General features: G+C 36.5%; 5 protein-coding genes across 5 annotated transcripts; 2 read left to right on the plus strand and 3 right to left on the minus strand.

The window, feature by feature from the left end:
* The first annotated feature begins 24,540 nt into the window (after positions 1 to 24,540).
* LOC136230687 (3-oxoacyl-[acyl-carrier-protein] reductase 4) lies at positions 24,541 to 29,107 on the plus strand. Its single transcript, XM_066019845.1, has 11 exons — positions 24,541 to 24,918; positions 25,175 to 25,317; positions 25,410 to 25,463; positions 26,764 to 26,844; positions 26,931 to 26,976; positions 27,048 to 27,142; positions 27,222 to 27,254; positions 27,539 to 27,673; positions 27,743 to 27,836; positions 28,018 to 28,100; positions 28,715 to 29,107. The coding sequence occupies exons 1-11, from the start codon at positions 24,729 to 24,731 to the stop codon at positions 28,745 to 28,747; spliced, it is 987 nt and encodes a 328-aa protein (XP_065875917.1). The 5' UTR covers positions 24,541 to 24,728; the 3' UTR covers positions 28,748 to 29,107.
* Positions 29,108 to 31,616: 2,509 nt separating this feature from the next.
* On the plus strand, positions 31,617 to 32,881 carry LOC136230602 (TLC domain-containing protein At5g14285). The gene has a single exon (XM_066019727.1). The coding sequence runs from the start codon at positions 31,815 to 31,817 to the stop codon at positions 32,559 to 32,561; it is 747 nt and encodes a 248-aa protein (XP_065875799.1). The 5' UTR covers positions 31,617 to 31,814; the 3' UTR covers positions 32,562 to 32,881.
* Positions 32,882 to 32,974: 93 nt separating this feature from the next.
* Positions 32,975 to 38,099, minus strand: LOC136230601 (uncharacterized). The gene is made up of 16 exons (XM_066019726.1): positions 37,950 to 38,099; positions 37,765 to 37,840; positions 37,431 to 37,562; positions 36,674 to 37,037; positions 36,488 to 36,583; positions 36,118 to 36,197; positions 35,789 to 35,864; positions 35,526 to 35,702; positions 34,906 to 35,010; positions 34,724 to 34,819; positions 34,504 to 34,596; positions 34,309 to 34,347; positions 34,165 to 34,206; positions 33,796 to 33,926; positions 33,563 to 33,689; positions 32,975 to 33,445 (listed from the first exon to the last, which is right to left on the minus strand). Exons 1-16 carry the CDS (start codon positions 38,023 to 38,025, stop codon positions 33,287 to 33,289), a joined length of 1,869 nt encoding a protein of 622 aa, XP_065875798.1. The 5' UTR covers positions 38,026 to 38,099; the 3' UTR covers positions 32,975 to 33,286.
* A 1,273-nt stretch (positions 38,100 to 39,372) lies between these two features.
* LOC136230728 (lysine histidine transporter 2-like) lies at positions 39,373 to 44,576 on the minus strand. Its single transcript, XM_066019896.1, has 7 exons — positions 44,509 to 44,576; positions 42,955 to 43,338; positions 41,326 to 41,719; positions 40,334 to 40,439; positions 39,740 to 39,831; positions 39,567 to 39,635; positions 39,373 to 39,471 (listed from the first exon to the last, which is right to left on the minus strand). Exons 1-7 carry the CDS (start codon positions 44,559 to 44,561, stop codon positions 39,373 to 39,375), a joined length of 1,197 nt encoding a protein of 398 aa, XP_065875968.1. The 5' UTR covers positions 44,562 to 44,576.
* Positions 44,577 to 46,034: 1,458 nt separating this feature from the next.
* LOC136229582 (uncharacterized) lies at positions 46,035 to 49,691 on the minus strand. Its single transcript, XM_066018462.1, has 2 exons — positions 48,574 to 49,691; positions 46,035 to 47,505 (listed from the first exon to the last, which is right to left on the minus strand). Exons 1-2 carry the CDS (start codon positions 49,282 to 49,284, stop codon positions 46,243 to 46,245), a joined length of 1,974 nt encoding a protein of 657 aa, XP_065874534.1. The 5' UTR covers positions 49,285 to 49,691; the 3' UTR covers positions 46,035 to 46,242.
* Positions 49,692 to 63,689: the final 13,998 nt, after the last annotated feature.

The raw sequence follows: 63,689 nt of genomic DNA on the forward strand, positions 1-63,689 counted from the left end.
AATGTTAATTTATTTATTTTTCCATCCAAATCCAATACATACAGTAATTTTTTTTTAAAATTAATAATGTTGGGACTTTAAAACTTTATTAATTTATAGAGATATTAATTTATCGAGTATTACTTTATTGAACTGGCCTAAATCGGGACCATAAGAGATTATTATTTTAAAAAGGTTATTAATTTATCGAGTATTAATTTATGAAGGTTTTACTGTATGTCTATCAATTCTATATTTTACCATTTATCAAAAATCTTGCAACGTTTTTTTTTTCTTTTTTTACTTTAAACAACATAAAAAATAAAAAAATAGATATATATACTACTCAAGAACATGGATTAACTTTATTATCTATAGAAAAATGAGACACTAAAGACATTGAATTTAAAAATTTAATTAGTGATTTTACATCTCAAAAAGCTAGAGTAACTTTAGATAAATATTAAATTTTTTGTGTCACATGAATATATAAAGGGCCTATATTTTATATCTCGCTTAGGGCCTCAAATAGTCCTGAGCCGGCCCTGCATACAAGCCAATGTTAAACACATCTTAAGTAATCGCTTCCACAACATTAACTTCATTTGCCTTTGACCCTTTTTGGAAGCCTGTAATCAAATGACTTGTGGACTATCTTGTTTTAATGGTAGCATTCCCTATTAAACTTAGATTTCTTAGGAATGGCACCTTTCAGACCTAGCTTCGACACATGTTGAGGCAGCTCGTCTTTCTTGCCCCCAACCATATTAGTAGCCACATATTGATTGGAAAAATTGAAGGTTTTCCTCTCTCAGCCTCTAATATATTCTCAATGCGAGGAAGTCTGACAATAAGCCCTTTAATAATCATTTCCTTTTGTTTATGCTTAAGGTAATTTTTGAAATATTTCCATCCAATTAGAAAATTTCCAATTAGTTATAAAGGCCACTAAAAGATTACGTTAAAACCATCTTTAAATCTACCATGTCAAAATTCAGGAATTATAAGAGTTGAAGTTCTTGCACCTGACTTACAACTTTCTCAAAATTTACCATGTTAAAATTCAGGACTTGACCGACTAAGAATTTCTTAGCACCTGCATCCTCTAATTTATATCTATGGTCCAAAAGTCTCAAATTATCTTTTATCACTAGAATTAAGAAGAACAAAATAAAAATGTGAACGAGAGGGCCTAATTCGGTTTAGTATTTGCGTCACTCACAACATGTGAGTGCACCCTCAAACCGACTGGAATTCGATTTGCATCCCTACGCATGAAAGAGTCTTCTCGTTTGTTATAAGTTAATGTATTGTAAAATACATTAACTTATAAGCTCTTTCCGCATTTGACTTTTTAGCAATCCGGGATAGTTCTAATTTCTCATCACAACATTCCATATGTCTTACTTTTGAATATCAATTTCATTAATTACTTTGAATATAAGCACAATAACATATGGCATGTTATTCAAATTTCTCCCTATCTAAGTTATTTTTAAATATCAAGTTGACATATATTCACAAGTCAATTTTCTAACACTTTATGCTTTGAATTACATGATGAAAACTTTGGAATTTTCTCCTTGTTAAATGAAATATTATTTTCATAGAAAACACATAAAAGTTTATAATTACAAATAGTATCAACATAGAACAATGGATGAGATTAGATAATTAAAATAAGTGATACATAAAAAGCCAAAACACAAGTAGAGAGAGATGTATCATTAGGCATGTCTACTAATAGAAAAGAAATAGAATGATGTCGTTTTAATTGGTAGGTGATAAGAAAACTTAAAAGCCTTCTTCAACATAATGATAACAACTCTTTGCTAAGGTTTTCTATTAATTAAATTTACAACAAATATTTCATTAATTAATTAGTAATAATTAAATATATCTTAAAATAATTAACAAAAATCAGAAAAGGAAACCCTTTTATTTTATATTAAAATCTAATATAAATATTTATTTAAAAATATAATTTTATACCTTAAGTATCAAAATCTAAGTGTCAAAAAAATTATAAATAATAATAAAATTTGGAGTTGTTAAAATTGTTGATGAGATTGTGATTAATTAGAATTTTTAAGTGATGATTAGATAAAGATTAAGGTTTGGTTAAAAAGTCAGTATCAAGGTTGATTGTCCCATTCATAAACAATCTCTAATTATCTTTTTTAAATATCTTTATTTAGACCCAACATCTAATTTCTCCTTCATATTATTTAGTTATTTTAATATAATAACGTTCATTATAATAATAATAATAATAATAATAATAATAATGTTACTATAGCTACTTTGATACGATGAAATAGATACCTGATACAATGAAACAGATAATGTTCTGACACCGTATCTCCTGTTTGCCTTTTCATTTTAAAAGGCAGAGTTTTAAGTGTTTGGTTAGACTTCTCCTGTTTGCCTTTTACAATTGAAAAACAGCATTAAGTGTTTGGTTAGTGACCTTCTGTTTGCCTTTTACACCTAAAAAACAGCCTTTTACAAAAGCAGAGAATCTCTGCTTTTTGGAAAAGCAGTTTTTTCCAACAGCAACAGCAGACCGTAACAGCAAACAGCAAACACCTAGTTGCTGTTATGGTTTGTTGTTACGGTTTGCTGTTGGAAAAAATTGTTTTTTCAAAAAGCAGAGATTCTCTGCTTTTGTAAAAGGCAAACAAGAGATCACTAACCAAACATCTAATGCTGCTTTTCAGATGTAAAAGATAAATAAAATGTCACTAACCAAACACCTAAAACTCTCTCTTTTGAAGTGAAAAGGCAAAAAAAAAACATGAAAATGAGCAACCAAACACCCCCTAAGTAGATTTAGGGGGTGTTTGTTTGCTACTTTTCATGCTTCTGTTTGCATTTTAACTTCAAAATGGGAAGTTTTAGGTGTTTGGTTAGTGAGCACATGTTTACCTTTTACACCTGAAAAGTAGCATTTTACAAAAGCAGATAATCTCTGTTTTTTTAAAGCAGCATTTTCCAACAGCAAACAGTAGCTAAAACAAATGGACCCTTAAGCACACTCAAATAGAGATAATTAACATTAATCTTATCCTTTCCTATATAAAGAGATTCAAGTAGACATAATTAACACACAATGAGCATAATTTCCCCTCTTTCTATATATATATGCCTCTCTACTCATCGTCTCTCTCTAAGGCATTGCACTTATTTCATGAAACAATTGTTTCTCCTGTTGAATGATTTTTGGTGTAGGGGTTGTGTGACTGATAATACAAAATTGTGGTTCGTTTCTTCCGCTTCTACTCAATGATAATATGTGCTATAAGAAATAACACGTTAAAACATATTTGAACTCGTGTGATTATCTAATATAATTCCTTAATAAAAATATAAATTTTGGCAAATTTTTTAAATAATTACTCTGAATAAGGATTAAATTTTGATGGAGTGGAGAATCACTTATCAATAAAGACTAAATTTTGACAGAATGAAAATCGAACCTCAAATCTAATAAACAGATATTCAACTCTTTACGACTCCAACCAATCCTAGTTGGCTTATAAACACTAATGCTGAATAATACCATATGAATGAATATTTAAAATTAAAAATGTAAACCGATGGACTTTCAATGTTTGACCAAGATCACCTAGGATAAAAAGGCGTTGAAAAAACATTGGTCATCCATGTCCAACTGCTCATGTGTTATTATTTTATTGTTATTAATAAATTAAATTAATTATTTTTCTTTAAAATATTTAATTTATTCTTTTTCATGGGCTATAAAATAAAATGCAGATAATACGGCACAGTTTTGAAGTCTTGAGAGAATCTTTCTACAACCAACCTTTTTGGGCTTTAGCAAGTACACGTGAGATACGTGAGTTTCCGTTTTGGTTAATAATAAAAATAATAAAAAAGTGAATAAGATATGATGAAGAAAACTACAGTTGCACCTGCCTCCATATGTTAGATCCAACGGTCCAAAACTCGATTCATATTTTTAATTATTTCTTCTAGTTCTTGTTGTGTATTCCCCATCCATGTTGTTAAAAGTGTATTTCATGGCTGACAGTTTTTAACTTTTTATAGATCATATTTGTTAAATTAGATTAAAATGTAAAATTATTATCTTTATAAAAATATTATCACTACTCTATTTATTGAAATTAAAAACGAAATTCTTCCATAAATAAATAAATAAAGGCCTAATACACAAATAACCCATGAACTTATCCAAATGTTGCAACTGCCCCCCCTCCGAACTTTCAATTGTAACAACTTACCCTTCAAACTTGTCCAATTGGAAAACATAACCCTTCAAACTTGTCCAATTCTATCAAATTGCTAATATGGATTGCAATTGAAGAAACACGTGAAATACAAAAGCTGCAACGCTCGTGGAGTGTGATAATCAGATATTTGGCGTGATACGAATCCCGGGAAACGTTTTTACGGTTGCTTCAAGTATGGAGTAAAAAAAATTCTAATTTGGGATTATGTTTTACAATTGGACAAGTTTAAAGGGTAAGTTGTTACAATTGAAAATTGGAGGAGGCAGTTGCAACATTTAGACAAGTTCATGGGGTTATTTGTGTATTAGGCTATAAATAAATATAGAATTTGCTTAATTTTGATGCGGTTGTTTTCACCACTTCGGGAAGGACTGGATTTAGTCTGATTTACATGTTCCTAATTGATGTTTGATGCTAACGTTACTGATAGGTAATATACATTAGTTGATTTTCTCTTTTGTTAAAAGAAGATATTTCGAATTTTTACGACATTTTTTTTGTCACATGTTTAGAATTAAAAGGCAAAAAAAGTTTCAAAAAATAGAAACAAATGAGCATTAATTCAAGACTATAATGACGTATTTGTTACTACAAAAAATGGTTCTTCGCCGAGTCCTTTAGACTCTCTCCTTGCGAAACCCTGGATAAACGAAACAAGAATAACAACAATAGCAATGTAAAATCATTGTTAAACTAAAATTACATAATACAAACGAAAGAACGCTTACATTTTTTGCTATTATTCTTTCCTTTAAAATTTTTAATTACAAATAAAATCCTTATAACTTTCATTTGTTATTCTGTTGGATCCGTGGTCCTATTTCGGTGGTAACTTTTACACATGATTAGATTTCGCTTATGAGTCTATTGTATCTTGGAAGATGATAGCTAATAACAGCTAAATTTGTCTTAAAGAAATTCGATTTACAATAAATAATTTCAGTTTATTAATAATTTTATACTGTTCTTGTGTTATTGTAGCTTTTTTTTTAATTTGTGGTAATATATTGTATGTTCTCTATAAAATTAAAATTATTTATTATTGAACATATTTGAATCAATTAATTTAACCAATTGTTGAATTTAATTAAGTGTTGGATTAAATGTTGTTTTTATGTCAGGGTGTAAATTTAATTAATTTATTTGAATTTTGAATATAATTTAATTGAAATGTTGTTATCATGATAAATTTTAATTGTTTTTTTGTGGGGATACATTTTAATTGTTGACTTTTTTATTTTATTTTGTTTAGCAATAGGATTAAAAAAAATCAGAATTTATTTTAAAGGAATTATAGGTTGAGATATCCAAATATGTGGATGAATTAATAAGAACAAAATATCATAATTAGAGGATTAGAATGATAATCAATAACTAATGATGGCATTATTTGTTAATGGTAGGTAGTTAGTAGGAATTTGCATTAGATAATGATTATGATTGCCCCATAATTCAATGTGCAAAACACTTAATATGGTTGCTCAATGTTTTTCACTTGCCACGTGGATTCTCCCCAAATTTACAATTTCAAATATTCATACTTGTAATGAAAAATTAGTTATAGAATTTGAATATAATAAATTGAATATTCTATAATCAAATTCTATCAAATAACTGGAATTTGTAAATAAATTCCATGATTTTATGGATTTTTTTAAGGGTCAAATACATGAATATCATAATTAAGTACAAAATTACAATTAAATCGTATCACCAAATTTAATTTTTAATATGTCATTATTCTCTATATATTATGATTTTATACCATAATTTAAAAATTCTAGACTCCAATTCATAAATCATAAATCCTAGAAAATATATTCTAGACTTCTAATTTATAAATTATAGTCCTTAAAATATATTAAAAGACTGATTTTACTAGTTTGATATATTCTAAAATTATAACTTGACATGATTGTAAATAATTTTTAAAAGATGAATTTCTGTGTAATTTTCCTTTTTTTTAAAATAATGATATGGACCATACCAAGTAAGCCCAGAAGGCCCATATGCAATGTACAGGCCTCCAATCAGTTCAGATTCATTTAAAAGAAATAAAAACAAACTTATAGTTAAGCCCTTTTAGGTAGACCTGTCCACGGGCCCAACTAATCGTCCAGGCCCGTGTCTTTTGAACCGGATTTGGACAACGAGAATTGATCCTAGACCCAATCCGGTCCAGGTCTATTAAAGTCCGTCTATTTTTCGGACGGGTTTGGGATTGATAAAAATATCACGGGCCAGTCCAACTCGGCCCGCCTATTAATATTAATTAATAAATTTATATATTAAATATTTACTTTTAAGTACAAATGTTATTTTTTATAATTAAAAATTATATACATAGTTTTAGGTGGGTTTATATGGGTTGAGTTTGAGATTTGATTTTTAGGCCCGAACCCAATCCGGTCCGAGCCTCTAAATTAATCGTGGGCTGGGCTAAGCTTGGACAAAACATCTTTACATAAAAAATTCGGTAGGCCTGAGCCCGGTCCATGGACAGGTCTACTTGTAGGTAATTTTAGGTGCGGTTTGATTCACATAATGAAATAGAATGGAATGTATTCCTAAAGAATATAATAAGAAAGAATAGAACCACACAAATCATTACAGTTTTAAGCATTGAACCGATAATTTATTTTTTCAAATTAAGTCTCTGAGTTTTAATTGTACTTTTAAGGATTAAATACATGATATTTAATTTTTTACACTTTTTGTGCTCCTTGCTAACGATTTTGCTGTCTAAACCGTGCATGAATGACTTAATGCATGTGAAATTAAAAATTAGGTACTTAATGCTTAAAATCTTAAAATTTTGGGGACTTAATTCTTAATATATTAATAGTTCATGTGCTTAATCATGTGATTGATATTTTTTACTTAATCATCTTATTATTTTTAAATTATAACAAATAATTATTTTTCTAATAACTGAGGTCATATAAAACCATCTTAAATTAGCTAATCTTAAATAATTAAGTATATTTAATTCGTGCTCATTTTTATTATTCATACAACAATCATATTTAAGCCCTCAAACGTTTAAGACTTTGAGGATTAAGCTCTTAATCTATACTTTTCACTTACAATGCCCTTCACTAATGGCTTAGCTTAGTTAACAAAACCATTAGTGAGAGGTCCAATGTATGTAAAAATTAAAGATCATATGTTTATATATATATATATATATAAAAATTAGGGATTTAATCTAGAAAGATAAATAATAAAGAGCTTAATCCTATTAAAAGGTCAAAGTTCTAAGCTTTATTATTTATATATAAAAAAATGTTTACTCATCTAATGACCCATTAAAAAAATAGTTTTCTTTGCGTAGTTCAATTTTTATAGAGGAGTATCCAAAAATAATAATGTAAGTACAACTATTATGGGGAGTTAAATTAAAATGTTCATATCCTCTGAATTTTTGTTATCATTAAAATTGGGAAGATTGTTGAAACACGATTTCCATAATGACTTTTGATTATGACAAAAATATTCAATAGGAAATTAAAATCCCAAAATGGTCGTCAGGGGGCAGCTAGAGTTAGCAGCAGGCTTGACAGGGCGCTTGTTTCTGAGTCCCTAGGGGAGAGCTGGAACTGTCACAGTGTGGTTTTATCAAGGATGCACTCGGATCACCACCCCATACTATTTTCACTTGATTAGAATTCCCTAAAGGCTTCGCATTTCCGTTTTCAGAAAATGCAGACTCTTCACACGGGTTTCCTTCCGCTGATTCGGGATTACTAGTTGGGTCCACATCCCACTTTGGGTCTAATGCATTTGGTTTGTCATAAATTAAAAGGTTTACGGTCCATTCTTCGACACTAGAATAAATCGGTTTTTGGAAATTTGGATAAGAACATTGCGGACAGCGAACACATGCTTCACCAAATTCAAGCTGAAATTTCGTCTGTTTACTCTGTTGATCTTCATGAAAGGGAGATTTAGGATCAGGCTGACCTTGATCATCACATGATTCAAAAGGAGGTTTACTTAAAGGAGAAAAGCCAGATCCGCTGGCTGGAAGTTGGAGACAGGAATAGTGCATTCTTTCATCATACTGCAACAGTTAGAAAGAATATTCGCGGGATATCTACCATGGAGGTTGACGGGGAATTAACTTCTGACCCTGAGGTAATCTCTTCTCATGTGATTGCTTACTATGAAAACATCTTCTCTAGTCCTTTTGGGCCCGGTGGATCTCTCTGGAATTTCTGAACTTATACCCTCCATCATTACGGATGAGGAAAATGAGACTCTACTGCGCAGACCTGATAATGTGAAAATTTTCCACACTGTTATGGGGATGGATTCTTCAAGTGCGCCTGGCCCGGATGGCTTCACGGGTCACTTTTTTCAGTATTGTTGGGAGATTATTGGGGCTAATATCTGTAACATGGTACTTTGGTTCTTTGATAATGGAATGGTTACCACAGGTCTAAATTCCAGCATTATGACTTTGATTCCAAAGGTGGAGGGAGCACTCCGGATCGATCAATACAGACCAATTGTAATGAGTAACTTCTGCTATAAATTGATTGCCAAAATCCTTGCTGACCGTCTAGCTCCTCTAGCTAGCCGCATTGTCACTCCAAATCAGTTTGGTTTTGTGAAGGGTATGAATATTAATCAATGTATTAATTGGCTTCTGAGGGAGTAAACTGTATCAACAAAAAGTGTTTCGGGGGAAACATGGCTCTCAAAATTGACATTAAAAAAGCTTTTGATACTCTTGATTAGAACTTTCTTTTGCAGGTGCTTGACTCCTTTGGGTTTTCTCTAAAGTTCAGGGACTATCTCCTTAATATGTTCTCCTCGGCACGACTTTCTATTATGACACCTCATAGTATTAAAGGTTACTTCGCTTGTTCAAAGGGGGTTCGACAAGGGGATCCTCTTTCCCCAATCCTGTTTGGCATTGCGGAGGATTACCTCAGCAGACTTCTCTCTCAAGCTGTCTCAAATGGGTCGTTATCTCTAATGAATTATTCTCGCCTTGGTACTTTTCCTTTGCATTTGCTCTATGCTGACGATGTCATCGTCTTTTGTAAGGCGTCAATCTCCAATGCAGAAGCTATTAAATCAAACTTTATGCACTATGAATTGATCTCTGGTCAGCTCGTCAATTAGGTGAAATCGGAATCTTTCTTTGGGGATTCGGTCTCGGCTGCTAGAAGAGCTAATCTCACATGTATTACAGAAGTTCGTATTGGAAGCATTCCTTTTAACTACCTTGGAGTTCCATTATTCAAAGGCATGCCAAAAAGAATTTTCCTAGAAGCTGCCTGTGACAGGATCTCTGAGAAATTTGCTAGGTGGAAAGGTACATCCTTATCAATGGCGGGTCGACTTGCTTTGGTGAATTCGGTAATTACTGGTTCCCTCACTCACTCTTTCTCTGTTTATAAATGGCCACAAAGTCTGTTAAAGCGATTGAGGTCTCATATTCAGAATTTTATCTGGAATGGCAATGTGTTTGAGAAGAAATTGGTGACAGTGTCATGGAATATATGTGTGAAGGCGGTATCTGGCGGGGGGGCTTGGGATCAAGGATCTGAGCAGATTTAATTTGGCCCTGTGCGGTAAATTAGCCTGGGGTCTCCTCACGGGGGATTCGCTATGGCTCTCTGATGCGCCTACGGATGTTGGTTCGATAGACTCACTAAGGGATAAGTGTACCCCGTCGTTATCAAGTAATAATCCGGACAAGTCTAGGTATCGAATCCACATGATTTACTCCTGCAAGTATCGAGCTACTCGGTTTCTAATGTTATATAGGCTTTGGGGGGGTTTAAGCTTGGTTTTGATTAAGTTAAACTACTCTTAACTAAGTTATTCTACTCCTAAGTGATCTTTTACTAGTGTAATTAACCGAAGGGATATGGGGAGATACGATAATGATAAATTCAACCTATTTTAAACAATCAATTGTTAACCTAATCCAAGTCACTTGTGCCTAAGGCGATTAACCCTACTTATCCTTCTATAGTTCCTAGCGCGTGATTCCCTTGTAAGGCCAAAACTAGCTCTAATGCTCAGAAATTTGGGCTTAATCTTTTATAAGGTCGTCAATTTTATAAGCTCTGACTAGGTCAGATTCAGCTCGCAATATATGTCAAGTAATTGTTTGGACTTATGAATGAGTTAAACCAAAAAGACAAAGCGTAAGACAAAGATTAAATAGATAAATCAATTGAATAAAATAAGAAATCAAATTAACATTAAAGATGAAGAATGTGTTTGTCACGATGTTACAATTAGCCTAAGATTCATAGCGTAGATCAGAGGTAAACAGAATATAAAGAGAAGAAATCCCTTTCAGGGAACCTATCGACCAGTGCAGACGTCTTCTTAGGACTTGAATGATGGATCCTTGAATAATCCTTGGTGGAAGCGGAGCTTGAAGGTTCTTCAATGGTGGATGGAAGGAGGGAGAGAGGATTCTTCAAGGGTGGAGGCTAGGTTTTTACAAAGATAAAAGATATCTAATTTACATATGAAAAGTCCTATTTATAGTTGCGGTTTGAGTCCTAAATCTGACCGAATTCGTTTCCTATTGCAGGTGGGAGAAGTGGGCCACAATCGTGGCGTCGTGGGGTCGGGAATCAGTCCGCAGGCCAGCTCGTCGAGTTGGACTAAAAAGGCCAGTTTGACGAGCATTAAGTGCCCAAATGCCCCACGTGACTGTCGGGTGTCCCCGAGACGCGATTTTTACTCGAACTTGTTCATGTTTTGACCTGCACACGCATGTAAACCCCAAACGACATTAGTTCTGAGGCTAAATTGAGCCACCAATCGCTTGATTTGAGTAAAAACTCCGTTTGGTGCGACTTTTGGTGGATCATTTAGCCATAATAGATAATTGAAAGCTAACATATGTGCTAGTTTGGCAATATTTGCCCAAAAACGATCAGAAAACGAACTTAAACCACAAAAGTAAATAAAACATATATAAAATCTAATTAACACACACACATACATATAAATGCGAAAATTGCTCGTTTATTGACGAAACTAAACTAAAACCATCCTAAAACCGTACCTAAAGATAGGGGTTTTTGACCCCTATCACTCTCCCTGCTTCAATCTCGGTTTTTAGATCCAGCTGGCCTTCCAAGGCTGAAATTATCCAACTCATCGGTTTGGGCCTCCATATGGGAGGCTTACCTGATGCTGCGCATCAACTGTTCTTGGTTCATTGGAGGTGCCTCCCAATTGAATTTCTGGTCTTCTGCGTGGATTCGCCCCACGACCGCGGATCGTCTGGGTCTGACTGTGGCGGAGCAGCATCGTTTGCTTGATACAGTGGATAATTTCATGACGAGGGGAGTTTGGACTAATCTTCTGTCACTTCTGGGTGATATACTACAGTAAATCTATGATATTAAGTGTAACTAGGAGGATCAGGACCAGTGTGTTTGGAGGCCGACGGATAATGGTACTTTTTCATCTAAATTATTCTATCGCTGGATGGGTTCTGAAGTTCTGCCCTCGCGCATTTTTAAATTTATTTGGGGGAAATATCTCCCTCCGGCTCACTCTTTTATTTGTTGGAGGTCTTATTGGGGCTCTCTTCCCACTCACTGTGATCTGAGAAAACTGGGCTTTACATTGTCTCGAGGTGTTGTTTGTGCCATAATGATTCAGAATCACTGGATCACTTAATGATGCATTGTACTTTTGCAAAAGCTATTTGGTCGAGTATCTCCTCGTTGTTCAGAAGGCGTTTTGCTGAAAATGGTACTTTGAAAGATCAGCTTAACTGGGCAGCCTCCCAACGTTTCAGTTCTCAAATATTCACTCTTTGGAATAACGCGATTTTTGCATGTAATTTGGGTTATTTGGCTCATTCGTAATGACTGTATTTTCAACGATAAACCTCCTGATATCCACCGTGCACTTCATCTTATTTGGACTCAAATTAGAAGAATGGATTATTTCAAAATTGGACATGTTTGGAACTCGACCACGGAACTGGGCATTCTCCAGAATTTGGGTTTAGTTGCTCGCCCCTCCAGGGCTCCCAGAATTCTACCGGTACGATGTTTATCTCCACCTCATGGATGGGTTAAAGTGAATTCCGACTCCTCTGTGATGAATGGGACAACAGGTTGTGGTGGCTTTTTCCGGAACCATACTGGTAATAGCCTAGGCGCATTTGCTTTTCCTGCTCCTGACAGACTTGTGCACTTAGCGGAGCTGCGAGCTGCAATCTTTGCTATTAATCAGGCCTACAAACACGGATGGAACTCGGTTTGGCTTGAATCAGATTCGACATATGTGGTTGCAATTTTCCGTAACCGTAGTATTACTGTTCCTTGGGTTTTGAGAACTGTTTGGGCGGACTGTCATCGCAAAATGGTTAGAATGAGGGTGGTCATCTCGCACTCTTATCGGGAGGGAAACCAAGTTGGGGATGCCCTGGCTAATTACTCCCGCTCTTGCACAGAGGAAACATGGTGGGATTCCCATCCTCAATTCTGTAATAGCTTATTAGCTTTTAACTTATCCGGCAGAGTGACATTTCGCTTTGCTTGATTTTTTGGTTTTAGTCTCTTGCTTTGTATTCTTTTATTATTCTTTTATTCAATTTCGGGTTCTGGGTGCGGTTCTTTAGGGGTGCCAACATAGTTGGGTTGTCTGAAACCCGTTCCTGGTCTTCCGCTTTCAATTAAAAAAAATAAATCCCAAAAATAGTCTAAGTATAAAAATTAAATGATGATTTATTTGAACTAATGGTTTATTAAGTATTGTTGATTAAAAAAAGAAAGAAAAGAAATTAAAGAAATGCCTTAAAGAATTGTTAACGGCCCAAATCCTCATTCCGGCCCAGAAGATAGAAGGATCCAGAAGCTGGTCCTTGATGCGTCTTCGGTGAAGACTCACTAAGGGATAAGTGTACCCCATCGTTATCAAGTAATAAATTTCTGGTTTAAGTCCAGGTTATCATTCACAAGATTTATTTCTGCAAGTATCAAGCTACTCGGTCTCGGATGTTATCTAGGCTTAGGGGGTTTTGAGTCTGTTTTGTTTAATTAATCTACTCCTAGGTTGAATTATGCTAATCCTAACTAAGTTATCTAATTCTAACTAAGTTATTCTACGCCTAACTAAGTTACTCTACCCCTAATTGATCTTTTACCAATGCAATTAACCGAATGAACATGAAGGGATACGATGATAATAATAATAGAATGTTTAAACAATTGAATTGAAACTAAGTCACTTGTGTCCAAGGCGATTAACCCGACCTATCCTCCTAAAGTCCCTAGTTCGTGATTCCCTTGTAAGGCCGAAACTAGCTCTAAGGCTCAGTAATTTGGGCTTAATCTTCTATAGGGTCGTCAATCCTATAGGCACTGACTAGGTCAGATTCAGCTCGCAATATGTGCCAACCTAATTTTGGGATTATCGAATGAGTTAAACCAATCAGACAAAGCGTAGGACAAAGATTAAAACATCGAAACAATTGAATAAACAAAAACTATAATATATATCAAAGATGGAAACATTGTCACGAAGTTACAATAAACCTAGAATTCATAGTATGTATCAGAGGCTAGACAGAATATAAAAGAAGAAAAATCCCTTTCAGGGAACCTGTCTACCAATGCAGGCGTCTTTCTAGGATTTAAGGATGAAGCTTGAGCAATCCTCGGTGAATGGAGCTTCGGAGGTGTCTTCAATGGAGGTTTGAAGGATATGGAGAGGATTTCTCAAGGTGAAAAGCTAAGAAAATTACAAAGGAAAAAGATATCTAATTTACAATGGAAAAATCTTATTTATAAACGTGTCTCGGGCCTCATTTTGACCTATTTTCGTGTCTTTATTGGTGTAGGAAGACGTGGGGCCGAACGTGGCTTCGTGGGGGCGGAATTGGTCTTTTTGACCAATTCCCGCAGGGCTGCTCGCCGAGCAGGGAAGGCTGCTCGCGCCGAGCAGCCCCCTGCTCGCCGAGCAGGCGCCTGGTGGCCTGCTCGGCGAGCAGGCCTCCAAGGGCCTGCTCGGCGAGCAGAAATGGCCCGTGGGGCCCTGCTCGCCGAGCGTTTTCGCCCGAAGCGTGCTCGATTCATGCCGAGTGACTTCTATGCCCTTTTTCGTCCGAACTTACACCTGCACACGCATAAAAACTCCAGAAAACATTAGTGCAAAAGCCAAATTGATCCGTCAATCGCCTATTTTGAGCAAACGCTTCGTTTGGTGCGACTTTGACGGACCAATTAGCTTCAAAAGATAACGGAATTCTACTATGCATGCTATTTCGGCCGTATTTGCCTAAATTGATCACAAAACGAGCCTAAACGACGAAAAGTAAATAGAACGTTTCCAATTCCTAACTAACTCACACAAAAACATTTAAATGCAAGAATTGCTCGCTTATTAACCAAATAACTCTAAAACTCGTCCTAAAATCGTACCCAAAGATAGGGGTTTTTGACCCCTATCAAACCTCCTCGCACTTAAAACTTTACTTGTCCCAAAGTAAACTAAAAACTAAACCCGCCATCACAAGCAAGCTAGAAAACCTCCCAGTTTGACTAGGTGCTTGACACAATTTCGAGCATCTGTAATTACATGCATTCGGAAATACAAAGTAGAGACACGATATCCAAAAGCCGCATTTCAATTATCATGGGTCATAGTTTTAAGCAAATGGACACATGTTCAATTAAACGAGTTTAAGGGGATCCCTAAGTAAAACACCTCACCATAGGTAGTTCACTCATTTCACACAATTTTGGTGGCTAAAGTGTTTACTCTCGGCTTATGTTCTTGCTTAGGATTACGTTGATTTTGCACGTTCATCCGCGTTCCTCTACTATGCTATATGACTCCGATGATATCAAAAACAGCCTCTAATTGGGGTTGTAATGTGGTTAAAGGGTTAAAGGTACAACAAGGGTTAAAAGTTATAGCGCTACAAAAACAAAGTTAAAATGGCTTTAGCAAATACGAAGTGACTGAGCTTTTTATTCATCCCTTATTTTTTTCTTTTGGGATGTTTTCTTGAGACGTTTTTTATTTTTAGGAACTGGGGAATGAAGTTTTTCCCTTTTGTTCGTCTCTTTTCTTTTTCTTTTTTTTTCTGTTTTTCTCTCTTTTCTCTTTTTTTTCTGAGATAGTGATGCTCATTCACTTCTTAGCCTTTTGGCTTGCTACTGTAATGCCATAAACAAAGATAGAGCGCTAGAAAAAAAACAAAGGCTCAATTCGAGCTTTGCAAAAACAAAGGTTAAATAGCGAACCAAGTTGTGGTTTGCAAAAACAGGTTAGAACGAAAGAAAAATCTACAACTACAAAAATGTCGGCTCAAAGGGGCTTCCTAGAGTGGATGAAAAAGAAAAAAATAAGGTAAAGAAAAAGGGTTAATTCTAATGAGGCTGATTCATCGTTTATCATCTCAAATCATTGCATGTAGGTTCAACACAGTATTAGGTGCAAAATCTGTAATCTTCCACAAGTCAAAGCATTCACACAAAAATGTCAAGAAAAAGAGCTTTCTGATGTTCGCTCTTAGGCTCAAATTCAACTCACAATTCTTTGGGTTTCAATTTTGTGTTTACTAGTTTTCCCCAAACTCAAGTTTAATATCACATGCCTTCAATTCTTAAGTTATCTACCTAAGTAATGATTTTAGCATTTCTTCAAAAGTAGGGTCTAAATGCAAACTGTAGCTCATGCTTTTACAGATACAAGAGTTGTGTCCTACGCCTAAACTAGTTGTCATGCAATTTTAGATTCAGTTCTCAGCCCTCAAAGACAAATAACGAAGTTTAGATTCGAAGGAGGTTCACGGTTTTAGGTCCTAAACATGCAAAAACATAAACAAAACCTAAAAACGCTAAACTAAACTCGACACGACGCAACAAAAATTTAAAATTTATACAATTTTTGTAAGTTTGTCTACCCCTCCTCCTCACACTAAAACATGCAATAAGTTCCAACATTGCATCACAAATCATGAAGTACGAGTGTAAAGAGTTAGGGTGGAGAAGACAACTTACTGATCGGCCGGGGGGTAGGGCCAAGGCATGTTGTAGCGCTCGCAGTAGTCTGCTACTACGTATTCAAGACCCGAAAGCCTTCGGTCCATGTTCTGCTCAAAGTTGGTGAACCGTTGGTCCATCTGCTGAACAGTGTTAAAGGTCCGTAGGTTAAGATCTCGCATTTTTGCCATCATAGTGTTGATGGCTTGGAACTGGGCCTCCGTCCCCGACGCTTGGTGTTCCCTTTGGTCTCCTGCTGTCGCAGGTTCTTCTTCCTTAGGTTCTTCGTCCCTTTGCTGTTGTGGAACTCGTGCTCTTTTTCTTCCCCCTGCGCTAGAGCTTGCTCCTCCGGTTGGGTTCCTGTTTAAGACTTCTTGAAAAGTAGATTTCCCTAAAAACTTGGAGTTAAGCAAAGTGGGGTAAATAGCAATTTCGGGATTGTCCAAATTTTTGAATTGGCTCTCAAGTAGGTTGGTAACTAAGTGCCCAAGGCCTAGGGAACCGCGTTTTCTACTTGTTTGGCTTGAGAAGCCTTCAAATATGGTCTTGACATTGTTCACGTGTTTGTGGTTGGCCACGCACCATAGTATGAGCAATTCCGTCTTTGAGACTTTATTGCTCTCGTTTTTGCCAATAAGTTGTGGGCCACAAATTTGTGAACAAGATTGAGAAGTGGGTCGATTGGGCTAGCAGTCTGGGAGTTAAAGTCTGATATGCTTGTGAGTTTTTCCCAAGCTATATCTTTTGTTATAGGCTTCTCAAAGTCTGAGATTGCCTTTGGGTCGTTATAAACTCTCATTAGGGCTGCTAGTGTGGTGCCATCGAGATGGTAGGGTTTACCGTTTAGTCTAAAGGAGTGTTTCCCACCGCCCAAGGGTAGCTCTTTTTTCCAAGTGGTCAAGAATTCCATGGTAAAGTTGTGATAAACTGGAGTCTGTTTGGTGGCTAGTCTATACCAGCAGTGGAATTTGAGGATTTCATTGAAATCCTTCTTTAAACCTATACTCGATAAATAAGTTTGATCAACAACTATGTGTGTGGCAAGGTCTTGCTTGGAAAACCTATCGTACAATATTCCCTCACGTTCATCAATAAGACCAAAGGGTGGATCATACTTAGCTTGGAGGCTTTCGTCAAACTCGACCTCAGATTCGGCTTCATTCTTGACGACGACCTTAGCTTTGCCTTTCCGACCCATAGTTCCTGAGGAATAGACCAAAAATGGAAGAGTTAGAACATATTTACAAGTTTCAACATAAACCCCCAAACAACCATTCATAGGCAAAAATCATAGCTTCAGGAACTTAGGGACTAAACCATAAGTATTTGGTCCCTAAGTGTTTCACCCGAAATTCATAAATTCATGCAAAATTGGAGATACCCAATGACTAAAACATAAAAAGAATACAATTCACAACTCCATTGATACGTTTCTAACTATAATTTGAATAGTTGAACTTTGAGCTAAATGGGGATTTTACCCAAATTGAGCAATTTCTCCAAATATCCACAAATTGAGAATGGAAATCACACCCAAACTATAAATTAATCATCATGTCAACAAAAATTGCAAGGAAATCAAGAATTTAAAAGCAAACAAGAGATTAATTTGAGAAAAGAGAGAGAAACCTAAAACTTAGGTTTTTCTTAAAACTAAAAAATTATCACCCTAAGCTAAAATCTAAGCCTAGAAACATGTTAGAAATCAAAAATAGGTAAAGATTCATACCTTAAATCTTGAATTCGGGTTAGAATGGTGGATTTGGGGGGTTAGGTTTTGGAGAAGCAAAAGGAGAAGAAGAAGGGAAGAAGAAAAGAATAGAATAAAAGAAAGAAGAGAGAAGGGAAGAAGAAGGTGGGGAAGGGGATGATGAGTCACCCCCCTTTTTCTTATTCTTTCTTCCTTTTTTATTTTATTTTATATTTCTTCTTCCTTTCTTTTTCTCTTTTTTTTGGTTCGGGATTTTAGAATCCCGGCCAGCCCGTGTCGGCCGAGCCGGCTGACTCGGCCGGCTAGCCCGGCGAGCTGGGCAGTGCCTAACTCGCTCGAGTTGGGCGATTTTTTTTTTTTTTAGAGTGCGGGGGAACAAAGTTTGACCGTGCAAATAAACAACGAGATTAAAATTCAATAATCAATAAAGGAAAATAAAAACAAAAAGAAAAGGGAATGCATAATGGAATTGTTCAAACTTTGAATTAAAAACCGAGGAGAACCCGATTTCTCCCCCGTACTCAATCCTTTCTCAGGATCTTTGGATTCTTCTCCGTTGTGCTCGAGAGATAACCCTGTGGCCTTTCCTGTCTGTCCCTATTAATCTGAGCTACCTGATTGCTCAAATCCTTGCAGAAGGCTTCGTTGTTGGCAAGCCTAGCCGAGATCGCCTTCAAAAGAGTGATCACTTCGTCAGATTCCTTAGGGTGTTGCACTGGCCCTTGATTTTGCTGTTGGTATGGGGGCATGCCAAGCCCCTGCTCTCTATGCTCTTGAACAAATCCGCTAGGAGGTCGGAGCACATTTTGATTTGAATTCCCGTAAGAGAGGTTCGGGTGCTGAGGCCTCCTGTAGTTGCCATTGTTGTTGTTGTTGTAGGAGTTGTAGTTGTTGGGGTTGGAGTTGTTATAGTTCTGATTGTATCTCGGCTGCCCCCTAACATAGTTGACCATCTCCACCCCATCTCTAGCGAAAGGGCTACCTGCTTGACAATCCTTTCCATTGTGGTCGCCGCCACAGTGCACGCAGGTGGGAGGTCGGCTGAGCGTAGCCAACAGTACGTCCATTTTCCTACTCAAATCCGCAACAACTGGATTTTGTTCCTGTTCTTCCACAGCAAATACCCGCTGCCTTGTGGGGCCGGTGAGCTTCTGTTCTTGCCACTGCACACTCTTCCTGGCCAGCTCGTTAATCATGTCATATGCCTCTGTTGTTGTCTTTCTAAACAAATCTCCACCCGCTGCGGAGTCCACAATGGCTCTGTTGGTGGGTGTTAGTCCGTGATAGAAGATGCTCACTAACTGATGCTTGGGTATGTCATGATGAGGGCACATGCGCAGCTTTTTCCTGAATCGAGTCCAAGATGTGTGGAGCGCCTCATGCTCGGGTTGGTGGAAGGATGTGATCTCACCCCTGAGCATTGCTGTCTTCGAGGGAGGGAAGTAGTAGGACAAGAATTCCTTCTCCAACCCTGCCCATATCGTGATTGAACCGGGCTCTTGTGTTCTCAGCCATTCCAAAGCTTGCCCCGTCAGAGAGAACGGGAACAGTTTCAGTCTAGCAGCATCTTGGGGGACCCCATTGGTCCTTGCAGTGTCTGCGCACATTAGGAAGCGATCCAGATGATCATTCGGGCTCTCATGTGCTTCTCCTCCAAACAGTCCGGTCTGTTGGATCAAGTGAATTATACCAGACTTGATTTCGTATGTGTTTGCCGGAATGTTTGGAGCAGCAATGCCTGACAGATGCTGATGTCGGTGCGGTGCCAGGATCTCACTCATCAGACGAGTGTCGTTTTCTGGTCCGGTGTTCTCAGGGTTCCGCTCATTATTCCGTTCATTGCCAGTCATCTTGATAGGCTTGATAGGCTCGATGATCTCGTCTTGCTTCAGCTTTCCGATCTGTTTGCTCCTGCGAAGAGTACGTTCAAGTTCAGGGTTAAGAGGGACAACCGGTATTTTCGCTGATCTCGTAGGCATACGCTGAGAAAAGATAAATACAGAAGTAAATGAAAGCTGAAGGGAAATCATACAAATCATACAGTTTTGTACAAGTATAAGAACAGTATAAATAAACACATACAGACATGTATAGATGAAATTAATAACTATATGCTCGTACAAACGAATATAAACAAGCGTAAGTATTAACAAGGATGGTTATCATAAATGAGTATATATAAATATGTGTATATAAACAAGTATAAACGGTATAGATACGTAATAAAAAGAATCATGATTATAAACAAGTATATATGATATTAACAAAGGATATATTCACAAGGAATGCCTAAACTAACAAGTCGACCTTTGGTTCGATATTGCAGAAGAAATAAATCCCCGGCAACGGCGCCAAAAACTTGATGCTTCTTCGGTGAAGACTCACTAAGGGATAAGTGTACCCCGTCGTTATCAAGTAATAAATTTCTGGTTTAAGTCCAGGTTATCGTCCACAGGATTTATTTCTGCAAGTATCAAGCTACTTGGTCTCGGATGTTATCTAGGCTTAGGGGGTTTTGAGTTTGTTTTGTTTAATTAATCTACTCCTAGGTTGAATTATGCTAATCCTAACTAAGTTATCTAATTCTAACTAAGTTATTCTACGCCTAACTAAGTTACTCTACCCCTAATTGATCTTTTACCAATGTAATTAACCGAATGAACATGAAGGGATAAGATGATAATAATAATAGAATGTTTAAACAATTGAATTGAAACTAAGTCACTTGTGTCCAAGGCGATTAACCCGACCTATCCTCCTAAAGTCCCTAGTTCGTGATTCCCTTATAAGGCCGAAACTAGCTCTAAGGCTCAGTAATTTGGGCTTAATCTTCTATAGGGTCGTCAATCCTATAGGCACTGACTAGGTCAGATTCAGCTCGCAATATGTGCCAACCTAATTTTGGGATTATCGAATGAGTTAAACCAATCAGACAAAGCGTAGGACAAAGATTAAAACATCGAAACAATTGAATAAACAAAAGCTATAATATATATCAAAGATGGAAACATTGTCACGAAGTTACAATAAACCTAGAATTCATAGCATGTATCAGAGGCTAGACAGAATATAAAAGAAGAAAAAATCACTTTCAGGGAACCTGTCTACCAATGCAGGCGTCTTTCTAGGATTTAAGGATGAAGCTTGAGCAATCCTCGGTGAATGGAGCTTCGGAGGTGTCTTCAATGGAGGTTTGAAGGATATGGAGGAGGTGGAGAGGATTTCTCAAGGTGAAAAGCTAAGAAAATTACAAAGGAAAAAGATATCTAATTTACAATGGAAAAATCCTATTTATAGACGCGTCTCGGGCCTCATTTTGACCTATTTTCGTGTCCTTGTTGGTGTAGAAAGACGTGGGGCCGAACGTGGCTTCGTGGGGGCGGAATTGGTCTTTTTGACCAATTCCCGCAGGGCTGCTCGGCGAGCAGGCTCCTGCTCGCCGAGCAGGCCTCTGGCGGCCTGCTCGGCGAGTAGAAATGGCCCGTGGGGCCCTGCTCGCCGAGCGTTTTCGCCCGAAGCATGCTCGATTCATGCCGAGTGACTTTTATGTCCTTTTTCGTCCAAACTTACACCTGCACACGCATAAAAACTCCAGAAAACATTAGTGCAAAAGCCAAATTGATCCGTCAATCGCCTATTTTGAGCAAACGCTTCGTTTGGTGCGACTTTGACGGACCAATTAGCTTCAAAAGATAACGGAATTCTACTATGCATGCTATTTCGGCCGTATTTGCCTAAATTGATCACAAAACGAGCCTAAACGACGAAAAGTAAATAGAACGTTTCCAATTCCTAACTAACTCACACAAAAGCATTTAAATGCGAGAATTGCTCGCTTATTAACCAAATAACTCTAAAACCCGTCCTAAAACCGTACTCAAAGATAGGGGTTTTTGACCCCTATCAGTCCTAAGCCTAGAAGACAATTCTACCGGAAGACAAAAGAATCAAAGTTGACTTCTTTCACTGACAATGCGCTACTATATTGGGAAAGAAGTACATGCAACAGGCTGCTTGCCCCCCTAGACAATTTAGACTCTTTGCCATAATTGTCCAAACTGTCAGTCCGCCTCCGGCAGAATTCAGAAGCATGCTGTCTCAAGAAGATAGAAGGAAAAGCAACTTCAACAGAAAGTTTTTATACAGAAGCCAGAAGGTAAAAGCGACAGAAGGGAGCTTTCCCTGCAACGGTCTTTTCGAAATTCGAATTGACCGTCCTTCAGGCTTCACTATAAAGCCCCAACAAAAGCTTCATTTGAACTTGACCATCAACGCTGAAATCAAGAGAATCATTATTCAAGTACTAAAAGCAAAAAGCAAAAATCTTATACACATTCATTATTTTCATTCGTGTTATAGCTGATAGAATTTTACTTTGTGTTCTAAGTTAGAACAAAATTCATCAATTGTTAAAAGATCAGAAGCCCTTCTGTTCACTTCAGTTATAAGTGAATAGGTTGAGAGATAGATAGATAGATAGCTGAGTGTAGTGTGCAAAGGACGGTACTTTACAGTGCCTCTGTGTCTATTGTAAAGATTTGTGCTCTACCATTTTGAAAGAGTTCATTAGTGGATTATAACCCAAAAGAATGTATTCTGGGGACTAGATGTAGGCAGGAGGTCGAACCAGTATAAATCGTTGAGTACGTAACTTCTCTCTAAACTTTTACTATACTTACTTCTGATATTTGCTTGCTTTTGTATTAAATCTCCTAAGTAACGCTTCCGACTATTGTGCACAATAGATCTCATAACCTTAAGTCCTAGCAGAAGCTCCTCTGGTTGAGCCGCGTTCTGTTCAGAAAGATCAGAACTAGAATCAAGCTTCGTTTAGCTATATAACTTAGTAAACAAAGATTGTCTCTGATTCCAAACTCACATTTGTTCTGTGTTATTGAATTAATTGTGAGAAAAATTTATTAAGAGTTAAATTTATCCAATAGTTCCATTCACCCCTTTGGAAGTAAACTCTATCTTGCAAGAGACCAACAAAGATTACTCATACTCTTTCTCAAACATCATGCTTTTCTTCTTGTTCCGGTTCTATCATGATATACAAGAGTTGTATCTATATTGTAACGAACATTGTTTTTCCTTCTATGACAGATTAATTCATTTCTTCCGTATAAAAAAACATAACATCCATTTAGCTCTCCAAATTAAATTTCAAAATCAATTAGGATCTTAAATTATCAAAATCATCAACTAAGTCTCTGAATTAAGCAAAAATTATTTGAGTCTCTATTCTAAACAAAAATCATCAATTCAGTCATTTTCGAAAATCATTTGATTAAACAGTTTCAGACCATCTTCCTAAATCAATTTTGAGTCAACACTGAGATTATTACAACCATATCAAATAGTCATAATTTCTGATTTAAGAATAAGATGATGACTTAATTGATAATTTTTGCTTAACATATAGATTTAATTGATGATTCTGATAGTTTAAGGTCCTAACTAATTGTAAAGTTTTAGTTTAGGGTCATTTACAAATCTAGCCCAATTAAGAGGGGTCATTTACATATTTAACCTATTTTGCCAAATTAGACTATTTCATCCACTTTAGACAAAATTACCCTTAGTTCTATTGATCGATGGATCGATTTCTGATATCAATCGTTACGATTTTTGAGATTTTTAAAGTATTATGTTTAATTTTCAGTAGAAATGGTATGTTTTTAGCTTATACGCCTGCTTTTCTCGCTGGTCTTGCCTCTTTCTTCATCTATAATGATATCGTTTCAATTTTCTTAATTTTCCACCATTTTTCTCCATTGCTGTCGCATTTGCGACGAAATTTGTCGCATTCGTCACAAATGCGACAACTCTTGTCGCATTGTGACGAATGCGACAAGAGTTTACACATCTGCGACAAGTGTTGTCGCATTTGCGACGAAATGCGATAACTGTTGTCGCATTTGTGATGAAATGCGACAACAATGGAGGAAAATGATGGAAAATATAGAAAATTGAAACGATGCCATTACAGCTGAAGAAAGAGGCAATACCAGCGAGAAAAGCAGGCATATCAACTAAAAACATACAATTTCTACGAGAAATTGAACATAATACTTCAAAATTCTCAAAAATCGATAACGATTGATATCAGAAATCGAAGAAGATGAACCGAAGAAGAAGAAGAAGAAGAAGAAGAATCTATCGATCAATAGAACTAAGGGTAATTTTGTCCAAAATTGATGAAATGATCTAATTTGGTAAGATGGAAACAAAGTGGCTTAGATCTATAAATGACCCCTCTTAATTGGGCTAGATTTGTAATTAGCCCTAAGTTTATGGGCGAAAATGACTATTATGCCAAAAAAATGAATAAGAAAGTGAAACGAGGCCGTTGAATTTGAAGAACAATTGTGGAGAAAGTGGGTTGAAATTTGTTGGCAATTAGCGGACTAACCTAGTTTTGTTGTCTATTAATTATTTGACGAAATCCCCCTAAAGTAACACTGTAGGACCATATATTACTACTTTGCCATCAAACCGCCATTGCTGGCGGATGAACGGCGATTCCCATTTCACGGCAGTTTGGTAAATAAATAGAAAATCAGACCCATTAAACTAAATCAGAAAGTTTAGTCACAGTGTTACGAAGACCTCGTTTTCATCGCCATTGTAACACTCTCCGGAGCTCCCAAAGCTTGAAAGAAAACCAAATTCTGAAATTATAAATCCCATTTATTTGCCTCTCTGGCTACTTCTGTCTTTCGCTGCTCCTCTCCTTCTTCCCCTTCTTCTTCAATTCTTTTGAGACTCGCCATGGCTGCTTCTATTGCTGGATCGAACATCGTCGCCTTCAAATCGGCTGGAATCTCGTCCAATTTTGGAAGTTCTGGTGACCGTAGAGTATGCCAGTTCCGTCAATTGTCTTCAATTTCTACTCGAGTCGACCAGCCTTTGCCTCGCAGTGGCCTACTTCACAGATCAAGGAGTTCATTTGCTGCTTCAGGTATTGCTTCTTATTTTATGATTGTGTCCTTTTTCTAGGAAGAATACTCGGTTTCAAATGTAGGTCTTATTAATTTGGGCATTAAAGTAGCCATTGCAGGTTTTGATTTTTTTTCTCCCGATAATTAGAGCAAATTTTGGTGGAATTGTATATTGATCGTAATTGTAGTAGTATATGCAGCTATTAATTAAACTGAATTTGAGAAATGTATGAGAATTTTAGTGGAATTGTATATTGATTGTACTAGTAAATGCAGGCATTAGAGCTCAGGTTGCTACTGCTGAACAAGCAACTACCGATGCAGCTCAGAAGGTGGAATCGCCTGTAGTTGTGGTCACTGGAGCTTCTAGGGGTATTGGTAAAGCAGTTGCATTAGCCTTTGGAAAGGCAGGTTGCAAGGTTAGTGTATCTCTAAAGAGACCAACAACGAAGTTCTATTTGTTCTTCTTCTGCTTATTTTCTCTGCTATGTTTGCTGTGAGTTATTTACAGGTGTTGGTGAACTACGCCAGGTCATCAAAAGAGGCTGAGGAGGTTTCCAAAGAGGTGATTGAGATTGCTTTATTTTCAATTACAGTCTGTCTATTTTCCCCCTTTTTCTTGTGTGTTAGGACTGCTGGAACTCCAGTAAATTTGCTGTACAACCATATGTGGTCAGCTCAATAATTTACTTGTGTTTTATCAATCTGTTCTGCATTAGCTTTCCCATATGTGGCAATGTGACCTGTGTCATAAATTGTTTTGGAATGCTGAAGAAAAATTAGCAAAACTGACCCTAAAAGAATAAAATTAATAAATTTTTGGGGTAAGTACAAAAGTAAACCTTCTGGTTTAGGTTTAGCGAAATTGCAAAGATGTCCCTGTAGTTTAAAGTTTGTAATACGGGTTTGAGGTTTCATCCATTTGAGATAGGCCGTGTTTGTTAAAGAGCTTTTTTGGGTAAAATCATAGGTTTGGTGAAGAGAGGTTTGAAAGAGCTTGTTGGGTCCAAAAAGCTAATTTTGAAAAAACTGGTTTTAGGAGCCTTTTCAATTAGCTTATTGCTCAATCTCTTTTGAAACACACTTTTACCCCTAATTACTACCCTTTAACCCCAACTAAAGGATTTACCATGTCCTTATTTGTCATTTTACACAAACATCTATTAGCAATCAGCTAAGTTTTATCAAACAAGTTTACACAATCAGCTAGGCAAATCAGCTAACCAAGAAGATAAGCAGCTAACAGCTAATGTAATCACCTAACAGCTATTTTGCCAACAGGGCCATAGACTTTTTAACTAAAATTGTTAGTAAATAAGAATTTTTTTAGTCATTTTATCATTTTTTGTATGCTTTAAAATGTTTCTATATGTTAGGAGAGGTATAAATGGGAAAAAAACCACTCAAATTTTGTTCTGAATTTTCGCCATGTAGACAAATTTGGACGATTTTAATGAAAAAGTGTTTGCAAATGGAGAAAACTTCATACCTGCGCTTGCAAACTTTTAAACCACAAAGATATCGTTGCAAATGCACGAAATCACAAGGTTTATAATTGTTTTGTGCTAAACGTTTTATGCATGAAATTGGTCTGGACAATATTACGATTACATTTTCTCAATACTCTCATGTTTTCCCCCAAAGAATGTCATAGTGCTTCTTTTATATGTTGTTTGTCTACAGTACTTTCTGATCATACTCTAAAAATAAAAAAATTCTGTATGCAATTGGTATGGACATTACTTTGATTAGCTTTTCTCATTACTCTTATGTTCCCTCCCCCCAAAAAATGAAATAATGCTTACTTTCTTATTCATGCTGCTTGACTAAATTGGCCATTGAATGCCCATGTGCATATCTTGCAGATTGAGGCTTGTGGTGGTCAAGCTCTCACTTTCGGGGGTGATGTCTCACAAGAAGCTGACGTAGAAGCAATGATGAAAACCGTAAGAAAAAAACTGCTTGTGTTGGTTTACGTGAATAGCATACAGTCATCAAATGGTTAATGGCTAGTCAATCATCACATATGCAGGCTGTTGATGCGTGGGGAACTGTTGACATACTAGTAAATAATGCAGGTGAATATCAACACACCTCCTTTTTGATCCGACTCATTTTCGAGTCATGATAATTTCATTTAAAACCTCAGGAATCACACGTGACACATTGCTGATGAGAATGAAGAAATCTCAGTGGCAGGATGTTATTGATCTGAATCTTACTGGTGTATTCCTTTGTACACAGGTATTTTGCATTTTAGTCCCCAATTGCACTACATTTTACATGATTTCCCTTTCAAACTGAGGTAATGCACTTTTTGCAGGCAGCAGCCAAAATCATGATGAAGAAGAGAACGGTGAGATTATATGACACTTTTGTCCTCCTTCCTTGTTCTTATTCAATTAGGTTGGATCAATTTGTGCTCATAAAATCTATAGATAGGTTGAATATTAGATGTTTCTGTAGGTATTATAATTGAGCTTTCATGCTATTATCTTCAAGTTTTAAGGTATAAAAACTTGCTCAAAGCTAAAATTATGGGGAAATAAGAACTTCGGGAAATTCGTAATCTAGAAATTTCAACTTTTGGTTTTTTATATATTTCTTTCAAATTTTGTAAATTCCTCACCGTTATTATAGGGAAGAATTATCAACATAGCATCAGTTGTGGGTTTGGTTGGCAATGTTGGGCAAGCCAACTACAGCGCTGCCAAGGCAGGAGTTATTGGACTAACGAAAACTGTTGCAAAGGAATATGCAAGCAGAAAAATCACTGTGAGTTTTACAGAGTTTTATCCTTTTGTTTGAGCTTTAAGAATTCTTCTAATGATGTGTGTTCTATAGGTCAATGCTATTGCCCCAGGATTCATTGCATCCGACATGACTGCCAAACTTGGGGAAGACATTGAAAAGAAAATCTTGGGAACAATACCCTTGGGTGAGAGACATAACCACATAATTGAAATTTCTCATTATTCTCCACAATGTATTTGTGATTGTTTTCAAAAATAATGATCGAAAAGCCATGCTTATTGCTCCATGTCTGTAGGATTTTCAGAAATCGAATAATTTGATTGAATTATTATACTCATTGATACTAACATTTACTACCTTTCCAGGAAGGTACGGCCAACCGGAAGAAGTTGCTGGACTGGTGGAATTTCTGGCTCTTAGCCCCGCTGCCAGTTACATTACAGGACAGGTTTAAAATCTATATCATTATGTTTCCCTCTAGCTTGAAAATTTTGATCAGTGTAGTTGCACAAAGTTGCCATGTTGGGGAGCTATGTGGCACGGAAACGGACACCAAAACGTTATTTCAAACAAAATATAGCTAGGAAACAGTAATGGTAACAGAAAAGAAACTGAAAAATGGAAACGAAACATGGAAACGCTAATGAAGAAGAGTTTCCGTGCAACATAGGTGGGCAGAGCCCTTGAGTTTAATCCCAACTGTAACAAAGCCCCGAATAGGATTGTGTGAAAAAGGACACTCTATGGTTCACACTGAAAAAGTAGCCATGTTGGGTCACCTTAACCATGCTTTATGTGGTTAATTACACCCATGATCCTCCAACTATCAGAAATGGAACAAAATTGCCATAAAATTTTAAATTCGTAACGAGAAAGCCATCGCGGTTTAACTTTAGTTTCACCCATGTTCTTTTTGTCTGAAAACAAACAAACACATTCACTGGAGATGCCATGTGAATGGCATGTCATCAAAATCTCACCACATTGAAATTAAAAAAGGAAATATATATATTTTTTTTTCCGTAGAAATCTCTCCACGTTGACGATACCTTGTTATTGCAGGTGTTAACCATTGATGGAGGAATGGTAATGTAAGTTGGGTAGGATTCCTGTTGAGTGCATACATAACTGTTCCTATGCTACAACATTCAGTAAGCAGAGTTTGTTTAAAAGTGGATGCAACAAGGACATGCTTGTAAAAGTTTTGGGTAGAATCTCAGTTAATTACCTTGTTAATCGTAACGAGACCGGGTTATGAATTGTTTACCAAATGGAAATGCAGTTTTTCTGTTATTCATTTCATTCTGAACTTACAAGAAACACCTGTTACCTGTATTTATAACTTGTTACTAAAATTTCCAATTTGGCCATTTTTTTTTGTCAATTATACACCTGTACTTTTATTTATAGGATTTGGTCCTGTAATTTTATTTTTGGGAAAACATTTTGAGGTCCTGATGTTTTTATTTTACTTTTGCTCTGGTCTTTCTATTTGACACATTGAGCCTCTGGTAATTAGGAAAGTAATTTCGAACATAAAACTCCGGAATTTGATGCGGCCATAGAGAAATTGTATAATTTTTAGGCAGTGTTTGATAATTTAAATAAGTTCTTAAAATTAATAAATTAGTTTGATAATACAACTTAAAATATTAGATTAAGTCATAATATTTTAGCTTTTTAGTACTAACTTACAACCTCTGAAATTAGAATTAAAGGGTCCGTTTGATTTACTTGTTTGTTGTTATTAGTTTATTTTTCTGCTAAATAGTTCTGAAAAACGGATACTTAGCTCATTTGGTATTTTATTTGAAACTTTTTAAGTCATTATCTATACTTATATTTTAAATCTTTATATAAGGAATGAATTTCAAATTTGTTCTTAAAAAATGTAGTGGTTTTTAATGATAATCCATAAAAGCAAGGTATTCAGATTATGGAAAACAAAAACGGGGGATTTGGGTTTTAGTTGGCACGTGCCTATTATGTCTTTTTGACGGTTCAGATGCATCCACATCATATTTGATATGGATTGTCAAAATCAAAAGATTTATTGTGGCAATAAAAAAAGTCCGTTTTTAAAAATTGAATGTTTAAAAGAATTTGAACTCATGATCTCTCTGAGTTATAGGTAGATTTTCAACCATTAAATTTGATAATAACGTTAGGTGATAAATTTTACAAATGATGAGAAATTTGGATCATAGCCCTGTGTATAAGAAATGATTTATATATATTTTATATACGGGATTATTAATTTATCGATAAATTAATATTTATTAATTTATAGAATAATTTCTATTTTGTATATTATATTTTCAAATTAAATAATTAGTTTTTTCGATAATTAAAAGAAGAAAATAAATAAACAATTAATTAATCGAATCGTTAATGTACGAAAAAACTATTCATGACAATCAAGATCTAGATAATAGTAACGCTATAATGTTTTTAAAAAAAAGTTTTTTTTTCTTACATAGAGACTTTGGAAAATTACTTGTTTCAAAATGAGAAGAATAGTTTTTGGATAAGTCAATTTAGATATTTGATAAAATTGCAATTTTGGACAAGTCAACCTAAGGAGATATTTGATAAAAAAATTAAAAAATTTATTGCTAAAATAATAAGTAATAAATGTGAAGTGATAAATATTATAAATTGAAATGGATGAAGAATAGAGTTGTTACTTGAAGATATGTTAAGATATAAAAATTAATTTATGATTTTTGTGTTTGTCTGGGAATAATAATATAAATATATTTGAAAAGCATATTTATCATATACAAATTTAGAATAATAATATTATTAATATTCAACTTAAAATTATAAATTAAATAATTAATTTATTAGATTAAGTTGTTATTTGAATTAATTTATTTTTAAAATTATGTTATCAAACAAGTCAAAATTAACACTTTCCTTCTCATTCCAGGATTCGGTTTTATCCTTATCATACATTCTCCTTTCTAATTTAGGAGTCACAATTAATCTCTATTTTAAAATGGGCCCAATTTCTCTTAATCCAACCAAAAATCACTTTATATATATATATATATATATATATATATAAAATACGGTTGCAAATGAGACAGGATGGAGATGAGACTACTCCACCATCTCCATCTACATAGAGAATTCTCATTTCCGTCCCCGTTAATGAAATGGGAAAAAATTGTCTCCATGCCTAATGGGGATCCCTATTCCGTGTAATATCACTAGGAAAATATTATACTAAGTCAATTACTATGTATTCTTTTCTCTTATTGTTTGATTCTTCAAAATTCGGGTTATCCACTTATATACTACAAAATAAGTAATTATAAGTTTAAGAATATCAAAATATTAAAAGGTATATATATATAAGAATCTTCATGAGGAATCTCCGTGGAGACACAATGGGGATTTCCGTAAGAGAGAGAGGTCCCTGTCCCCGCCCTTGCCCCATCTCCGCCTTTAGGGATTTGTTTTCCCCCATCCCTACTCCATGGGGGAAGTTAATGGGAATTCCTGATTCCCACTCCATCCCCACCTCTAGGGATTGTTTTCCCATCCCCACCCCATGGGAAAGCTAACGGGAATTCTCCATCCCGTCTTTGGGGATTGTTTTGCCATTCACATCCCACAGAGAAAGTTAATGGGAATTCTCCATCCCCGTCTCATCCGACCTCTAAAGATTTATTTTCCCTCATCCCTCCTCATAGGAAAATTTAACGGGAATTCTTCGTTCCTGTTGAGAGGGATCCCCTATGGAAATGATAAATCATGCTTAATAAATTAAGACTTCAAATTTAAGAGAAATAGTACAAAGAAAAGAAAAGACGAATATCCATTATTATTGCATAAAATATAACGTGTCAATGTAAATCCCAATACTATGCCGTCAAGCATCAACCATTTTTTGCTTCTCCTACACTAAACCATAACATGATTTTCCATTTCTTATTCTTTGTACCAATCAAATTATATCATAAAAAATTGTCTACTTTCTAAATTAATATTTATCTCCACCCACCATTTACATTACCTATTTTGCTTCTATAATTTTGATGTGACAAATTCCATTCACATAATCTCAATCATCTTCCCCTACCCATTTTAGATATTCCAAAGTTTCACAACCCTCTTTCCCTCTCTTTTCTGTATTGAATTTCCTCTGGCAGCCATGGATGCTGCACTTCTCACTCCTCCAAGTTTGCTCATTTCCTTCACTATGTTTCTCTCAATTTACATCCTAGCTTACTCTGTGATTTTCAGAAACTGGGATTCAAAGCAGAGAAAAGAAGCTTCAAGCTCTTTCATGTCCTTGACTCATGGAACTCCTGCTGTTATTTTTGCTCTTTCTGCTCTACTTGACACACAAAATTCACATACTTTTGCTTCTTCCAACTCTAATTTCCATAACAGGGTACTTGAATTCAGCATAGGATATTTCTTAATAGACCTTCTTCACTACATAGTTTTCTTTCCTTCTGATTTCTTATTCATTCTTCATCATCTAGCTACACTCTATGTGTTGGCTACTTGTCGATACATAGTTCATCATGGAGCTTATGGGATTCTTGTGCTTCTTGTTCTTGCTGAAGCTACAAGTCTTTGCCAGAACATCTGGAGCATTGCTGGGTTTCGGAAAACTGATGATCCTATGGCTGCTAGATTGTATGAAGTTTTGTCTCCTAATTTCTTAGCTTTTTACTCTGTTGTTAGAGGTATTCTTGGTCCTATGTTTATGTTTAAGATGGGTGTGTTCTATTTGAGTGGGGAAAATAGAGGTTTGGTTCCTGGATGGGCATGGATTTCCTGGATGGTTGTAATTGTATCTGCAATTCTAGTTAGTGTAGTATGGGTTCAAAATCATTGGGTAAGATGGTTAAGAGAGAGAAGGCGGCTAGCGCAGAAGAAAGTAAAATAGTATGTGATTTCTATAATTTGCTATAAACTTGTGTATACTACTTGTTAATCTACATCTAGAATCCTATTTAGTTTGGTTTTTCTAATTAGAATAGGAATAGAAAACTCTTTTAAGCGAATTCTATAAGGAAAAGGATTGTACTTTTAGGGTTGTTTGCTTATTTATTTGTATAGTCTTGGAGCTTGTGCTCTAGGAATACGAACATGTGAACTTTGGGCGTAATCGGGTCTCATGGAATTGAGAGTTAGAAACTATCCAATTCCTACTATACTCTTGTAAATCTTTAATTGTATAAAAAGATGTTCTTCAATGTGTGTGAATTCTCCTAGCATTACCAAATTTCTTGAAATAGTCTAACAGTTTTGAGACACTAACTATGATTAATACATTGCTGAACCAAGAAAAACAGAGAATTGAAATGAACATAATGATAGCATTGACTCATTAAGAGCAGATTGGCGCATAAATACATTGGCGATAAGTGATCATTGGGTTATAATTCGCAACAAAGGAGAAGAAACAGGAGGATGAGAACCTCGGCCAACTATGCAATCTGCTAAAAGCTATATAATTGCTATGCTGATCAATGAGCTAAAAAAGCATGGAATTCTGTTCAACTTACTGATTTCACATGATAGATTGAGCTTTAGGTGTGGCAGATCTTCAATTCTGATCTTACTAGCCGTCTGCCAAACCGATATCCGCAGGGAAAGTGCACCAATGATCTATATCCCTATGACTGAAGCATTCATCTTATCGGGACTCCCGCAGTAGTTAAGCTCCACAAAGGTGCCTCCTCCTTCTCCCTTGGCCAGTCTTCCCGGGTTTATACAGATGCACTTCATTTGTTCTTCGCCTTCACTTCTTCCACCCAGGGACACTACCTGTACACAAAAATACATGTTTAAAGTTGATATTTGAATCTAAATTGACATGATCTTTTGGCATTTTGATTTGGGATAGGAATGAAATTGATTGAGGTGATTGGCTTAAATATTTACCTTTATGAAGTACTTCATGTCTGAAGGTAAAATGAGAATATCAGGAACTGATGGAATATGTAAAGCTTCTGGAGAAAGTGAAAAATCTAAAGGAATGTCTTCTGCTGGTGGATATAGCGGATAAAAGCTGTTGCAAGAAGTTATAAAAGCAAGTTATATCAACTGCTAAAAGACTGATTTTTAACACCAACTGTAATATCGAGTCTTTGCCAAGGATATTGGTCAGAACATGCCTGCGCTGGTTAAGGATATGGGTTGCAAGTCTACTCATTCGATCACTGACTGCTCCATCTGCTGGATTTCGTGACATCTCCTCGCCACTAAGCTGTTTTATGATATCTACTGAGCAGCAACCTACACTGACCTGAAATTAGAAATTGTTAGTGGCTAAATGCTTCTTGTGCTTTTCCTGCACATGCATATTGTCAATGAAACAGAACCTCCAGCACTGACTAATGGTTGTATTAGTCCCGAGTTGCTTTGTTCAATCGAAATGCATACAAGATACAGTCAGTTGAGTAGCTCTATAGTCTATAGAAACTGAAAGCATGCTAGAAAGAGTTAAAGCATAAAACTGAATTTAATCATCGTAACCAGCTCACCTGATTTGCTTCAAAAATGCCAGGATTTCTGAGACTTGTAATCTGGTTGAAAGAAGAAAAACTACATAAAACGCCTGAGCGCTAAACATTTGGAAACACCTTCCAATGGCAAAAGATTAAAGGATCAAATTGTAGATCATATACCTGATGTTCCAGGTTGGATGGTTGAATTTCAAAAGCAGGCTGCATCACCAAAATATGCAAGTCCGGAGGTGAGTAGCAAACATACATAAAGATGTATATGGATGCATGCTCACTAGATAACACAACTTATAAGCAAAACCAGAGGTTTAACAATCTTATTACTTGTAACCAAAAAAAAGAAGACAATCTTCTTACCTGTGGGAAAACGTAATCATGGTTGGCGTCCCGTATTGATGGCACTAATAACACACGTGCATCGGAACCCATATATTCTACATAGTCTTGCAACTGAAACAGTTTACAGAAAAGTAAAAAAAGATTATGATACAGATAGAGAATAATGATTGTTTTGGCTTTTTATTTATTTTTAGATACTGTTGCTGAAAATAAACATTGCAGTGTTTTGAGTAGATACCCTTCCGAGAATCTCCACACGAAATATATCATCAAAGCTCCTCTTAACTGTTCCTTTCTTAATCTCTGGGTGTTCAGAATCAATAAATGGTCCAAGCTGAGAAAAATGTAAGTATATTAATGAGATAATAATTCAATGGCGAGTATAAGCATTAAACTTAAACTCTAGAGAAGGATCATTACCAGTATTAGCAACTGTGGTGGCTTTCTCCTAGCATGTGCCAGCAGTTCTATCAGAGGCTCAAAAATTAAGTTGTCTATTGTAGTAAAAGGGCCTGAGGCAATAAGCTGTCAGAGAAAAGGAGTGACCTATGGGTATCAAGAGATTGCCATTGAATTCTTAAAAAATCGCATCATACACATATAAACTAATTCTAATGTAATGAGATAGATTGCAACAAAAGTAAATTTTATCAGTAAGTAGTGAAGTTCATTTTTTTAATTATTTTAAGTAGAAACTCAAGCCTTCCACCCTTTAATTTGCAAGTATGTTATGCACTTGGCAAATGAAGCCTCCTATAGGCTATATCATCCTCACTCTCTCTACAACTTAATCTCTGATTCACTCAGACCACAATATGGCATGACTGACTAAAAAAAGGATGAAACTATTTCAATTACCAAGTCGTCTTTAAATGTCTGCACTATTGAATTCTCAATTGATTGGCTCACTTATCTCATCTATCCTAGTAACTTCTATGGTCCCTATGAAACATGACTTTATGATGCATGGTTCGACACACTAAGCACTTATTTTCACATTTCAAGTCTTCAAGTGAAGGGAAAGAGAAAGATTTTTGTACCACTGATATCTCTCGATTTGTGTAGGATGAATCAGTTAATAATATCTCCTGATCCAAAGCTTGCTTCTTTGCAGGATGTAAATCCACAGCAGAACTAGGAGATAGTGGAACAGAATCCACCAGTTTTGATGCTATCAAACAGTGTCCACTGGGATTGTGACCTTCAACACCTACAATCTTCAGAAGCGGAATCCTTATTTGTTCAGATTGAAGTTGGTGTTAATGATAAGATATGCAAAATTTTATTAATTTTGCAATCTTACCTGTCCAGGGAAAACGGAGAACTGGCTTAGATTATGAGTGTCTAGCCGAACACGCTGCCCTCCAGAATGTTCCACACTGAAATATTTTTGAAAGATTAAATTTAACAGCAAAGTGAAGATATGGAAGAAATGATATATGCACTTTCATTTGGGACCCATCATGGAGATATATGAGAAGAATTTCATTATTTAATTTTCTCAGTCATGTAGGAACATCCAGGAGCTGGTCAATTGTTCCATCTCACATATGACAATCAAAGAAAACCACTTATCTCTTATCTTATTCATGCCTAATTGCCAATATTACAGTAAACCCCAGGGAACCTTACCTGCTTTGCAATAAGATTGACTTGTCATTTAAACGACCTTCTCCGTCGCAACAGATCATTCCAACAGCGAACAAATTTCTCTGAAATGAAGCTTTTATCAGATACATTAATATGTAGCTACATATTAATGCACAAGTACTCAACATGAAATGGATAGGAACAAGTGGAGTAGTTAGATATTTGATCAATGTGAATTAAACATAAACTAAAAAGGGCATAAGATCAAAATTGCAAACAAGGGAACCCTAATATAAGAAAAGATTTAAGAGATATGCAGTATGTTCCTAATTGAACAAGTTACAAACACTATTTTGGTACTGCACCAGGGTATCTGAAGGTACTTGATAGTATAGTGAAGCAGCATAATTACCTGTGAGGCAGCTGTAGGGTCAGTTGGTTCTTCATAGAGTCCAGAAGCCAAAAGTGTAGCTGCATGCTCTTTGATGCGGTTTTCAAGTGCATTAAACTATATGACCAGAAAAGGTAATGTTTGTTAGTGAAGTACACAACTGGTGGCCAGAAAGAACCACTTTGTGCTACAAGAAGAATCAGGTACCCTGTCTTCAATCCGGTCATACATGAAGAGGCATCCTGTCTCTGGCCCAGATCCATGGACTACCAAAGAACACTTCTTGTTTGGTTGCAACCTTTTAATAATTTCATCTTCAGTATTCTCATGAATGTTGTCATTCTCAGCATCTTTTGTATCAGGGAGATTATTGATGTTAAATTTTACTACGAATTTATCTGTTCGTTGTCCAAAAGGTGTCACGTGATTTAATGGTTTTCCAGAAGAATAACCATTTCCATTTGTTTTGATTGTTGAATCAAACGAATCCGAATTGAATCCTAGAGAGTTATCTGCTGGTGGAGTGCTAGGAATAACTTCTTTTAAATCTTCCCCTTCATCATTCAAAATCCTGCAAGGGACATTGTTATAAATTCATTAAAATTGTCAGATTCAAACATATATTTTTGAAAAGTCTGCAAATTAAACATACTATTCATAAAGGCACATTTCAGATTGTGGTTAGTCCATCATAGCAAATGAGTTAATTTCTATGTATTACAACTTAAATCCAGCTTTACCAGTGCCAAGTATAAAGCACTGGAAAATTTTGTGTCGAGCAACTAGCACGAAACGTTCCATTCAAAAACTAAATCCAAATAATGACTGAAACTCGATACTACATCAAGAAAGTTCTTTCGGAAAATAAATTGTCAGCACAATTTTGGAAGTTGAATACAATTCACTTCAAAAGCGCAGAGTTGATGCAGTAAAAAAAGACAATACTATTATATAAACTGCTCACATGTCCACATCTTTGATAGAATAGATGTGCAAATTAGGTTCCTCTTTAATAATTGCTTCTTTCTGTTCATTTTGTAGGTGCAATAAAAACCCATCCATTTCATCATTTTGTACGGTTGATTCATCTAGCTGCCTGCACCAAACCACAGACCATCAAACAGAATTTCAAACATTTTGTAATGCATTTAATTTAAAATTAAGTACACTAATTCCCCCAATCAAACAATTATCATTTAAATTACGCCCGAATCCAACTGAAAGAGGTTAATGGAATTAAATCTACCTAAATATAATAAGAAATAATACCGAAAACTGATTAGGAGAATAGATTTTACCTATTAAGATAGTAAACCTCCCAGCTTGAAACAAGATCCGATGGCTTGAGATTGTAATTTATACAGAAAGTGAGACCTAACAATCATACAAGATTTTGAGAAGCTAAAAGCATCAACTAAACAGAACACAAGTGAAATTCGAGGAGCAAACTGGGGAACAAAAATAAAAATACAAAGAGCTTTACATTTCTTGAGAATTTCTTCTTCGTCATCCAGCGCGAACCCACTTCTGATGAATTCTTCTTTAATCTCCTCTTCCATTTCGCTGTCTGTGTCTATCTAGGGTTTCCTCTGAGCTGCAGAGAATTGGGGCAAAGACAAATGCAAAAAAAATGGCGGGAATGCTGTGATCTTGAGAGTGCATAGGCTAGGGATTTAGCGGGGTTTTCTATTGGTCCATTATACCCTTTATCTTTAAAATTATATCAGGAATGCCCTTCGTGTGTATTTGGGGTCCCAGTCCAATTACGCTATATTTCAGCCCATCATAGAGAGTTTAAAAAAAAAAAAAAAAATCATTTTGACTAACGTAATATATACTTTAAATTTAAGCATAATAAAATTTTCATTAATTTTTAAATAATGTTTGGCTTGGATTTAATTACATAATTAAGCAATAATTAAGCAGAAGTAAGATTGTAATCGAGCCGAGCCGAGCTTTGACCTGATCATACTCAGCTCGTCAAAAAATTGACGAGCTTAATCTCAACATTCTGTTCGAGAGATGCTCACGGGCTTTGCTTGCGAGCAAATCATTAATTCACTTCATGAACTTTGCTTGCGAACAACTCATTAATTATATTTATTAATTATATTATATTGATTTTTTAAAAGATTAATTATATTGATTTAAATTTTCTTTAACACCAAATGATATGGTTTTAAAATCTATAATACTAAAATTTACATAAAACTACATTGTTTTACATTTTTCTTTTTATAAAAACATTATTATTAAAAAAATAATCAAATCAAGTTCGCTCTGTATTCATTAACATTACAATCGAATTTTCTCATGAGTTTGTTCATGAATCTATAATCGAGTCTGCTCACGAACTGAACATCAAACCGCTCATGAGTGATTCAGCTCATTTATGGTCTTAAACATAAATCAAAGTAAAACATATATAAAAAATATTTTCACTTAATAATAGGTTGAACTATTTATGTTTTAACAATCAATTTACCTCATTGTATATTTTTTTTTATCAAACCACGATGTAATCCTGGAGGATTCGCATCACTGCAGTGGCACCTTTAAACTATATCCACCAGACTAATTCCTGTTCGCTATTTTTATAAATTCTAAATAAAAAACGTTAAAAAAAATAGACAAACTTAAGTGGGGTTGAGTCGGACCTAATGATAATTTTTCTTATCTGAATTATCCGACCCGTAAACATGTCTAATCAAAACATAAAAAATAGAGGAAAAAATATATGAAATTAAATTGATAAGAAACATTCATATATATTTATCCTTCCAAATGTACAATACAAGATTAAGAATCTTGATGTGTTGTTACAACATAAAGATTAGAAGGTACAAATTAATGATTAATTCCTAATAATGTAATTAGCACTTTTAATCACACAAAAAAAAAAATGTTCATGAAAAGAATTCATAACTCTTGGCATTAATAATGATAGATCTCAATCCACCTATAGGAGCTAGTACTGTTAATAAAACACCAAGCACTATGCAAACCTGAAAAATATTAATAAAATCCATATTAATTAAATTAAATTTACTTGTTAAAATAATAATTCAAATAAAAAAAATTATAATTAAAGTAGATTTACCCAATTTATACACCAAGATAAACTGAATCTCCTGGGTTTACGAATGGCAAGCCACATAATGCAAGGTAGCTGTTGAAAAATAAAAATAAAATTTATATATTTTTTTGAAAGAAATTTATTTTTTTGATTATATGGAAAAATTAAAAAATTAAATTGATTAATTAAGTACTTACATAATATGTTGTTGGGGCAAAAGCAAATCCTCCGAAGAATCCGAGTAGACCACCAAAGAATGGAACGCATATTCCAACAAACATTGTAAATGCTACAATCAAAGATTAATTAATAAACGTAACGTTAAAAAAAATATTGAGTTAGGGAAAAAATATAATTAAAAAATATCGGTTTTTACGTTTCAGCAATTTCGGGAGTTAATAAGTTATCCTAAGTAAGTTTAAGGATCGGTAGATCATTTCCAAAGTTAGAGGGTAGTCGGCTTTTATAGCCAACTTAGAGATGTTGCATACACGGATAGAGGGACAAGGGTTCACGAAGAGTTCATCGACCTCTAAGGAGAAAAAGAAATTAAAACTAAATTTATTGTTTCCATTAGTACTTCATTTTACTTAGAATCTGTAACGAGATGAAATCTCGAATGGAATTTTTGTCGTTGATGCTTAGTCAAATAAAAATCTATAATTTTCAACATATCTCCATCTATTAACCCGTTGAGTATTTGTTTCTCGCTCCGCCTTGCGTATTAGGCTAATGGAAAGATAATAAAAAACATTAGAAGATAAAATAATATTAAAGTGAAAAATGCGTACCGACGTAAATAGAACGAGTAATGAATCGGAGCCTAAAACAAGGTTTGAAATCCAATTTTTTGACCAATAAAGTTTCTAGCATGTCGAACACTGGCATAGCATAAATCTGCAATAAAAAATCGAATATTTCAGCATACTTTTTTTAAGATCGTAAAACTCGACTAAGCTTTATTGTTTTTCTTAGATCTAATACCTAATTACATGCATAAACTTATCACTTTTTACTCTTTAACACCCTGAACTTATCACGCATCTAAATTTGTTAATTTTTGAAATCTAATACCCTTATTTGCTAATTTGACATACTTCAAGTTGACATAGCACCACTATGTCAAATTTCCATCTGAACATGTTTCATGTCATGTCAAGCAAATATGAGTATCGGAAGTTCGGGTTTGTGATAGATCTAAGTAAAAGTTCAGGATGCTAAACAACAGGGACAAGTTTAGATGTGTAATTATATATCTAAGGGGATACAACACAAATTTAGGCTTACAGTTATTGGAGGAGAGCAGATTCAACGTCCATATAGAAAACAGTGCAATCTCAAGAACATTTACCAGACGATGCATTTCAAGCCTTATAACGCAAGATGTGTTTTTTTTCCATATGCAATTTCATGCTTTGACCACCCTTCAACCTCCACCATTCTGGCCACTTACTTGAAATTGCACCATTTGGTAAACGTTAGGCATAAGATTGCACTGTTTTGTAGGTGGAGGCTAAATTTGTTCTGTTGAATAACCACATTATCTTAGTATTAGTCCTTCTCGTTTACCAGACAATGCAATTTCAAGCCTTAGTAATGGAAGATGGGTTTCCATAAGCAATTTCATGCTTTGACCACCCTCCAACCTCCAGCGTTTTGGCCACCTAATAAGACTTGAAATTGCAGCATCTGGTAAACATTAGGCATAAGATTTTTGTACGTGTAGACTAAACCCGTTCTCCCCGAACAACCGCATTATCTCCGTACTAATCCTTTTCATTACCTGATAGCTTCCAATGACATGAACAACAACAAACAAGTTAGCCATAGCAATAAGCCAAACAGGTTTTTCCAAAGAGATGAGAATGTTGTCTTCCACAGCATTACCAAAGTACCAATAACCAACCAAAGCAACAGGGAAATAGCAAATGGCAACAACAGTGTATGCAACAATTACTCCTTTCCACATAGGTATCTTTGAAGGTACTTCAGGTGTTGATGGTATTGTTGCTTGGATTTCTAGTACAACATTGTGTCCTGCATATGCAAATGCTACATCTCCTAATGCACTTAAGAAGTTGAATACTGCCCCTGTTGTTGTGCTTGCTTTGCTCCCATAATCTGCCTTTGGTGGTATCCCCTTGTGGAGGGTTGCTGCCCATGCTATTGTTGAGTAACTGCAGTTTTTCTTGTCGTTAGTGTTCGTTTTCAATATCAAATTAAGGATTCTCTATGTCAAATGGAGGACCTCCCATACATATTTTGTCAGGTATAATATAGACCCACATATATTATCTCACTATTTTAATTATTAAGCGGAGTCACAATACACGTGTCCAAATGTGAATTGAGGGTCCTCCAAATGACATAGAAGACCAGGTGTTTAATATAAGAATTTCAAATTAAGACTACATATTTCGGGAAGTGTAGTTATACTCGTATTTTAGTCTCATAGTTTGCACTAGTTTGGCTGTCCTTTATTACCGATCAATTTCTATTCAATCGGTAATTTCCGATAGATTTACTGATGAAGTTCTTGAATAAGGGTGAAATTGAGCTAGAAAAAGCTTTAAGGGTATAATAGCACTTCTCCAAATACATCAAGGGTATTTCTTTATAAACGTAGACCTAACTCATCCTAGAAGACTGCTCGAAAAGAAAAATATTAACTCATGTATATAATTAGTCGTATGGTTCACTAATTAAGCAATATGAGATACTTAAGGCACCAGTCTTACAACCAGCACCGTCTAGAGCATAACCGAAAACAATATCTCAACACTAAAAATATATTTATATAAAGTCATATGGCTCATGAACCAAGCGATGTGAGATATTTAAAATAATAGCCGATTCAAAAGCAGTTGAAGGCAAAAGCCGTGGGATTTACTTTTAACCGCGTTCAGAATTAATAGGACAATTAGATGTATATCAAATTAAAATTTTGTCCTTAAATATAGGAGTATCTTAAAAATAGAGGTAAAAGTCAAATTTGCCCCTAAAATTATTGAAAAACTTCAATTTTACCCTTATCGTACAAGATAACTCAATTTTGCCCTTACAGTAGAAATACTAACTCAATTTTACCCCTTCCAAAGGATTTATATTGCTAATTTTCAACATTTACATAGAAAAGGGTAAAATTGAGCTAAAAATAAGGATAAAGGTCAATTTCACCCTTAAAATTAATGAAAATTCTCAATTTTGCCCTTATAATAGAAATATTAACTCAATTTTACCCCTTTCGGAAGTATACTATAGCTAATTTTTGTCAATATTTACATAGAAAAGGGTAAAATTGAACTTAAAAATAAGGGTAAAGGTCAATTTCACCCTTACAACTATTGAAAAGGTTCAATTTTACCCTTATCACAAGACTAATTTTGATTTAAACAAGGTGAAGTGATGTTACCTCAAGGACATAACAGCAGCAGCCAAGGAGACAATAGTGATGGAATTGAAGTTAGGAAGATGAGACAAAACAAAGTGACTAGTAGCAAAAATCATGATGAAATAAGTAGTTCTAATATTTTTACAATTGGGGCAAACCACATCATGAAACTTCTTCAATGATTTTCCACCAGTAACCATATAAACAATGTTAACTCCAACTTCAACAATCAATTGCTGTGGAACCACAATCCACAGGCCTAATTTCTCCCCAAATGCATGCTGCCCCAGCTCATGGTACCTGTCGAACCGCTTTCCGGGTACCATTTCATGCATTTCAACCATCTGCCACAGTGTGTAGAGTGTGATCACCCATGACAGCACCAGTATAGCCACTCCTGGACCCCTGCAGACATTGATCAAGTGTTTTCAAGGCTAAAAGATTGTAACTTTTGTTTAAAACGGTGTCGAATTGATCGGGAAATGGACCCTATATATGTATAATCCTTGTATGGACCCTAGCCTAGATATGTATAATCGTAGTATAAAGATATATGAAAGTCCCAGACGAAGGATATTACGATAGTAGACGAAAATCCCTAAATAGTCAATAATATTGACTATTTAGGGATTTTCATCTACTATAGCTGAGACTTTCATATATCGAATTGATCGGGAAATGGACCCTAAATATATGTATAATCCTTGTATGGACCCTAGATATGTATAATCGTAGTATAAAGATATATGAAAGTCTCAAACGAAGGATGGTATTGATAGTAGATGAAGATCCCTAGATAGGCAATAAGATCTGAATCTTATTGACTATTCAAGTGTTTTCTGTCGGAGATTGATATAAAATCTATGATTAGGTCTTAACTATCAGCTTGAACTTTTAGTTAAAACGGTTTCATGATATGGTATCAGAGCCTCTAGGACCAAACCGTTGAGGGTTGGAGCCTTGGCAACCTCATTAATGTGTGGAATTAAAAACACATGGCGGTATGAGCCTGTGCTGTGCACTCTGCAAGTCCAAGAGACATTTGCGTGTGAGGGTGTGTCAAAGATGATATAAGATCTATGATTGGGATTTAACTATCAGCTTGAGCTTTTAGTTAAAACGGTTCTACGACATTTTCAAGGATGAGCATGTGTTATACACGCTGTAAGCCCAAAGGGCATTTGCTTGTGGGGAGTGTGTCAGAGCCTGTGTTGTGCACGCTGCAAGTCCAATGGGCATTTGCGTGTGGAGTTGTGTTAGAGATTGATATAAGATCTATGATCGGGCCTTAACTATCAGCTTGAACTTTTAGTTAAAACGGTTCATGAAATTTTCAAGGATGAGCCTGTGTTGTGCACGCTGCAAGCCCAAGGGGCATTTGCGTGTGGGGGTGTGGGAGCCTGTGTTGTGCATGCTGCAAACCCAATGGGCATTTGTGTGTGGAAGTGTGTCAGAAATTGATATAAGATGCCTTAACTATCGGGCTTGAGCTTTTAGTTAAAACCGTTGTATGACATTTTCAAGGTTAAAAGATTGAAACGGTGTCGAATTGATCGAAAAACGGAAGAAAAATACCATCCAAGTGAAGCCATGGCATAGGGGAGGCTGAGAACACCAGCACCAACCATAGCAGTGACATTGTGGAAGGCAGAATACCACCATTTTGCATTCCTTGATGATGTTACTGGAAGCCAATCATCTATGGCCTTCTGTTTTGCAATTTCTTCTTTACTTTTACTGCTCATCTTTCAAAGGTGTTTCTGATACAAATTGTTTTTTTTTTTCTTTGATTGATTCAATTTACTGATGTGAAATTGGGGGAAGTTAATAGTTTTTGAGTGGAGATTTGAGTGGATCTTGGAAATGCTATATAATTAGTATGTTTAAGTAGTTAACAAGGATAATGTGACAGTTGGTAGTTGATGCTCCTATTTCTCTTCAAACTCTTTGAATTTTTAATCCTTGGGCTCACATTAGTGTCAGTAATTGGTGAAATGACTAACTTGCCCTCATCATGATTGGTGAGTTGAAGAATGAGAAGGGGTTTTTATGTACATTTGGACTCAAAATTTTAGCAGCAAGAAAGAATCAATATTTTGATCTGAAAGTTAGACTGAACAGAATCTGAAAGTGGGAGAGGTTTTCTGTTATGGTGCCACATAAGATTGATTCTTTCTTCATCAATATTGTTGCCACGTGTCAACCATGACGTGGCAGGACAAAAATGTATATTTTAGAGACTACTGGCATGTAAATGCATACTTTAGTGATCTTTGTTGCCTCTGGCTATTTTCTTTACATTTTTTCATAATATCACGAGGTGGACACATGACAGAATCTAAAGGGGAAAAGTTTTCGGTTATGGCCACGTAAAATTCTTTATCAACATTTTTACCACGTGTCAACCATGACGTGGCAGTACAAAAAGATATATATTTTTACCGGCATGTGAATGCATACTTCACTGATCTTCATTACATCTAACTATTTTCTTTACATTTTTCATAATGTCACTCGATGGACACATGATAGAAGGGGAGAGGTTTTCCGTTATGGCCACATAAGATTCTTCATCAACATTTTTGCCACGTGTCAACCATGACATGACAATATAAAAAATATATATATTAGGGACTACCGACAGAAACGTAAATGCAAACTTCAGTGATCTTCATTGCATCTAGTTATCTTTTTTACATTTTTCATAATGTCACGTGGTGGACACGTGACAGAATCCGAAGAGGAGAGGTTTTTTGTTATGGCCACATTAGATTCTTTATCAACATTTTGCCACGTGTTAACAATGACATGACAATACAAAAAATATATATATTAGAGACTACCGCCACATAAATGCAAACTTCAAATCTTCGTTGCATCGGGCTATTTTCTTTTCATTTTTCATAATGCCACGCTGTGTAGAAGTGACAAAATGTTGATGAAGAATCTTATGTGGTAATGAGCTGACAAGTAGAACTTTGAGTTAATTCCCCACGTTACCTTTTCGGTCATACTTACTTTATTGACACCGAAATGAAACTTTAGTGATTTTATTGACACAAAATTTACGTTAGTGACCACAAGCACAAAAGCATCGCGGGTGCATTTGAACCGTTATCATATTGACATGAAACTCTTTCAGAATTCCTTTCTAACCTTATATACATTTCTAAAACAAAATACTATAAATGGTATGCATTTTATTCCACACATACAATATCAAACATGAAATGTAAAACAAAAAACAAAAAGAACATTTCTGATTGTTCATCAAAATTCTCCTATTTTACCTTTTTACAATGAACTCAATCAAGCAACTAGAGAAGTGGAATGTTTGAACCTCTGATCTTGCCGTGCGCACGGATTTTCAACCGCCAGACCTTGTGCACCGAAACACAAGTACTGATTCATCAGCTTCTTATTGAAAGATGGTTGTTTATGCTTCAAAGACGGACTCGGTTTCAACGGTCCTGCAATATCAATACGCCTTTCCTTTCTATTGTCCATCGAAGCAGGCGACGCCATTGATGATGCGGAGCGAGGACTCGAAGATGATTCAGCTCGAGATGCGAATTGTGGCATTGCCTGAATCACACCTTGAGTTAGCCCTGCAGTAAACTTTCTTCTGGTTAATGGACTTGGAAGACCGTTTCGAAAAGAAAGTACCCTTCTGTTAGTAGAAAAAGATGCTAGTTTTGAGAATTTCTGCCTCAGTGGAACCGGACGGTCTTCCCGGGATAAACTGAATGAGTCTAAAGAGTAATCGTCTGCCAACTCGGTTTTTTTCTCTTTCTTTCTCGGCCATTGCAGCAAGGACTTTAGGCGCCTGGCCGCGGTGTTCACAGACGATGACTTGTTCAACGAGTTAGGTGTGTTGAATTCACTTACTTCACTCAAACATGTGCTGTAATCCATGCTTGTTAGCTCACAACTATCTTCGGATGCATTTTCGATCCCGGTGTACAAGAATATCTCAGCATCAGGAATTCTGAAAGATGTGCCAGGACTCATTCCTATGCCCTGCCCTCTTAACTGGGAAGCAATAGCACTTAGAGCCGTACTATCGCGACAATCGGAGATCCCTCCAGCTGAAATCAACTGCTTGATCAAGATTTCGGATGATGCTGTTCTAGGCCTTTGCTTGAGGAGATCTAATGGAGTCATTCCGTCAACATCACGAATGTTCAAATCGATTGATGGCACAGTCATGAGAAGTTCTACGAGATTCGATTGAATGTTCTCGATGACAGCTATGTGAAGAGCTGTTTTTCCTTCATTATTCGTCACGTTGATGATATGTTGGATGTTCACAGTCTTGCCATTCACTAGGTTCTTCATGAGCTCAATCTGCCTATCCACTCTCCGAAAGCCAGGGGTTCGGAAACCTGAGACTGCCATATGGAGAAAAGTATCCCCGTAGTTGTTTGCGACAGAGATCAGCGATGGAGATGCTTGTATTAGAAGTTCTGCCACAGATAAGTAACCCCGATAAGCAGCTACGTGCAACGCTGTGTTTCCTTGGTAATCCGCGCAGGCGATGAAATTGAAGGATCCTATTAGAGCCTTCACTACCTGAATGAGTAAGATGATCATTGTCATTATCAAAAAGTTTCAACATAAAATGCCATTGCTCCATGAATGGTCAAAATGCCAACAGAAAGAAAATGAGAAGTTCTTGACATCCCGCCCTTCACGCGGTCCATTTAACCAAGTGGACTGATTGGATACTCTACACGACTGATCGAGTGTGTTTGACACACCTTCACAAGTATTAAGCCGCCAATCCACATTCCTTCTAATACTAACTTAGACATCGGAATGCAGACGCTGAGTTTGGTCACTGACTCAGGCCTAACTTCATTATCTTGTAGGTAAGCATAAAGGAATCTCACTGACTCAGCCCTTCCTTGACATCACAATGACAAACTAATACACATTTCAAGCAAGAAAAAAGAAATGACAATCTATGTTGCACGAAAACAGAAACAGAAACGGAAATGGACACCAGGAAAAGTTATTTCTAAGAAAATTTAGCTAGGAAACGGACACGAAACAGAAAATGCCAGTGAAGAAGAGTTTCAGTGCAACATAAATGACAAGCATAAGGTAGCCAGCCACAATGGTAAAAACTCTAGCCGAAAGGATCTCTAATCGCTTAAACTAGGTATCCAGTTTTAATACTAGAGTTTGCACCCGACTTTAACTGATAGATCGGCCACCTAAATTCATAAGATTCATGGATGAATCTAGGGGTCGGGAAGGAGCTTGAGCATCACTAGTCATGGAAAAACTCCATTGAACTTGTGTACAACAACAACAAAGCCTTAGTCCCAAAATGATTAGGGATCGACTAACATAAACCGTCATAATAAATTGTAAAATCATATTGTGTCAGTGATATAAATTCTCTCTCTCCACTCCGTCCTATCCACTGTCCTATTTTCCTCCATCTCCGATAAACTAATCACTCTCAATCACCCTCTTCCAAGTTTGCTTCGGCCTTCCCCTACCCTCACAATTGCATCCTTTTACATGACTAAACCACCTTAGCCGATTTAATTTTTTAAGGTAAAAACATCCCCAAAAAAAAATCCAATTAAACATTCATAGACACAAGAAAGAATGCTAAGGTCATCATACCTCAACCTGCCCTCTACCAGAGGCAGTATGTAAAACAGTAGACCCTTGAGCATCTCTGTAAGCAAACTCATCACAAAAATCCCCCAAAAGCTCTTTAAGAATCTCCAAATTTCCACCTCTAGCAGCAGCATGAACTGCTCTATTCATCATTTCCTGCTTAAAATAAGAATGACTTCCACTTCCACTTCCACTTCCATTCTGATTCTGCTCCTCCCCAATTTCTTGCCTCAAAAATGAGAAATCAAGCAGCATTCTAAAAACATCAGACTTCTTACTCCTAGCTGCAGCATAAAGAATATCAGTAACACCATATTCACCTTCACCAAACACAAGAAGAGGGTCTCTCTCTAACAAACCCTTAATGAATTCCACATCTCCAGCTGATGCAGCAGTGTACAAGAGCCAACCTCCATAGCCAGCTCTGATAAGGGAATTATGACCTTTATTTGTTTCACAGGCGAGGAGTAGTTTTTTGGCTACCAGAGCTCTGCAATTGGCAACATCATTGAACTGTTCATCATCATCCCACACCGTTTCAAGGCGGCGAATTCTGCGGAGTGAAGTGAGCTTGATGAGGAGATTTGGATCAAGATGGAGTAGCTCTCTTACTAAATCATAATGACCATTTGCTGCTGCAAAATCAATTGGGGATGCATACCACCATTGATCTCCTGTACTTTCCCAGCGCAGAGGGAAGTATGAAGGAGGCATTTTGGGGGTAATTGATTGGTAGCAAAATTGCAGAGAACCCAGTTCAGGTTTTCATGGAATTGAAGAAGAGTTGATGAAATTAGAGCAAGATATGCTAATTACAAAGTTAAAAGAGGAAAAATTGGAACTTTTCTCCATGGGGAAGTTGTGGGGAAGTTGCAAGAACAAGAATCTTGGAATTTAGGCAAAAAGAAGAATCATGGGGAGAGAAGGAAAAGGAAAGAAATCAAAGAGAAAGATTGATCATCATAACGGAGGGGATAAAAAGAGGGTAGAAAAACAGTGGAGGCTAAAAAGATATAGTAAGAGAGAGAGAGATAACAGCCTTTCAACAGAAAGTTGAGAGAAGATAACAAAAGGAGGAGAAGGATCACAGAATAGTGGATTTTTAGTTAAGGTTCTTATGGTGGAGATTGAAAAGACTTACACTTTGTATTCCTTACTCCATTCACTCAAAATTCTCAATTAAATATTTAAAAGGCTTAATACATCATTTGCTCATTCAACTTGTTCAAAATGGTTGATTGACCCTCTAAACTTTTAAAGTGTTTTAATAGTCCCATGAACTTGCATAAAATATTCAGTTAGTCCTCTGAATTTGTATAAAATGTAATCAATTAATTATTCGGTTGTAAAAAAATAAGTTAAATGCGGAAGATATGTTGCACGCATCTTAAAAAAGTAAAACGACCAAGATCGGAGTATGTGATTATAATATTAGAGAAGAAAATGTTTTATAGTTGAATAGGTAAGAAATTCTTTTTTAACATATTTTAATCTATTTTGTGAAGTATGTAATAACATTTTAAGGTACGTGTATCATATCTTCCGCATTTGACTCACTATTTTACAACCGAATGATTAATTGATTACATTTTCGCAAGTTCAATGGGTTAACTGAACATTTTGGCCCTGTTTGGTAAAGAGCGTTTTGAGATAAAAATAGCGGTTTTGACCAACTTTAGAGGTTTAACCACTGAAACCGCTAATTGGAGTGTTTGGTGGAGAGAGGTTTGGGAGAGAGTTTTGGGATGAAAACGCTAATTTAGAAAAAACTCTTAAAAGGAGCTTTTTCAATTAGCGTTTTGCAATATTAAAATTAATGGACTTTTTTAACCCTAATAGATAGACTCACTCTTCTCCTGCGCCAAAATTAATGCCCTTATTCGTCTTTTTGCACAAACCGCTATTATCAATCAGCTAATTTTTACCAAACAGGTCTACACAAACAGCTAATCAAATCAGCTAGTCAAATCAGCTAATGTAATCAGCTAACAGCTAATGTAATCAGCTAACAGCTAACAGCTAATTCCCAAACAGGGCCTTTATGCAAGTTCATGGGACTGTCATGACACTTTAAAAGTTCAGGGGACCAATCAACTATTTTTGACAAGTTCATAAGACAAATGATGTATTAAGCCTATTTAAAATTTAACTATCCAACAAAGTAGCCATCCTCCAACGGGTAGAGTATTCGGAAAGCAATACACCCGATAGATCAATTGATACTATTACTATATGTATATACAGGAATATTCACATGGACCTTAACGAATCTCTATCTTAGGATTCTAATAAGCCTAAATTTAATGGTGAATGATCAAATACTGTATGGTCATTAAGGTCCACGTAATCAAAACCGTATGTGTATATATTTTTCTTTACACCAATCATTTTAAAATAGTAGTATATAAAACTATTTTTTATTGATCAGATATATTATTTCTTGACTACACTGAAATTTCCCTCTAGTACTTTAGTCTTGAGTATTACAATTTAGGAAAAACACAAATAAAATTTGGGTGGTCTCATCAATTTGCAAGTAAGACATGTACCTTTTTCTCGCAACAAAAAAAACATGTGTTTTATAAAGTTGGTAAACAAATGGATTTGACATCGTTTGATATGTCAGCAAGTCAATATATCATGATAACAAGATATAAGTCAGTAAAAATTCAAATTTCAATGTGCAACGTAAGCAGAGTCAACGTGTCACATCATCAAAGTAAATTTGTCATGTTATTAAAAACTAACATCATACTAAAGAAAATTGCTAACTTTGTAAAACACACGTTTTTAAAAAAAAAATATATATTATATTTCTTCTATTTACAAGTCGAAAAAACCAAGAACTTTTTTTATTTACTTTTTCCTAAATTTTTTATCCTTCCTATAATTACCCATTTAAGATTGTTCACTATGTTAATCTTCTTCACTTTTCTTCTTAAAGTGCATTTTTTACACAACTATATCTTCATTGAATCTTATCAATTTTTATGGATCAATATACTTCGTTCTTTTGTTAAATGTATATGGTTTTGCTATCACAATTATAATATACAATTTTTTGCTCTGTTGCAAGTTCATTAAGCAAAATTTTCAATATTACTTCAAACAATATCATGTACTCCCCTCTCTAGTTGACGACGCAACTATAGGTTGTAGAAAGCTTTACAGCTAATAATAGTATCACAAAGGATAAAAAACAGAACTCGTCGATGATCTTCTCTTATCAAAATCCCTTGCATAATTGTCAGAATAGTCAACCAAACTATTATAAGATTTTATTCAAGAAAATAATGAGAACTTCCACGCAGATACCTCAATATCCACTTCATCACTTTCCAGTGCGCCTTTTTAGGACATGATATATACTGAATAACCACACTAATCACTTGAACCAGATCTGGATGAGTATATACCATAACATACATCATGTTGCCGATGATGTTACATTAGGTTGTGATTAGTCATACTACGATTCATGTAGAGGAAGATGAATGACATATATGAGATTTGTCCATCTAAATATGAGAGCTACATCATTGGCCTCCTCGATAAGTGAGACTTAGAAATTCATGACCAAGCTCAAATAAATTAATAGAGATATCAATTGATTTGTTTTATATGGTTTAATAGTATAAATGTGACAATGATCATGCCTTATATTCAATCTAGATATCAAAATATAAAGAGATTATGACGTAACCAATGAAATATTTTATATTGGAATTGTCTCCTTCATATAAATTGGCCAGTCATAATATCTTGGTAGAAACCGCTTATGACTTGTAGAATAAAATGGTGTTTGTCTTACTGCCAGTTTTATATGAACCTACAAGGTCACAAACAAAGAACGAATTAATATGTTATAGACAATCTTTTAAGGGCGTTTGAAAAATACGATAAAAAATGGATTACGAAAAAAACACTGCCTTAGGAAGTCAAAGCCAATTGTTTCCCATTCAAAAGCCAACTTCTAGAGAGAACTAAATTGAATCTCGATGTTTCTCATGTGGAGTGATAGCGCGACGCCTAGTGGTAGAGTTTCTTACGACGAAATGTATATATTATGAGTGCGGACTCTATATCTATGGATGTGATCTTTATAAATTGCTCTTAACTCTACTAGACGCTACGACTACTTAGGGGCAAGTGTACCCCGTCCTATCAAGTAATAATCCGGTTAAGACCGGGTATCGAATCCACGGGATTTATAATTGCAAGTATTAGACGACTCGGTTTTATACGTTATTTAAGCGGTGAATACTTTGAGTTGGTGTGGGACGCAACTACAAACTACTCCTAACCTATTGGTGAGACAAATTTATGTAACGGAAAACTCCACGGAATGATATGGGTGACGATAAGTTATAAATATAATATGCAACAACTCCGAATATATTCGGTTGACGATTTACTCTTGCAAAGACGACTACGTGTAGTTTGACCGATCCGTGAAGTACTTAGACTATGTGGTTCATAGTTAAGGCGTGTCTAATGCTAGGGGTCAGAAACTAGGGCCCGTAAGTTCTGTGGCTTGTCAATTCCTACGGTTTCCGGTTTGTCACTTCCGGTAAGGCAACACCTATATGAATTACGAGTATCAAAACAAGTAATAAACATCAACACGTATATAGAAACGGAAATTGCAAATCATATATTATAAATGTGGAAAGCATAAATGAGGAATACAACCAAGCCTAGTACATAGGAAGAGTGCAAGCTAATTAGCAAGCGAAGAGGGAAGAATCGGCCCTCGGAACTAGCCAACCGGACTCAAGGATGTCTCTTAGGACTTGGAGGTGGAACTCTCGAGCTTGGTGATGGTGATGGAGCGGAACGTTGATGGAACGCCGAAATAACCGAACAAGCTCTCAAGGTGGGAGAGTTTTATTACATAAAACTGAATCTTAGAACCAAAACTATACAACAACTATCTAAAAGAAGTAAAATGTAGCTATGTTCAAGGTAAGGTAAAAGTGTAGTAGAGGTAGAAGGTGATGTAGAAGCTGTCTAAATGAGTGCTAGTCACTCTTATTTATACATCAAGCTAGGGACACAAATGTAACTTCACAAGGCGCAAGTATGGAGCAACATCATTGAGTGCAGAAATCCCATAATACGCCCCGCGTATGGTGATACACGCCCCGCGTATATGCCCATTCCGTCAGAAATCTCCTGCATGTGGACCAATTCCGTGTCTAATTGTCTCAAACACGCCCTGCGTAGCTGAAGTACGCCCCGCGTGTTTGAGTCTCTGAAGTTTTATTGCTTGAATTGGAGCTTTTACGCCGTGCGTAGCTGAAGTACGCCCCGCGTATGGAGAGTTGACTCCGGGAGACAATGCAGTCTGACTTTCAGGATTAGGCCAATTATTTCCGACATGTGTCATACGCCCCGCGTAGGGTGGCATACGCCCTGCGTATGCTGAGTCAGTTCTACGTGGTGTTTGCGGATAAGGCAATTATTTCTGACACCGTGTTTTACGCCCCGCATAAGGGATGATACGCCCCGCGTATGGAGTGGATTTTTGCTCCTTTCTCGTACCTGAAATACAAATCTTGCGAGCCGAGTTAGCTTGACGTTTTTTTATTTCCTAAACTAATCAAAAATACGGAAAATTAACTGAAAGTTCAAAATCTATTTTTATTTCTTTATTTTATCAAAATGTTTTATTTTTGTAATTAAACTTATTTATTTTACCCGAAATCAACCCGTAAATCACGCTAAAAGATAGGGGTAAAATACCCCTATCAAACCTCCTCGGACTTTAAAGTTTTACTTGTCCTCAAGTAAAAGAAATCGAAAGACAAGGGATTGAGAAAATTAAGAAACAAACCGAAGGTTGGTTTTGCCAAGTGCGTGATTTCAAAGTTATGGTTTTGTGCAAAGGTTTCGGTAAGTACCTACGCAAACAATTGAGTACGGAACTTGTTTGAAACCTCCATGATCAAGATTTAATAGGCAATATTAATGGGGGCTGATTATCTTTTGAGAACCCGATAGTACCTCACCAAGGGATTTCGCTCTTACGCTCAATTTTAGGTGGGTCGGTGTTTTAGCACTCTTCTTTGCACTTACTCGAGATCATGTTGAATTTGCATTTTCATCCGGGTTTTTCCTCCTAAAATATGGTTAAGCAACATTAAAAATGGACCCAGAGCGGGGTTGTAATGTGGGTGGCTTCTTTAGTGGTTAGTTTAAAGAAACTCGAGTTCAAAAATACCGTTTTGTGATTGCACCGTATCATTGCTTATTTCGGCCTTGGCGAATTTTACAAAATATACTTCAAAATTGCTCGGGTGGAGCTTGAGAATGCCTTTTTATTTTTATCGTATCCTTTGTTTTGATAGAGGCACAAAAACAATATTTTGAAAACTTATGGTGCTCATTTGCTAAGGCCGTGACTTATTCCGGGTAATTCGGGTACAACTTGATTATGTCGGTAATTGAACAAGAGGAAAAAGGGTTAAATGTTAGGAGGGTATTAACAAAAAAGTTGGTTAATAGGCTCGAAGGGGTTTTCTGATGTTTAATGAAAACGAGAAAAATAGATTAAGAAAAATTAGCCTAAGTTGGTTTGGTTTATCATCTATTGCCTTTTTACCAAAAATAAGTGTACTTAACCCGGTATTGGATGCAAATTCTATGAGTCGAGTGAAGTCAAAGCTCTCGAAAAATTGTGAAAGAATTAGAGTTCTCGTACGAACTCTTTTAGGCTCAAGAATACCTCACAAAGATTCGGGTTTAAATTGTGTACTATCAAGTCTTCGCTAAATTCTCAACTATCCCGTTTTTATTGCCTTTTCAAAGTTCATTATGGAGATAACATTCGGGTTTAAGACTCAATGCCTTAGTTTAGTACTAACTTTTAGCTTTGCACAAATTCCCTAACTTTAAGATCAAGACTAAAATCTCTTAATCGAATCATTCCTTTATGTTCCATCGCTTTTATTTTTGATGACAAATAACGGAACTTTAATTAATTTCCGAAGGAGGGATTTCGTGTCGGGCAAATTTAAAAGAGCCAATAAATTAGTTTAATTATTTTGTTGTTATTAAATTTTTATTTTTGTTTTTGGTAGTGCAAAACAAACGTTAAGTGCGGGGTTGCACGTCCCTCCGCGTTATTTAAAATGACGCATATTCCAAGGGCGTCGCAAAAAGAAACAAAAACAAAAATAAAGCTAAGGAAGGGAAAGAAGACCCTTAGTGGTCAGGGGCCCTACGCGAGGCGTGCCCAGGGGGGGCGCCCCGCGCAGGGTAGCATTTTTAATGCGTTTTGAGTCAGAGACTCAAATACGCGGGGCGTAATAGGGAGGGCGCCCCGCGTAAGGCGGCGTTTTTATGGTTTTTGGAGTCAGAGACTCAAATACGCGGGGCGCAGGAACAGAGCGCCCCACGTGTTTGACCTTCTGAACTTTTTTAAGCATAAAAATGATGGGTACGCGGGGCGTGCCATGGGGTACGCCCTGCGTGGTGTTATTCTAAATAATAAAAACGAAAATAACGAAAGCATAAAACACAAACGGAACGTAACAATTTCAATGAAAAACAACATCTTACATTAAAACAGAAAAATAACATAGGGAATAACAAAAGAAAATACATAAAGAAAAGAGAAAGAAAAACGGAAACTATGGTTGTGGTGGAGGCGGATTTCCGTGGAGGTTGAAGTATGAGGCGAAGGAGTTGGTGAGGGCATCAAAGTGAGCATCGAGATGGGCCCGATCCTCACATTGTTGCGCCTCAATGGTGTCGAAGCGGGTGTCAAAATGGGCCCGATCACGACGTTGGTTATCCTCCAAGATATCCAACCGAGCGTAAAGGGCATTGAAGTCATGGTTAGGTGGAGGGATAAAGTTGAGACCCAAATCTGAATCCGAATCCGAACCCCCTTCCTCGTTGGCATGAGTCGCCCCCGAAGTCTCTCCCGGGCCCGAAGTGGGGCGGTTAAGGGACTTAAAAGCATTTTTCTCCACGGGCCAAGGTAAAAGGCTTGGGAGGCGAGCAAGGGTAGCCTCGCCAATAGTGGAAGTGGCGAAAAAAGTGACTAGATGGCCCAACCCGATCTTGCCCCGCTTTCGGGTGGAAATGTGGTGGAGTTGGACGGCCACAAGATAGGAGAGGTCATAGGCACGGTTGTTGACACAACAATAGAGTGCCAAAAGTTCGTCCTTGTTGACCTTGGTGGATTCCGACTTCCCCGAAAAGTAGACAGAGATGAAGCGGTGGAGAAGTTGGAGGATTGGATCACGAATGAGAGAGGGGCGGAGGTTGGAGACATCATAATCCTCGGACCCGGTGATGGAGGTCCAAAAATCACGAGTGGAAACATCCTCGGGGCAATGGGAGATACCATTTTCCGCTTGTTTGGTGAAGTGATTGCGGAGCCATTGGGTATCAATGGTGAAGGGGTGGTTGTGAAGGCGGAAATTGAAGAGGGCGGCACCGGGGACGTTGTTAGAGGTGAGGGTGATATAGAACTCCAAAACTAAGGAGGGGTAAACGTGGTGCCGTGCAAGAAAGTGATCGTACCAAGAGAGGGCACGGAGGCGCTCCACGAAAGCCCCTCCAAGGTCGAAACGGTCAAGAGTGTTCCGCTCAATGTACGGAAGTTCCATAAAGTGGGCGACGGAAAGTGTTTGGTAGTGCTCGGCCTCCCCCTCGGTTAGGAGATGAAAAGGAGCCCGGTGTAGGTTGGTAAGTGGTGGTGTCCCCTCCCGTTCGGGTGGCTGTTATGGTTGGTTTTGGGTGCAGGAGGAGCGAGTGGTGCGAGCTCGACGAGCTTGCATTTGTTGGTCGAGGGGAGTGTTAACGGCTGCTCGTTTGCTTCGGGTCATGATTGGATGAGGAAGAAGAGAGAAGGAATGAAGAGGGAGTGGGAGATGAGTGTTGTGAAGAGTTGGGGTAGTTATGAGGAAGGAAAGGGAGAAAAAGGGAAGATATATATAGGGGAGAAGTGGGGAATCCAAGCAAAGCTCGGATTCCCAGAGGGGTACGCGGGGCGTAAAGGGGCCATGCCACGCGTATCCCTCCCTCTGATGTTATTTTGCGCAAGAATTGGTGCGGTACGCGGGACGTGAAAGAGGGCACGTGTCACGTATCGCACCTCCTGCCCCTTTTTGGTGGAAAAACGGGCTAGGACGCGGGGCGTATATGGAGATACGCCCCGCGTAAGAAGGGGAGGTGGAAGGATTTTTTCGGTTTTTTTATCAGTTTTCTGATTTTTAATTTAAGTTTTATGAGTTTTTTTAATGAGTTTTTATGATTTTTATGTTTAATTATTAATTGCTTAATATTTTTATTTATTATTTAAATTGTAATTAAGGAGGTAGTTAAAATTTATTGTGGAGGGAGTTTGAATTTGAAAAGGTGGAAGTTGATTGGATGGAAAGGAAGGTGGAGTGTGGAAGTGGAAAAGGTGTATGGGGAAGATGAGTGATGGGAAGTTTGAGGGAAAGGGAGTTGCCATGGGGAGTTGTAATTCACAACTCCCCGAGGATACGCGAGGCGTGCCCTGGGGCGCGTCCCGCGTGTCCTCCCACGTGGCGCTTATTCGAAAAGGTTTTACTCATGATGGGTACGCGGGGCGTGACAGAGGATACTCCCCGCGTAGTGTGTCTTTTATTGAGTAAAATGGGCAGACACACAACTACGCGGGGCGCATGGGGTTGTACGTCCCGCGTAGCTCAAAAAAAAATTGTTTTGGATTAATATGGGATGTGTTTTTCTTATTTTTATTTATGTAAGAGGGTACAAAGGAAAGTAAAATGAAGGTAAAAATAAAATGATAGCTGAAAGGGGAGATGATGAAATGGCGGAAACTAACAATGACATACGTAAAAATACTAGAAGTAGAGACAAACAAAAATAAAAATAAGTTGAAAAGCGTTTATAATATATATAAACAAGTGGTTTGAGAAACTCAAACCAGTGCTACGTTTTGAGTCGAAGTAGCTCGACTTTGAACTTCCTCCTAGGTGTATGCTTCCATTCGCGTTAGGAATTCAAATTCTTGAATAAACAACCCGTACCTGCAAAACGGATTGTTCGCTTCAAAAGAATTTGACAAAAACCAAAAACTATATGTACAGAAATTATCGAAGAGTTTAGTTTGCTCCCTATTTGACTCATTTGGTAGTTCAAAAGGAGCGAAATGTTCCGAGGTAGAAGGAACCTCCGACTCTTCTAGCTTTAGATTTATTTCCATGGGTCCGCACACAACCGGCTCATCGATGTCCGTTTCCTCACAACTGAGACTACTTTTATTCTTTGGGGAATCCTTTTGAGAAAACCCGATTAACTCAAGCTTCCATTTTGACAAACCAAATTGGACTCTCGACTTGATTCGTCCGCGGCGGAATCACGAGGAGACTTCAATCTGGCCCATAGATTTCCTATTTCCCTGAAATATGTCTCAGTGTTAGATAATCCTTCATGAATATCTTTAAGCAAAGAGTCTACTACATCAAATTGCGAGCTTGAGTGTGGGCATTCGTCATCCATACGGTCGTCTCACCGATGACGACTATGAAGCATCATACCATGAAACAAATCATTAGTAACGACATAAAACGAAATAAATTATTCACAAAAAGAGAAAATAATATTTACAAATGCTTAAACTAACAATAAAACGTTTTTGTCTAATATTGCAAGATATTATAAATCCCCGGCAACGGCGCCAAAAACTTGATAGCGCGACGCCTAATGGTAGAGTTTCTTACGACGAAATGTATATATTATGAGTGCGGCCTCTATATCTATGGATGTGATCTTTATAAATTGCTCTTAACTCTACTAGACGCTACGACTACTTAGGGAAAAGTGTACCCCGTCCTATCAAGTAATAATCCGGTTAAGACCGGGTATCGAATCCACGGGATTTATAATTGCAAGTATTAGACGACTCGGTTTTATACGTTATTTAAGCGGTGAATACTTTGAGTTGGTGTGGGACGCAACTACAAACTACTCCTAACCTATTGGTGAGACAGATTTATGTAACGAAAAACTCCACGGAATGATATGGGTGACGATAAGTTATAAATATAATATGCAACAACTCCGAATATATTCGGTTGATGATTTACTCTTGCAAAGACGACTACGTGTAGTTTGACCGATCCGTGAAGTACTTAGACTACGTGGTTCCTAGTCAAGGCGTGTCTAATGCTGTGGGTCAGAAACTAGGGCCCGTAAGTTCCGTGGCTTGTCAATTCCTACGATTTTCGGTTTGTCACTTCCGGTAAGGCAACACCTATATGAATCCTTAAAGATAGCCCGAATGGCGTCGGAAATCGCGTTCCCCTACACAATAGTCAATTACGAGTATCAAAACAAGTAATAAACATCAACACGTATATAGAAACGAAAATTGAAAATCATATATTATAAATGTGGAAAGCATAAATGAGGAATACAACCAAGCCTAGTACATAGGAAGAGTGCAAGCTAATTAGCAAGCAAAGAGGGAAGAATCGGCCCTTGGAACTAGCCAACCGGACTCAAGGCCGTCTCTTAGGACTTGGAGGTGGAACTCTCGAGCTTGATGATGAATGATGGAGCGGAACGTTGATGGAACGCCGAAATAACCGAACAAGCTCTCGAGGTGGGAGAGTTTTATTACATAAAACTGAATCTTAGAACCAAAACTATACAACAACTATCTAAAAGAAGTAAAATGTAGATATGTTCAAGGTAAGGTAAAGGTGTAGTAGAGGTAGAAGGTGATGTAGAAGCTGTCTAAATGAGTGCTAGTCACTCTTATTTATACATCAAGCTAGGGACACAAATGTAACTTCACAAGGCGCAAGTATGGAGCAACATCATTGAGTGCAGAAATCCCATAATACGCCCCACGTATGGTGATACACGCCCCGCGTATATGCCCATTCTGTCAGAAATCTCCTGCATGTGGACCAATTCCGTGTTTAATTGTCTCAAACACGCCATGCGTAGCTGAAGTACGCCCCGCATGTTTGAGTCTCTGAAGTTTTATTGCTTGAATTGGAGCTTTTACGTCGTGCGTAGCTGAAGTACTCCCCGCGTATGGAGAGTTGACTCCGGGAGACAATGCAGCCTGACTTTCCGGATTAGGCCAATTATTTCCGATATGTGTCATACGCCCCGCGTAGGGTGGCATACGCCCTGCGTATGCTGAGTCAGTTCTATGTGGTGTCTGCGGATAAGGCAATTATTTCTGACACCGTGTTTTACGCCCCGCGTAAGGGATGATACGCCCCGCGTATGGAGTGGATTTTTGCTCCTTTCTCGTACCTGAAATACAAATCTTGCGCCGAGTTAGCTTGACGTTTTTATTTCCTAAACTAATAAAAAATACGAAAAATTAACTGAAAGTTCAAAATCTATTTTTATTTCTTTATTTTATCAAAACGCTTTATTTTTGTAATTAAACTTATTTATTTTACCCGAAATCAACCCGTAAAGCACGCTAAAAGATAGGGGTAAAATACCCCTATCATGGAGGCATGGAAGTCGACCTTGACACATAAGCAAGAGGTTGTTGGACAGTGTGCATGGGAATGGGTTGCAACATAGTTGGTCGAAAAGTACCATAGTGTAGAATTGGGGATGGTCCAATTAGGACGAGTTTGATATTGTTGTGGCTAACAGAAACTGTTTGTGAGAGAAAATGGAGAATATATAATATTAGGTTAAGTCAAGAAATAAAAAATAAAAAAAAATATAATATTAGGTTAAGTACACCTTGCTAGATTTGAGGTTTCGAGTTCCGTGCTAAACTCTCTTCTCTTTGAGTTTTATAATTCTCTACCATTTCAGCGAAAAAGATCAATTTCGTTTTGTTTAGTTGTCTATATTATCTGTTTGTTTGTTTCGTTTTTCTAGTAGGAGCTTTTTCCTTATTTTTAATGAGGTGTTCTAAGGATGTCAATTTAGTTAGGATGTTCGGTGACTTTTAATTTAAAAGTATAAATATATGATTATTGCTTTTTAATACGTGTCATTTTATAGAAATGGTTTACAATAGGACGAGACTAGTATTGGTCCCTTCCACTCAGATAATGATACATCATCTCAACTATTGATGTGACATCATTTGAGTAGAGGGACTAGTACTGGTTCCGGTTTACAATAGAATTTATCCCGTTTACAACAATGACTCACATTATTTTGTATTGTATTTAATCCAAAATGATAAATTAAAGGTTAATTTATATAGCTCTAATTTACTTTGCATTGAAATTTACTCTACAACCCAAAAAAAAGTAATAGTAAGATGACATTTAAGGAAATTCGAAAATTAGGTGAACAAAATTTAATTATTAAATCATCACAACAATAATAGACAGAAAGGCAGATATTATTATGTGATAATGTTGCCTTAGAAGATCATTAAAGGTTTTGTTTAGCTGTCCTTTCCTTTCATAATATGTCCATTTTATTACTTCTTTGTAAATTGGATTAGATGTTTAAAACATTTATCTTGATACATTATTAAGTTTAATGTTCTGTTCAGTTTAACTGTATTAATGTTGGTAGCTCCATGTAAATATAATATTAGTTTTTTTTAATTGAAGGTGGGCACAAAGGAAGAAGATCCAGGAATCCCAGCAAAGTTAGCATCATTTAAGCTTCCAAACCCAAACCCGAATATATTAAAAAAAAAAGAAAAAGTCACAAAAAGTTAATAGAGTGAAAAAAACAACCCACAAACTAATTGAACCGATATAAGGCTCGGCCGTTAAAATTGTCCCAGAGAAAGCTAGAACAAAAATCGGAAAAGAGTCCATATAGCATTAGGGCAAGTCCTACCAAAGTTTGCCAGGACGTCAGCAACCTAATTCCCTTCGCGGTAGACGTGCGAAACTGCAAAATGTATTCCAGAAATCATACATCGATACTCGATCCAATCCTGACGTAATTCCTAAGAAACCGTGATACCCGTATCATGAAGAAGAGCAACCACGCATCTGGAATCACTCTCCAACCAGAGGCACTGCCAACCTAAGTTGAAAGCCGTGCGGATCGCGTAAAGGGCAGCATAAAGCTTTGCAATGTGTACCAAACGCCAAGATGAAGGGAAAGCAAAAGAACCAACCGCGTGATCAGAATGATTTCCGAAAACACCTCCGCATCCAGAATTCGCCTGGATAACTGTTGCATCAGAATTGGAGTCTGTTTAGTTTATTTTACTTACTATTTTTTGTACTTTCAAAATATTCTAAAAAAACATATTAGGAGTCTGTTTAGTTCAGTTGTTTTTTTAAGTAAAAACCGGAAGCCAAAGCAAGAAAAAATCGAGCAATAAGCCTAGAATAATATAAAACCAACAAGTCAGTACAGAAGACCAAAGAAGTAAAAAACAAACAAGGGAAAAAAACAAAAAAAAAAGACAATTAACAGAAACAAAACTCAAGTTGAGAATTCATATCATCAGATACAAAAAAAATTGCAATAAGGAGGAGTCGAATGCCAAACAGTACCATGGCGAGCTTGATGAGGACATCAAGTCGATCGAATGTGTGGAAACGGGTAATGGGAGAAACCGAGCCAAAAGGACGACACGCTAAGGAGAAGAGAAGACCATTCATGTGAAAAATAGAGCTCACACACTGTGTGGATTCAAATGAAAGCTTCTGCTTCTTTATTTTTATTTCACACGCAGTGTCGACTTTCAAAGTTAGAAACTCTACTTTGAAAAAAAAAACAAAACTCCGTGTAGCTATTTCCACACGTCATGTGGACTTTTTAAAAGCCCTTGCAAATCAACTTTACCTCCTTCTCCAGCTTTTGCCTAATTATAATTTTGTAACTCCTTATTTACAATTCATACTATCACCTTATTTACAAGATTGTCACATTTTTACCCTCACCTAATTTTACCCTCTTTAAGCTTTATCTAATTAGTTATATATTTAGCCTTTTATGTAATTTCATCTTTTAGGTTAGAAAATGATATAAATTCTATCTATTTCTTTTAATGAATTAACTTTTTATATCAATCAAATATAATTTTCTCTTTAAGAGCTTTGTTAGGGTTCATCCTTTAACAATAGAGTTTTTCAATTCCTACGGATTTAGCTCGTGAATCTTAGGGTTTTCACGGCTCTTTCAAGTTTAGTTTGAGAATATCT

Source organism: Euphorbia lathyris, chromosome 5 (genome assembly GCF_963576675.1).
Source record: "Euphorbia lathyris chromosome 5, ddEupLath1.1, whole genome shotgun sequence".
Classification (NCBI taxonomy): Eukaryota; Viridiplantae; Streptophyta; class Magnoliopsida; order Malpighiales; family Euphorbiaceae; genus Euphorbia; species Euphorbia lathyris.

What these genes read in the sequence shown, in the direction of transcription:
- LOC136230602 (XM_066019727.1), top strand. Translation starts at nt 31,815, where the DNA reads ATGGATGCTGCACTTCTCACTCCTCCAAGTTTGCTCATTTCCTTCACT.
- LOC136229582 (XM_066018462.1), bottom strand. Translation starts at nt 49,284, where the DNA reads ATGCCTCCTTCATACTTCCCTCTGCGCTGGGAAAGTACAGGAGATCAA. An exon ending in CTGGTAGAGGGCAGGTTGAG is followed by an intron (nt 47,506 to 48,573) that starts GTATGATGACCT and finishes TTACTCATTCAG; the next exon opens with GTAGTGAAGGCTCTAATAGG.
- LOC136230728 (XM_066019896.1), bottom strand. Translation starts at nt 44,561, where the DNA reads ATGGTTGGTGCTGGTGTTCTCAGCCTCCCCTATGCCATGGCTTCACTT. An exon ending in GCCATGGCTTCACTTGGATG is followed by an intron (nt 43,339 to 44,508) that starts GTATTTTTCTTC and finishes CAATGTCTGCAG; the next exon opens with GGGTCCAGGAGTGGCTATAC. An exon ending in TACTCGTTCTATTTACGTCG is followed by an intron (nt 39,832 to 40,333) that starts GTACGCATTTTT and finishes CTTTGATTGTAG; the next exon opens with CATTTACAATGTTTGTTGGA.
- LOC136230601 (XM_066019726.1), bottom strand. Translation starts at nt 38,025, where the DNA reads ATGGAAGAGGAGATTAAAGAAGAATTCATCAGAAGTGGGTTCGCGCTG. An exon ending in GAGGTTTACTATCTTAATAG is followed by an intron (nt 37,563 to 37,764) that starts GTAAAATCTATT and finishes GGTTTGGTGCAG; the next exon opens with GCAGCTAGATGAATCAACCG. An exon ending in TCTATCAAAGATGTGGACAT is followed by an intron (nt 37,038 to 37,430) that starts GTGAGCAGTTTA and finishes TGTCCCTTGCAG; the next exon opens with GATTTTGAATGATGAAGGGG.
- LOC136230687 (XM_066019845.1), top strand. Translation starts at nt 24,729, where the DNA reads ATGGCTGCTTCTATTGCTGGATCGAACATCGTCGCCTTCAAATCGGCT. An exon ending in GAGTTCATTTGCTGCTTCAG is followed by an intron (nt 24,919 to 25,174) that starts GTATTGCTTCTT and finishes TAGTAAATGCAG; the next exon opens with GCATTAGAGCTCAGGTTGCT. An exon ending in CTTGGGAACAATACCCTTGG is followed by an intron (nt 27,837 to 28,017) that starts GTGAGAGACATA and finishes CTACCTTTCCAG; the next exon opens with GAAGGTACGGCCAACCGGAA.